Here is a 72,089-nt window from a genome sequence, read left to right on the forward strand (position 1 = left end):
GAGCAAGAAGAGGCAATATGTTGTGAAGTTACAACATTTGAATTTGTGCACTATCGCAAACAGGTTTAGAAAAGATTTTTTTCTTTGGCACTAAGAACACCCTTGAATAAAAACCCTTCCCCACTTGGGAAGGAGGAACTGTTTCTATTTCTCCTTGTTGTAGCATGTGATGAAAAACAGGTGGAAACAAAGGAGTCTGATCTGCATAATGAGGGATGACCCCCAGGAAAGGAGGAATTTTTCTCCCACTGACATTCTGTAACAATATGTTGCCAGACTTTCTGGAGGAGAAAAGGGGCCAGGTTTGGAGAAGATCACTAAGTCTCCTGAACGGTCATTCAGACTTGTTGGACTGTCCTTGGTTTTGGGGGGGTTTGACACTTCTTTTGGAAACCTCTTGCCATTTTTTTCTTAAATATCTGTTTACCTAAATTCTCTTGAGGCTGTTTATTCTGTTTTGCCAAATATGGATGAGGAGAAAGAATATCCCTTGGACAATTTGGAAAAGGAGGGTGAAAAATCTTTGAGATTTCCTTAATCAGTTTGACTGTTTCATCACACTTTTTGATCATCTCTGCAGCAGGGAGGCCAAACACATCTCCAAGGGGGAATTTAAAATTTGACTTTTTATATAATCTGGGAGGGTCTGAGAATGCAGCCATGCAAACCTTAAAACAGTACCAGTGACCAGACCCATGGAAAAAGTATCGACAGAGTCATACACAAACTGCAAACAATGAGTAGTGACCTGTGCAATAGAAGAAACTAAGTTATTTAAAGCAGATTTTTCTTCACAAGAAGAATCTGTAGATAAAACATTCCTCATACTTTCACAATTTGAACACATTTTAACATATGAGCCTGACAGTTCAAAATTCTGAAAATCAAAGTTGCAGAAGTATACACTTTTTTCCCATACGTATCAATACTTTTCCCATCCTTATTAGAAAGAGAAGGATTGGAAGTAACTAAGTGCTTAGCAGCAGTGGAATCCAGTGGCGGATCAAGGAATCTGCAGAATGGGGAGGGGACATAGTCTGGTTAGTGGATTACTGGGGTGGGAGTAAGAAAGTAAGACAATGGGTTTGGTGGGTGTTGAAAGGCCACTTTAAGAAACTCTGACATCATGTGTGAAAAGGCAGCAATATACATTCAGTTGCACTTGATTTTGCTGTGTTTGTAGCAGTAGAAACAGGTGTTTCTTGTGCAGCACACAACACTTGTACAGATAGTACAAGTATTTTCAATGCATGCCTGGAAGAGATGATTGGTTGCCCATGCCAAGTCACAGTCTACTTCCATGGCATTGCTGGCATATGCATTGTTATAACCTAGGAAAGAGTCCCACTGAAGATGAAATTAGCCACAGTGAAAGATTTAAGTAGATTTTTTGAAAGTATATGATTTATGTGGAAACAGTGAAGATTAGTTAAGTTAAAGTAACACAGCAATTAAGGAAGTAGATGTTATAAAAAAATCGCAAAAAACAAATACTCAGTTTAGTCATGTGCAATGTATTAAAATTATTGTAACCATTATAACATTTTAGATAGAATCTTGAGTCAAAATCTACTTTATTGTCATGCAACATAAAATATAAACTGCAGGCAAAGAGGTTTGGTTAAATTAATAAATTGAATATACCAAATAACTAAACTCATAAAGCTTTCCTAAGCAGACCATTATGTTTTTGGTCACTGTTTTTTTTTCAATGATTTTAAGCACAATTTATTTTCTGTTAGAAGTCTTTTAAAAAAAAGTCCTGCTTTATCCTTTCGCTCCTTTCAATAAGTTCTAGAACAGGTGTGGGAGGCAATGCTTGTTTCCATGAGTTCAAAAATGCATATATTGGTTGTCTTCTTTCTCAAGTCAAAGTCCATTGACACTTGAAATTGTTTTCAACTTCAATATTTTCCAAGTTCATGGTCATCTGAATTTGAATAATGTTCTCTCCCAACAAACGGCTTCCTTGACAGTGAACTTTTGTCATGCCTAACTTTCACTCAACTTGGGTTGCAGTTACCCGAGTTTCAGCTTTGAGGAAATAGTTTTCCTGATTTTGGGAATACAGTTCTTTCTACAAGTGCAATTGATAAATGGAACAATCTGTAACATTGCCCATTTCTGGCACTGGAATATAAACTTAAATTTTCCAATAAAATGGCTACTGTCCTGTTTTCCACAGCTGATGGCAACTTAGATGCAGCAGTGTAGCATTATCATTTTGCAGGATTTTAAAAAGTTCAGCTAGTGTTTTAGCCTTATTAGCAGTGCTTTCTAGTGTCCATTTAACTTCACTCTCCAGGATATTTGGCTGTAGTTAGAGAACACATCATTGTATGTGTCAGTGATGTTGGTGTCCTTCTTATCAACTTAGTATGTTGTCTGTGTTGCAGCTGACTTCAGTGGTGGTCCTACTCAAAATGAATTCTGTGATCTTTTCTCTTCTGTTTCTTTCAGGACCCTTCCATTTTTGCCTTTTGTCATGCCCATTTTACCTGGAAATTTCCCTTAATATTCATTTTCCTGAACAGATCTGTTGTTCACATTTTATTGTCTTCTTCCACTTTATACATCCCTCCTTATCTACTCTTGCTATTACCTGTGAGACTTTGCATTAAGGTTTTACATGATGTACCCCATCCTTATTGTCTTTAGATACCTTTCTTTCCCTTGGATTCCAAAATGGTGGACGCCTGGTGAACTGCATCTAAACTGAGCTCCCTACTACATTTAGTCTTATCTCAGATTTATACTTCTCAGAGCTTCGGGACGTTCATTGGTATAAAGGAATTCTTTTCAGCATCAAATTCCAAACTATTCAATACTATCAGCTGTCAAGTAGAGGCCAAATTAATTATATTTCTTCTACCTTACCTTAAAGTGCTACACTGTCTGTGATTTATAAGGCCTAACCTTGCTGCAGCACTCTGAAGACCACATGGCTAAGCAACTAAAATCTTCAATTGAATCTACTACAATGGAGATACAGACAACAAAAGCTAAATCTTCGGCAATTTTTTCACCAGAAAAGGAGAACATTTCAAAAAGGCAAAAAACCAACAAACAACAGATGGAACTTAACAAAAATTCCACTAACAATAGTGAGGATACTGGCTTCCACATGGATGAATTAAAACAGGCCTTGCAACCCATACATGCAGCTATACAAAACTTTTCGGAACAGCTCTCATCCATTGGTAAATCTGTTACTCAAATTGCAGAAAGAGTGGGCACACTTGAACAAAAAACACATTCAAATGAGATGCAAATCCAAATTCTCACTGAAGATCTTAATGCCAAATCAACAGCTTTATCAGATCTACAAATGAAAATAACAGACTTAGAGGCAAGAAGTCGAAGAAACAACATTTTAATTAGAGGTATCCCGGAGAGCTATGACAGCCAAAACTTAATCACCACTGCAAAACAAATCTTTGACTCATTATTACAACTTGTTGATGAAAAGCCTGAAATTACCATTGAAAGAGCTCACCGAGCACTTCGTAGAAGACAGGACAGTTCAGATCCACGTCAAGTATATGTTAAACTGCTCAACTATCAAGTAACACAAAAGATACTACTTGCAGCCAAAAAACATAAATTCATTATGTGGAATAACCATAAGATATCCTTCTCACAAGATTTACCTTCAACCATTAAGGAAAACAGACAAAAATTAGCTCCGTTTTGCGCAGACCTAATTAAGAGAAACATCCGGTTCCAAATGCGTTACCCCAACAATCTGATCTTCTACATTAACGAAGCGAAATACTCAGTTAACAACCAAAATGAAGCAAAAACAGCCTTTATAAAGGCTTTCAATAAAGTTCCTACTCCCTGAGATTACACTTCTGCCAGCGACTCTTTTGCCAAGCATGTTGTAATTATATACTTTGCTCTCAATGTCATGCCGTCTAATTCCCTTTCAAAAATAGATATTTTATTCTCTCACAGTTTATCTGCACTTACTTGATTCCATTTTTAAAATCCCAATGGCCTGTTCAACGGTTTGCGCCATCCTCGTGTGGGTAGGTACAGTCTTCTTCACAAGTTGTTTCCAAGAGGGTCCCAAATAGTTGCAACACACAGATTCTACTGCAACATCCTTGGGACTTCTTTTTCGATCGGCGCATAGAAAGCTCGCCTCAGGAAGTACAGATCAATCGAGGCATTATGATTAAACGCTTCCATGTTATTTTGTTCTCTAACGAACACTTTTTCAAAACCGGACATCCAGGATGAAGCGGGTAATGTGTTAAGCCTATCAGCTAAACGCCTTGTACAGATTTTGACGGCCGCTTTGTAAGCTATATCCTTTTGGGTACCTAGCGCAAACTAGCGAGCACAGGAGAGTGAGATAACTACAGAACACAGACTGATCCGACGACATTCGTAGACTTTTTGAAACGTAGCAATTAATCCAGTTTAAATGTGCTGTATTTAAATCACCTGTGCACATTATGCTTATTATTATATATGTGATTTAGTGTATATAATTTTTGATTATTAACTCCCTCAGGGTGCTCTAATTACTTTGGGCAGGCGTATTTTTTGTACCTTGTTCACTCACCTCCTACTGCTCCATTCACATGGAGCTGCTACAGGATACATCTGGTACCTAACGAGTGCTTTTTGCTAAGGCGCTAATGTAATCTGTTTCAATTGGCAAGTTAATAGCAAATTCAGCAAGTGGCTTTCTAACATTTGTGGTCATTAACTGAGCTGAATTAAATTACAAACAAAGCATTCACAGTATGTAATTAAACTCTTGAGGGAATCTCTATTTAGATAATGTCATGTATAGTAAGTACATCTAGCCTTAATCGCATAAATGTTGAATAGACAAGACTGGACACTATTTATTCCTGTGTGTCTTGATTGATGCAACTTGTTACAATGCTTGTTTGCCAGGCCATATCCTTACCACGCTAATATGCACATGTAAAGATACTTACTATACTGGATTACTAGCAGTGCACAGACATTACTTAAAAGACTCGTTCTTATAGAACTTACCAAACATAGAGGTGTCTACATTGCAAACATATTGTCTACATTAAGAGTGCTGTTTGTGGGCAACAAACTTAAGTAGCCTTCCCTTGTTAACTTTATAAGTAACATTACAACTTAAATGTCTGCTCAGTGCTCATAGCTTTGGTCTACAATTAAGGTGCTGTGCTTCCTTTGTCGGCTGTAGTAAGGATATACTTTACTTTTGTGATTCTGTACTTCTGTATCTGGAATAATTGAATACCTTAGGTGTACATTCTAATCAGGCCTGTTTCACACATAACATGTCTATCCACTGGAAGATGTTCTGAGTACTACTACTGCAGCTCTATAGTTCAGTTATGTATAACCTACTTAGAACTTAAAGCATTGTGTACTTGAAGTCTGTAGTATTTCTTTGAGCTCTGACAAATTTGTCATGTTGTTTTTTAAAAGGATTATTTAAAACAAAAACAAATTTGTCAGATAATTACGTTATTTTATACAGTCATTAAGTTTGCATCAAGAGTATTTCACCAAACTTAGTTTAAAGAGATTACATGGCAACATTATATCGTTGATGCAGGCGACATTGATAGAAGTGATTGCAATATACAGTGTCTACCTTGTAACAGTTAGGCAAGCGTAATTTACAGAAATCAGGTTACTGACCCTGACGATAAAGGATATATGCTGTTATTAAATCTATATGCTAGATATGCAACACACTTGTAGTATGATATATGTAGACCTCTAACATTATCTGTGTTAAATTTTAAAGCTACGGGGATACCAGTCATGTAGTATACATTATGTAAGTTAATCACACATTTATCATGACATATTCTATATTTTATAAAAAGAAAGATGCTTTACTTCTACACCTGCTAATTTCACTTGTTTAATTCTGTGCAAGTTACATCCCCCAATAGCTCATTTGCAGTATCAACCACTTTCTATTCCAGTATCTGTTTACTATAGCATGTCTCTAATATAGGCTGTGGGGCTGGTAGTAGTATTGTGTTATGGGGCAACCATCACATTGTGTGGTATATGGTACTTGCCAAGAATTATTGCTGACTTAAAAATATTCTATGGGATAATGTGTTAATCTAAGATATGTAAACCAATTATACTAGTGTGCTCGGCTCTAAGACTGTTGTTAGCGACTCTGAGTGGGTTACTAAATTGTACGCTGTATCATCTAAATTTTATCCAAACACATAACTTTAGTACAAAAAACTCAATTTAAATGTTGGACTCCCATAAGCGTACACCTTCGAGTAGGCATGTTGATGCATTTACAATTAATATACTGCTCTTTTCTACTACAGAAATATGCCAGATATTTAAATTGTATTTACAATTCACTTGATCTTGGAAGCTCAGTGGGTGTATGTGTAAGTATGCTAGGTTTGTTGTTCATTTGGACGACGTATATTTTGTACATATGTATAGATGTTTTTGGTTTTTTGTTTGGGTGTATGTATCCTTCTTCATACAAGGAGTTTGGGTGGTTAGGCACTGGGGTTAGTTTGAAGAAGTTGTGTGCTACCTCCTTATGCAAGGTTAATCTCATCATAAAGACAGTATTAATGACCTATTGTGCTCTCTTCCTTTCCTCAAGCCCTAAGGCAAATCCCCATAATCAAATACTATCACGTACAGGTAGAATAATAATCCCACTTTATTATAATCTTTCAGTATATCCAGTTAAAATAAGGAATTCAATAGTTGGCATATAGACTGCTGGAATGTTAAGGGTCTACAAAATGCTGTGAAAAAGAACTTAATTCTCCATCTTTTTTAAATCTCAGGCTGGTATCTGTTTTTACAGGAGACGCATTTACCTAAAGAGGGCTGGGATAAAACATCCAACAGAAAATGGATCAGGACTATAATAGCCGGGGGTGACAGTTCAAACTCTAAAGGTGTAGCCATTATAATTAAGAAACAATTCCAGGGCGCTATTATGGAATGTAAGTCTGATAAATATGGTAGGTGGTGTTATTTTACCTCCGTAATACCGGACTCTACCAAACCTGTTTTATTTTTGAATATCTACGGTCCATGTACTCTACAACATTTCTTTTTCCTAGAAATTTATAGTATCCTTAGCTCATTCCCAAATCACCTTTTGATAATTGCAGGTGACTGGAATGCAGTGATAAATCCCAGTTTAGATCGTACCAGCAACTCTCCCTCATATAACTTTCAAGCTTCTATTGCCCTTGAGGAACTAATGTCTGACTTTAATCTCATGGATACTATTGTCTACAGTACTGATTCACGTAAGGACAGCATGTACACTTTCTACTCTAACTGTCACAAATCATGGTCACGTCTAGACTTTTTCTTAATCTCTAAATTTTTCTCCAAATTCAAGAACACACTAAGATGTGAGCCTAGGCTACTATCTGATCATGCAAAAATCTCTCTTATGATTTCTTTCGCATATTCTGCAACTCCACATATGAATTGGTCCTTTAATAACAATTTACTAAAATACAAAGAGATCCTAGAGAGAATAAACTCGTCACTGTCTGAATTATATGCTAACCTTGGCAAATCTCAAATAGCGTTTGATATACAATGGGCGGCTTGCAAAGCTGAATTAAGAGGTTATTTGATCAGCAAAGCCACTTTCTTCAATAAGCTGAATAAAGAAAAAGAAACTAGTCTAGTTCTAAAACTAGCCTCTTTGGAGAGAGAACTTAAATCACATCCTGACCCCAAGTTAGAGAACTTAATCAATTCGACACATAAAGAACTTTGTGAGTTACACCTACATAATTACTCATTACAAGAACAAAAACAGATTGCAACTTACTCTGAATGGGCACAAATCCCATCTAGAACCCTATCTAGAATACTCAAAAATAATAGTGGCACCCCGACGATCTCCATTTTGCAATACAGAGGGGTACTACATAAATCAGACTCTGAGATAATTAACCTTTTTTATGACATCTATACAGATATTTATAGCAAGAATAGGCACACTTCCTCTAATGCGCAGAGGGAAACATTTCTCAATTCCATTTCCTTCCCATCTCTTAACCAGGATCAAACAACCCTCTTATCAGCTCCACTTAATATTCAAGAGATTCAAAGTGCCATCAATAAACTAAAAATAGGGAAATCTCCTGGTCCGGATGGCTTCACTACCAATTTTTTCAAAACTTTCAGTTCAAAAATTGCCCCTATTCTCCTTGAAGTCTTTAACTACATTATAAAAAATGGAATCTCTGACATACACTGGAACAACTCTAAAACAATTCTTTTACTTAAAAACAACAAAGACAAAACTGACCCGCATAACTACAGACCTATTTTGCTTGTAAATGTTGATATCAAAATTTTTTCTACTATCTTAGCCAACAGACTCAAACAGATAATGCCATATATAATATCATCTGATCAAGCTGGGTTTATGTCCAGTAGACATACATGGGATAATACACTAACTTTGGACTCTCTTATTCAGTTTACTAAAAAGGAGAAAAACCCGCTGTATGCCTTGACTCTGGACGCGTCGAAAGCATTCGACAGGGTAGACTGGGACTTTCTATTCTCCACGTTATCGCATTTTACTATACCAAAATTTTTTCAGATATGATCAGAATTCTCTATTCAAACTCATCCACCTATTTATATATAAACAAAAAAAGATCTAATTCAATTAAGATCACCAATGGTACAAGACAAGGCTGTCCACTTTCTCCCTTTCTCTTCAATCTTTTATCGAACCATTTTTTTATATATTACTCAAAACACATATCACACCATACCTAAAATTCTCAACACACAAGTAGCTTTATCGGCCTTCGCTGATGACTTAAACCTTTACTTCAAATTTCCTAACACAGACTTGCCAAAAATTTTAAATGCAATTACTATTTTTTCTGAGGCCTCGTGTTACCAAGTCAACAATAAAAAGTCACACATTTTCCCAATAAATCCTGAGGCTCATAAACCTTTTTTTTCCCTGATTCTCCCTTTAATATCTCATACAATCTTAAATACTTAGGCATTAACTTTGAACACAATCAAGCTTCCTCGCTTCAAAATAATCTGCTTAAATCATGGTCCATTATTTGTCAGGACCTTCAAAGATGGAAGTTACTGAATCTACCATTTCTTTCTAAAGTAGCTATTGTGAAAATGAATATCTTGCCTAGACTCCTGTATCAATTTAGTTCAATCAATGTTATTATATCAAACAATCTTTTCTCACAGTTTGAAAAAACCTTGGTCAAATTTCTTTGGTTTCCTAAAAATGTTAGGATCTCTTTTTCCAAATTATGCCTTCCTAAAGAGAAAGGCGGGGTGGGCCTTCCAAACTTTCATCTTTATTACATAATTATCTGTTCTAATAAATTATGGTCCGTCGCAAACATGAATAGAAAAGCTCAAACTCACTATCCAGCTTGGTTAAAGATATGGCACGGTCATATTCTCTCTAATAAAATCAATCCTAAGTCTATTCCCTTTCTATCTCCCGCCTCTTTGAAAAGTTCAAGAATATCACCCCTATTGAAATTTCAAATAAAAGCTTTTCAGAAATTGATTAAGGACATCAATCTCCATCTTATTCTTCCTCTTCTTCAACCAATGCATCTTAATCCCAGTCTAAGGATCAACAACAAGATGATAGATCTTGAGGAATTCCCTCTCATTAAAAGCCTTACAGTGTGGGATATTCTTAAATATAAAAACTTGTCTCTCGCTGAGCTACGTTTAACTCTGAAAGTTAATAACAAATACACGGTTATGCTCCGTCAACTTAGGGAACTTATTTCTTCACAAACCGATAATATATTCCCTGATACACTACTAATTGATAAATTAAATCTAATCATTAATACAGTTGCTAATGACAACAAAACAATATCCTCGTCATACAAATTATTACACCCTCTACTTTACAAAGGTAACTGCCTATTCTCCAAATACTGGGATAAGCAAAACTCTTCTATTACAGAAGACCAAAAATTACTAGCTATAAAAACCACTATAGAACTCTCCCCCTTTAAAAAATTCTTATATACGCAACTAATGTTGAATAACAACTCCTACTATACCCCCGTAAGAATTAATAAATTTAATTCCAATAGCTCGCCTTTCTGTACGTGCTGTCCTGGTGTGAGAGCTGACTTACTACATATTATGTGGCACTGCAAGAATTCCCATAAATTATGGTGTTCTCTCAAAGTGCCTCAAAAAATGGGTTACTATAGCTCCACTCTCTCATGGGATACGGTTATACTAAATATACCCCCTCCGGGCCTGCCTAAATTTCATCTTCACATCTTAATTACGATGTGCTCCCTCATAAAACTTTACATCACATATAACTGGTTAGATCGGACCAAATTGTGCTGGCGGGGATTCAAAGACATGGCCACTAAATATATCTCGGCTCAGAAATTCATCATAAATGGACCTAAGAAGAGAGCCTATTTCAGTAAACTTTGGAAAAGCCTATTTGAAATAATCCTGTGCGACTAAACTCTGGCTTTCCTACAAACCTTCCCTTATACTATCTTTCTTTATTTATGGGGCCACTCCCTTCTACTGCAAGGTACAAGTAGGGCTGTTAATATGTAGTCTTAACGTACTGACACTGTTGGTGTTTTTTTTTTTTAATACTGGTAGCACTGTATATATTGTTCCTTTTGGGTTATTGTTGTTAATTTGTATACTATGCATACTTCAAGATGTTGTAGTCTTCTTCCTTGTTCATGTTAAATATGTTCTTATGTTCATCTCTCTTTATATCAAGGTCACAAGCATTCATGTATGTAATTTTTGTGTATATTCATTGCTTGTACCTTAATGTATATGCATGGTTTTGTTTACTCAACCTTTTTTTTTTTTAAAAAATAAAAAATTATTTTGAAAAAAAAAAAAAAAAACCTTTCTTTCCCTTGCTACTTCTAAAGCCTTCATAGACAGTCATTTTGCCTTCTTAATCTTCTTTCTGCTTGGAATTATTTTGCTGCTTCCTGGTTAATATCTCAAACTTCTGTCCATAGTTTTTCATGTACTTTGTCCACCGTACCTAATTCCTCATATCTATTCTTCACCTCCAATAGATATTTATTTGTAATATTGCTCACCTCAACTCTCACTGACCTAGAAATTTTTCTTGTTTTCTGTGAGTTTAAACTTTACAGTAAGAATCTGATGGTCTGAACTACAGTTGGATCTGGATCCAGATTTTGCTGACTGTATAGAACTCTTTCATCTCTGATTGGCAATGATATTGTCGATCTTATTGTGGTAATGATCATGTGATGATTTCCATGTGTAAAGCCATCTCTTAGGCTGTTACAAGATAGTGTTTGTGTCTGTGACTTCTGAATTATCTTGGCAAAACATTAACAGTCTTATGGCCACTTCATTTTATAATTCGGTGCCAAACCTGCATGTTCTTCCAGTTGTATTTTTATAACTTTAGCATTTCAATCACTTCCAATGAATATAATATCTTCTGAGTGGGGGGGGGGTATTTCCAAAAGTTGCATACATTTGTGTACAACACATAGTATAAAGTATACAGGCCATCCTCTTCGACTGACTATACCAGAAAATTAAACTAGTCTAGCCATGAGAGCTGACATTACCATAGGGAGTTTTCAGATTCTTGTCACTTTTCTGTTAACAGTTTGAGTGAAAACTGGAAAGCATGTGTTTTACAATGATGTATGATAACTTTCTACTTGTCTGTAATACTGGTAGATGTTATTTACTCACTAATATCTTTCATGAACATTCAGTGTCACCGATTTCATTTGGATGCTTTATGCTGACTGAACTGCTATGACTGACTTCACTGAAGGTACTTCTCTGACTTTCTATGTTGCCTGTGGAGTACATGCATTCTGTGATTGTACTACTCTGACTGACTTCTCTGATGGTACTTCTCAAACTCTCTGTTTTGCCTGTGGAGTACATAAGTGCTGTGATAATAGTACTCTGACTTCTCTGATCGTACTTCTCAAACTCTCTGTTTTGCCTGTGGAGTACATAAGTGCTGTGATAATAGTACTCTGACTTCTCTGATGATACTTCTCAAACTCTCTGTTTTGCCTGTGGAGTAGATAAGTGTTGTGATAGTAGTACTCTGACTTCTCTGATGGTACTTCTCTATTTTCTGTGTTAGTTGTGGAGTAGATGGGATCTGTGATGATAGTACTCTGACTGACTTCTTTGATGGTGTTGCACTTATTTGCAGTGTACTCAGTGTCATCATGTACATCTGATTCTCTGACTGCTTGTATCTCAAATGGTGTTAAAGAAGTCCCTGTAGCATCTTCTGTTCTGAGTTTTCTTTGGTGGTGTACTGCATTTCAGTGTAGTATAGGAAAGCAGGCAGGTTACTTCTTGTGGTGATTTTCTGTTTTTGGAGCCTCAGCAGATTTTGTTCAGGTCTGTCTTGGTGGCTGAGCACATACTGGCCAATGTCTGCACTGCTGTCTTGGAAAGTTCAGAGATCCTTTTCTAAGAATACAGTACACCTTCCCATTCTGACCCAAACAAATCTGTTACAATTTTCAATATACTTTTTGGTGTCACTGAAAGCTTTATCAAAAGTATGTCAAACAAATTCCACAGTACACATTTTTTTTTGTTACAAGGGCATAAGATAGCATGAATAGAAAATGTATTTTTATTGTTAAACTTATTCCTGTCATTACGATTCTCTTTGCTGTCACAGCAAATTCATGATTGGTCACTAGGCTGTAACATTTACTCAATGGCAAGCAAGGCTTTCTTTTCTTTCAGTGTTCAGGAGTTGTATGTACTCACAAAGAATAAGGCTGGTTGAAGTTTTCTGGTAGACAAAAGCCGCAGTTCATATGGGAACTTTAACTGGAAGTCCACTTTATTGTCATATAACACTTCTTTAGGCATACACCACACATGTACAGAGTTTTGAGTGAATTACCAACTATTCTGCTTCAATTGAGGAAAACATAAATTTAAGAAAACATCTTTTCTAAAAAAATAATAAGTAAACAACAAAATTGTTTCCTTAAAATGTACAATTCTTTCACTGCTTTAAATCACATTTAATTTTCTATTACAAAACGTTTAATCACCTAGAATTATTAAGTACTTTTTTTCTCTTTCTAGAAACAAACCCTTGGGGTAATAACAACAATGTTTTCAAGACTTTATCAATCCTATTATTGGAATTTTGTCTTTCTTTCTTTCTTCCAAAGTCAAAGTCCAAAGATAGTCATTCACTGTTTTTTCTAACCTTGATATTTTTTTCCAAAATTCATGTCTCTTCAGGTAGCGAAGATGCTGCCATTCACACACTTTTCTCGATACTGAACTCTCTCATTACTCTGACGACAGGAAATCTCCCTTTTGTAAGTGCTGCAGCCATGGCATCTGTTCCTCATTGCCTTCCTTGGAATTACTATATATCTCACGTCTACAACAGCCTCTCAGGAAGGTATCACCAGTTTGTATGATTGCTGCAAACACATAAAATAGCACATTGCTTCCCACGATATGCAGTCTACAGATATGTAGAAAACGTGACATGAATGGAGAGCAAGTCAGTCTCTTTACCAGATCTTTGTTTTGTGAGTATAATACTAAGCATTTTGTAAAATCCTCTAATGTTAAGTTGTCAATCTCGCCTTCATTCTTGCTTGATGGGTTCGGAGCCGATCCCTCGGCTCCGACTCGGCACTTGCTAAGCTCGAGAGTCACTTTTACCAGCTCGAGGCAGCCCCATATCCCATGATGCAAGGCGGTAAGTACCCAGATCTCGTTTGCCGCTTCGCTTATGAGGTCCTCCTTTTACCAGCTCCTGGTAAGTGATTTACTAATTCGCTATTTTAGCCCCTTTTGAACTTAAAAACCCCTTATTGTTAGTTTTTATTTAGTTTTAATCTGTTTCTGACAGAAATTTGTCTGTCTCTTATTTTTTTTAGTCAGACTTTACCCATCCCATCCCCCCCCCCCCCCCCGTTAGGGTGTGTGTGTGTGTGTGTTTGTACTTATACCTTTTTGGTATATTTAAATTTAAAGTCTTTGACTGGTGTGTGTGTGTTTTGTGTGACACCATGTCAAAAGAAAGGGTCTCAGGCTTTAAGAAGTGTGACTCGTGCTGTCAGAAGATGTCTCTGACAGACGGTCACACTTCTTGCCTTTATTGCCTGGGGCCTCTTCACCTGCAGGACTCCTGTGCTATATGTCATTCTTTCAGCCAGAGAGTCCTGCAGGAAAGAAGAAACAAATTAATACTCAGGGGCCTTCTTAAGCCGAGGGCTCTCCGGCTAAGTCGGCTCCACCTAAGACTGCCAAGTCTTCCAAGGCCCAGGCTTCTGTGTCAAAGCCTGCGGCCTCGGCTCCGACTTGTTCTGAGTCGAGATCGGCTCCGGCTGGAGCCGATTCTGGCTTAACCAAGCCTTCGGCACCGATGGCTATCGGTGCCGATTCTGCATCGACCACTTTGGTGTCGGCCCCGATCGGCTCCGACCACCATGTGGCACAGGCATTGGTGTCGGCTCCGATCGGCTCCGACACCGTTACTTTTGTGGCTGTATCGGCTCCGGCTGGAGCCGATGCATCGAGGCTACCTGTCGGCTCCGATAAGTTGTCGGCTCCGACAGGTTCAATAGTTTCATCGGTTCCGATGGCTCCTTCGAGGAAGAGGTCGAGGTCTCCTTCCTTGGAGCCGATACTTTGGGCTCCGGCTTCACCTCTCCTCTCGGAACGGAGCCATCGGAGCCGATCTTCAAGGTCATCCAGGCTTTCGGACCATGACTTAGAGAGAGTGGTCAGTAGATTACTTAAGTCACAGGCACTGGCCCAAATGTTACATAGTCCGTCTCAACAGACGACTATTGGTCCACACCCGTTACAGTTCCTCCTTCAACTCTACCCCAGAGCTTGGAGTTGGAGTCTTCGAATGGTTACTGCTACGGCTGAGGGACGGATACCCCTTCTGTCCCTTCAGCCTCTACTCTGATCTCCTCTTGAGACCTTCCTTAGAGGGATTCGTGGCGGGCTTCCATGGTCTCCTCCGAGGGGTGAGTGGCATCGGACCCTTGTCCGAACCCGCTCTTCCCCTTGGAGCCTCGGCTTTGGTGAGCTCGGCCGACATCTGCCTCGGAGACTTCCCTTCGGTGGTCCCTGGAGTTCCTAGCTCTTGAACGGGTTCTCTCGGACCTGCCTGGGAGGGAGCATTCGAGGTGATGAAGAGTGTGCTGGCCACTGGTATCAGCCAGCAGTCTGTTCCCTTAGCTCCTCCCTCTATAGTGCCTGTTGACATCTCTGCCACTTCTCTTGCTACAGGACCCAGAGATCCTCCGCCTCAGGTTTCCCCATTGGGAATTTCCCCCTCTTCCGAGGATTCTCCTGATGTTTCGGGAGATCCTCCTAGGAAGAGGACTTGTAAGAGGAAACACGTAGACTCCCGAGTCTATCACTTCAGATACTGACTTTGATGAGTCAGAGGGATCCCCAAGATCCCCTCTGAGGATGTCTCCTTCTCAGACATCCTAGAACTCCTTAGACAGAGGGAAACTGGCCCACCAATAATCCCTCTGAGGATGAGTCAGTATACCTAGAGGCGTTTGGATCTCGGCCCTCCACCTCCTGGGTGTCTCCGCCTTCGACCCCTTATGCAAGTTATTGCCCGAAAGGCGTGGGCTGCTCCTGACTCTGTAGAGCCAGTCCCTAGGAGGCCTTCAAAATTTATCACTGCCCGGTGTGACAAGCACTTCCTCACTAAGGGTGTCCCCGCTGATGCCATGGTGGTGGCTGCTGCCACCAAGAAGGAACTTGCAGATCCTTCCGTACCCGTCCATCCTCCTAATAAGGACTCTAGGACCATGGATAGGTACGGTAAGCGGATGTTTTCCTCAGCGACCTTTGCTATGCGTTCGCTGAATTACCTATGTCACTTCACCAGACTCCAGAGGGATATCCTTAAGGAGCTGGGTGAAGTAGTACAGGATCCTACAGCTGCAGGGGCTCAAGAAAAATTGCTTCGCAGCTAGGAACCCTTAATTCCATTGCAAACTCCTCCATGCGGCTAATATCATATGCTGCTGATGGAGCAGTAGGGCCGCAGGTACAGGTGTGGCTCTTAGACGCCAAGCCTGGATGCGGCTATGTGACTTTGCAGATCCCTTTAAGGCGTCCTTCACAAATTCTCCCTTTGATGGGTCAGCTTTGTTTGGCCCTCAGGTGAAGGAAACTTTGACCAGGTGTGAGCAGGACGGCAAGACTCTTTCTGCTGTAGGAGTCCATTTTCCACCCCTTCTAGACCTTACCCCAAAGGACAGAAAGGTGGCAAAATGTGGTTCCGCAAATCCCAAGGAGTCACGCCGATTCACGTGGTCAGTTTACCCCTAGAGGCAGAGGGGTAACAACAACAGACGCCGCTCTAGAGGCAGAGGGGTCCAAAAACCAGGGAAACAGAGAGCCTCTCTCTGACAAGCCCTTTCAGCATCCCTGAGATGTTGCCCGGCTGTCCCTCCTTGGAGGCAGTCGGGAAGATTATCACTGTACCCAGAAGCCTGGCATTCCTCACTCAAGACAGATGGGTACAGTCGATCATATCCAAGGGTTACATAATTCCTTTCGAGGAAAGTCCTTTCCCTCAAATTCCCTTCCAGATGTACCACCGGTCTAAGGGAAATTGCAGAGTTAGAAGTCTCAAAACTACTGCAAAAGAGCCATTCAGCCAGTTACAATAGACCATTCAGAGCCGGAATCTACTCAAGGTTCTTTTGGTCCCCAAAAGACGGGAGACTGGAGACCAATATTGGATCTCAGCAGACTCAACAAGTCTGTGAGGAAGACAAGATTCGAATGGTCACTCTTCAGTCAATTCTGCCCTTCTTACAGAAGGACAACTGGATGTGCTCAATAGATCTTCAGGATGTACTATCACATCAAAATTCACAGACGCCCAGGAGATTTCTCCGCTTTCGGCTGGGGTCCAGTCATTTCCAGTTCAGAGCCCTGCCCTTTGGTCTCACTACAGCCCCAGAGTGTTCACCAAATGCATGGCAGTGGTCACGGCTCACCTGAGACGTCAAGGATTCCAGGTGTTTCCGTATCTCGACGACTGGCTCCTGTCAGCCACCACCAGGCATCAGCTTATTCAAGCCAGGGATTACACAATAAGTCTTTGTTCTCATTTGGGCATCTCGATCAACTTCGAAAAGTCATCCTTATCGCCCTGCCAGTCTATTACTTTCATAGGCGCAAACTTAAACACTGTTCGGATGTCAGCTACCCTTACAGATCAAAGAGTTTCAGACATTCAGAGTCATGTCAGGATCATTCTGGCCAACAAGAAAGTACAGGCCAGAATGGTTCTAAAGGTATTAGGCCTCATGGCTGCGGCCATTACTCTTCTTCCCTGGCTCGATTCTACATGCGCCTTCTTCAGTGGATGCTGTTCACACAGTGGTCGTACCAACAACTTCCAATGCGTCACCAGATTCTGGTGACACAGATTTGCAAAGATCATCTTGCTTGGTGGATCACATCTCCTCAGGTTCACCAAGGCAGGTACTTTGTAGCCCCATCCCCGATAGCCACTGTCACCACGGATGCCTCCCTGATCGGGTGGGGGGGTCATTATCAGGGCAGGATGGTTCATGGGACGTGGCAGCCGTTCGAGTACCATCTGCGCATAAATGTCCTGGAGATGAGAGCAGTGCTTTTAACGTTGCAAGCCCTCAACGACTTTCTTCCCATAGGGACAATTGCAGTCCACACAGACAACATGTCTGTAGTTTGGTATATCAACAAACAGGGCGGAACCAAGTCCTACCCCTTGTGTCGAGAAGCTCAGACTATGGCAGTGGGCGATCTCCTCTCATCGGTTTCTGGTAGCAACGCATATCCCTGGGAAAACCAACATTGTAGCGGACAGATTGAGCAGAGCTATTCTCATGCCTCACGAGTGGTCTCTCAAGCAATCTATAGCGGAAGAGATATTTCTGGAATGGGGTCGTCCATGTTGCGATCTTTTTGCTACTCCCCAAAACAGCAAATGCCCAGACTTCTTCTGTCTCTTCCCTCTACCAAGCCATCCCCCCAGAGACGCTCTGACCCAGGATTGGCCCCAGGGACTTCTTTATGCCTTCCCTCCATTTCCTCTGATCCCTCAAGTTATCCAGAAAGCTACCGTTTTGAGAGCCAAATTGATTCTCATTGCCCCTTACTGGCCTCGACAAGTTTGGTTTCCGTTCCTCCATCATCACCTTTTGGTGCAGCCGTGGCATCTGGACCCAGTGCCAGATCTTCTGATTCACCAATCCGGTCAGCTGCACCGGTCTATCCCTTCTCTCAACCTCACAGCATGGTTGCTCCACTTCCTTCCTTAGCCAGGCTTCCTTTGATCTCTAACCCAGTTAGAGACATCATAGTAGCTTCTAAAATCCTCTACCAGGAGGATTTATACAAGCAAATGGAAACGTTTCTCTTATTGGGCTAAGGCCAAGAATATTGATCCTTTCACTGCCCCTGTTCAGGCAGTCCTGGACTTCTTAGCAGAGATTTTTCATGCAGGCTCCTCTTCTTCCACAGTCAGAGTTCAATTGGCTGCTATCTCCAACTTTCATGTCGGGTCGCAGATCATAATATTATGTCCCATAGGCTCTGCAGGGCCTTCTTGAAAGGAATTTTCCTACTAAAGCCTCCAATCAGGAATCCTCCTCCTCAGTGGGATCTAAATTTAGTGCTGACATCCTTGATTCTTCCCCCCTTCGAGCCAGCTGTTTCTTGTTCCCTGAAATTTCTTTCTTGGAAAACTTTATTCTTAGTGGCTATTACATCGGCCAGGAGGGTGTCTGAACTTCATGCTCTATCGGTTCGACCCCCCTATTTGGTTTTTCACAAAGACAGAGTATCTTTGAGAACTAATCCGACCTTTTTGCGTAAGGTCGCTTCAAAGACCAATTTGAATCAATCCATTGATCTCCCTGTATTTTTAAACTATTCAGACAGAGCTGAACAAAAACTACATTATCTTGATGTCCACCATCAACTTAGATATTATTTGGACAGAACAAAAAAATTTAGAAAATCTGATCAACTTTTTGTTTCCTATGCAGATAATAAAAAGGGCCTTCCTGTTTCTAAAGTGACCTTGTCCAGATGGCTTTCTTCGGTCATCTCTGAAATTTATCTGCTCAGGGGAAAACAGCTGTGCTCAAAACCTAAAGCACATTCAACTAGGAGCTTAGCTACTTCTACAGCCTTTCAAGCTAGACTTCCTTTAGACACTATTTGTGCAGCGGCCACTTGGGCCACTCCTCACACTTTTGTTTCCCATTACAAATTGGACTTGGCCTCCAGGGACAGAGCCAGTTTTGGCTCTACAGTCCCCAAGAGTCTGTTCCATTGAGCCACCCAGGATAGAGGTGCTAGGGACGCGGTCCCATCAAGCAAGAATGAAGGCGAGATTGACAACTTAACATTAAGAAGTTATGTACCTACCATAACGTTCCATGTTAGTTGTCTTCTCTGCTTCTTTCTTCGACCCTCCCTCCTTCCCCAGGCCTGGACAGACCTTGTTATAAGAAATTATTATGCTGAAGACCATTCAGACCTGGTCCTTCTTCCATCCTGTAAGTTTTCTTTCTTCCTTTGGGAAGTGTTTGTTATGCTTGGTGCTATTGCCCTTTGTCATCAAACGAGATCTGGGTACTTACCGCCTTGCATCATGGGATATGGGGCTGCCTCGAGCTGGTAAAAGTGACTCTCGAGCTTAGCAGTGCAGTCGGAGCCGAGGGATCGGCTCCGAACCCATCAAGCAAGAAAGAAGGCGAGAGAAGACAACTAACATGGAACGTTATGGTAGGTACATAACTTCTTATTTTTTCATGTTGTAGCGTAGTATATTTCACAAACTTTCAGTCATCATAATGCTCAACTGTTAATTAAGTGGATTAATGAGTAGCATTCTCCTTCAGTGTCTTTCAATCAATGTCAATTACTGAAGAATGGTCTGTTTGGATGTCTTTATGCATGAACAGCAACACTACACTATTAAGGTGCTGTTGTCTCATGGTACCCCAGACTTCAGACTATATCAGTTTTAAGGCTAAATTAGTCCTTTCTACTCCATCAGCTGTTACTGGACTGAACAAAAGTGTATTTAATATGAAGGAAATGTTTGGGAACATTGACATTTGTTTGCGAATATGTCTGCTGCAAGTCATTTTGCAGTGCAGAAGTGGCTGATAAAGATTCCCATTTCCTTTTCCACAGTCTGAGCTCTTGGTAGAATGTTGTCATTGAAAGCAAGTCAAAAAAAGTTTTAAGTGAATTCTCTCTTTCTGATGTTAAGTTGTTCAAGTTTGACAGAATTAGTATGAATCCTTGTATAGCTGTTGATGCCGTTGTAGTGAATGAACTGTACAGTTCATGAATAAAGTGATACAGAAAGGAAATAAAAAATTGCTCTCCTCCAGTGCACTTCTGAAATCTCTGCATCAAAATTGAAGCTCATAGTCTGTTGGTTACAGAGACGTGGAAGGGGTAGATCAGCCTTACTACAGAAGCTATCCATTTATGAGATTTCTCTGAAGATATTACTAAACTCATGGTCAGTGTTTGCACCAAAGGCCTGCAGCTCATCAAGCCCACAGCTAACTTGCCCATATGCATACAGTATGTCTTGTGAGAATCCTTATAGAAGCTTACTGAGGGGCTTAGTAAAGCCAAACAAGAACCTTGCTGACGGCAAAGAAATAATAAAGCATGACAGTAATTGAACTGTATAGTCCACTGACATCTGCCAAAGTTTTTCCATCCCACTGTGCCCTCTGGTATTCATAATATTGTCTAAACAGTGAAGGAATGCTTCATACATATGATAGAAGTCATTAAAGGCTGTATGTCTCGCCACCCATTTGGTCTTGCAAAGCAACTTAAGCTTTTATTCTTCTATTGAGTTTTGGCCATTTACCATTCTCTGTAAATTCATGGAATGCACTAATTATTCTAGACATCTTTGCCTTTTTGGGGAACACTTGAAAAACAAACCAACTTCCTTCACTACATTTAATATTATTTGTACTTCTGGAACTTGGCAAGCCTTTGAAAGTACAAAGTTCAGCTGATGACTTGCACAATGGAAAAAATAGCATGTAATACTTTTTCTGGAAATAGAGCTACACAGCCCTTCTGTGCTGTAGCCATGTGTCCAGCACCATTGTATCCTTGAGCTCTGCAGTTTCAATGTTAACTTTGTTAAGAATGTAACACACTTATTACAGATCTCTTCTCTGGTTACAGATTCTCAAGCAATAAACTCTATGAATCTCTCCACAAGACAGCCATTCTTCATATATCTTAGTACAACTCCAAGTTGTTCTGAGTTACTTTTATTTATTTATTTATTTTATTTTACATTTGTTGACCGGGATAGTCCGACTGGATGCATGTCCATTTTCAGCGGAGGCCCGGGGAGAAAAGCTCCAAGGGTAAGCAGATACAGCATTACATAATACCAGCATTACATATTACAAACAGACTATTTACAGAGATTACATAAGTAAGCAAGTTAAACAAGTTCCACAGGTTACAGTTAATCCTGAGCACAAGTCAGAATTAAATTAAATTACACAGTAAACTGGTTAACAGATTTTTACACATTCTAGAGAGAGTTAGCCAGGCTTGATACATTGACATAGCCAGTTAAGTGACAAATGTTGTTTGAGTCTAGTTTTAAATTGACCTAAGGTGGAAAGTAAGTTAATATCAGCTGGAAGAGAGTTCCAGGATCTACTTACAGAGTTTGCAAAGAGAGAATCACCGGCTGTGTTATTAATTTTGCTAGTCTGAATTAGTAGTTTGTTAGAGGATCGAAGCTGTCTAGGATTGTTATAGGGGGTGATAATATCTTTAAGTGCAGGAGTATTGTCCGGATTATAGAGGATTTTATAGGCCATAATCAGTTGGTTATACTGGATTAGGCTGGGTAGTTCAAGCCACCTAAGCTGATTTAGATTGATGCAATGATGTGTCCTAAAAGGCAGCCCAGTGGCAAACCTGACAATGTGGTTGTAGCAAATTGAGAGTTTGTTAAGGACAGTCTTATTTAAATTTGAGAGTAGAGGGGATGCATACAGAAGGGTTGAAAGTAGGTCAGAGCGAGCTATGGCAATTTTAGCTGGAGGGGTTAGGAAGGCTTTTATTCTGTAAAGTGACTCTAGTTTTTTATTGATGGTTTTGATAGTTTGGTTAACATGTAGGTAAAATTTTAGATTATTGTCTATGATGACACGTAATAGTTTTGTAGATGGGTCAGGGGAGATTATTGTGCCATCATTTGATTTTATGGTAAAGGTGAAAGCGGTAGACCTACGTGTTGGTGAAAATAACAGCATTTTAGTTTTTTTGGGATTTAGGATCAGACGATGTTCAGAAAGCCAGTTTTCTATTGTATTAAAGGTGGTCTGGGTAGCTGACCATAACTCTACTGGAGATGTGGCTGAGCAAATCAGAGTAGAGCCATCAGCATATTGGATACAGCTGACTTTTGGGATGACAGTATAAAGGTCATTAATGAAGATGGAGAACAGCAAGGGCCCTAGTATAGAGCCTTGTGGTACTCCAAGGGTGTTAGGTAGAAGGTTAGAGAGTTTGTTTTGCCAGAGGACAGCATGCTGTCGACCATTCAGGTAGGATTGAAACCATTGGAGGGCTCCAGTATCTAGACAGAATGTTTGCAGGGTGTGGAATAAAAGTTGGTGATCAACCATATCGAATGCCTTGGAAAGATCCAAAAAGAGGGCTGAGGATATATAATTATCATTGCGATTATGGTTTATGGAGTTAGTAAAGGCTAGGAGGGCTGAAGTAGTGCTGTGATGAGGACGGAAGCCATGCTAAGTGTCTGCCATAAGGCAATTTTGGATTAGGTGGTGCATGAGTTGTCTATAAATACATTTTTCCATAATCTTTGCAAGTGGAGAGAGTATAGCTATTGGCCTATAATTGGAGAATTCAGTAGAGCTGCCTCCTTTGTGAAGTGGGATTACATAGGATATTTTCCAGATGGTGGGAATTTTAGCTTTTACTATGGTTCGATTGATTAGTATTGAGACGGGGTAAGCAATAGCATCAGCTGATTTTTGTAGGTACTCGGCAGGGAGTTGGTCAGCAGAAAGTGTAGTGGGTTTTAATTTTTTGATCAAGGTATGGATAAGTGAAGTGGCGACTGGTTGGAAGCTGAATGTGAGTAGGTTTGTAGGGGTGCTACTTTCAGGACCAGGGGAGCTAGGAGGTAGTTGGCTAGCTAGGGCTTGAATTGCCTCAGTAAAGAATTGGTTAAAACTATCAGAAATATCTTCAGGGGTTTTATCAATAGTAGTAGCAGGGATTGGGGTTGAAGTTTGTCCAGGATGTAGTAGATTATTTAAACCTGCCCAAAACTTCTGAGGGCTATTTTGATTTACTGTCTGTAAATTACAGTAGTATTGTTTTTTGTCTTGTAGAATTGATTTTTTGGTTTCGTTCCTGGATTGCCTGTATTTAATGTGATCTTGAGGGTCTTTAGAAGAATGCCATAAAGCCCATGCTTTGTTTCTAAGGGTAATTTTGAGTTTAGACTCTATAGAAAGCCATGGTGCAGTTTTTGCCTTGGTCCTCTTTGAACGAACAGGTGCATGCAAATCAAGGATCTCAAAGAATTTGTTGTTAAAGTATGCTACTGCTTCCTCTAAGGGGAGGTGTTTTAGAATAGACCAATTACATGAGTTTAGTTCTTGTTGGAATTTGGCAGGGTCAAAGTTTTTATTGTTTCTAACCTTTCTGAGTAAGGGTTGTTGGGAATTAATGGTTTTGTGCTTAATTACATGTGTGAGAAGGTGATCGCTTAGGCCATTAAAGAGGGTACCAGAGGTGTACAGTTGGGGGTGACTGTTTATGAGTACCAAGTCAAGTATACTTTCTTTATTTATTTATTTATTGGCATTTGATGACCGGGAAAGTCTGACTGGGTAGAAGTCAATTTCCAGTGGAGGCACGGGGAGAAAAGGTCCAAATTATTACAAAGCATTTTAAGAACAATAAGTTTACAATCCTCAAAAATAAAACAAAACATTTGCAGTTTAAATAATTATAACAAATTAGAGATAATATAAAAACATTGGTTAAGAACTGATACAAGTAATATGACAATCATTTAATATTTATTTAAATTTTAGACAGTTTGTAGAGAAACTAAAGGTAAGTTAGTCTAATACAAACAGGAATGCCAACATGAAGTGAGGGAAAAACAGGCTTATGGTATATTTAGAGAGAAAATCAGGCAAGAGAATTAGATAGAAGTAAGGAATAAGTGTAGAAGGGAGAGTAAGGGGGTATAAGGAATGAAAAGGTACTTGCTGACATTTAGGGATATAGTTTATTCTGGCTTTGAGCAAGAACAGAGCCACATTTTAGCATATGTCTGCAATTTCTTCTACTTGAATTGAATAAAAGGGTCCAAGAGGCTGTTGTTCAATATTCGTTATCTGCTGTTGAATGTATTCTTTAATACAGTCTAGTAGTTCATTCTGTCCTGTTTTTGAAATGTATTTTGCATTCTTTAAACATGTCTGCAAGTGGGTTTGTAATGCTCTGTCACCAGCATCAATTTGGAAATCAACTAATGATCTTTAGCATTAGAGTCAGATGTGCACTCATCTCTATGTCCACAAAGTGCTGTACCCTGCCCCCCACAGTACTACAGACACTTTATAATAGATGTTAGTAGAGCTTTGCTTTTGGCCACTTACAGCTGTGTAGCATTTGAAATTGTAAAGTCCACTCTTTTACTGTGATTGTCAGTTGTTATTCTGAAATATGTAAGTTTGCTTCTGATTTCTTGTGGAACTCTAACTCTGTGTGTCACTGGATATTAGTTTTAGCTTACATTCAGTTACAGTATGTCTGCTGAATGAATAACTCTGCATGATCTGTCTGTACTGGTGTTGGAAGCAACATGTAGACTAAGCAATACAACCCATCCTGTTTGTGTACACCAGAAAGTTAAACTAGATACTGGTGAAGACAACTTCCTTGTTTTCTTCTTTTGTCTGTGAAGGTTTTACATGAAAAATGTAAAGTGTTGGGTGGTTTGCGATGCAGTATGACAATGATTTTCTCTTGTCTGCAATACTGGTACATGTGATGTACTCACTAATATTGGTCAGTGAACAGTTAGTGTCACTGATTTCATTTGGATGCTTCATACTGACAGAACTGACATGATTGACTTCATTTATGGTACTTCTTTCACTTTCTGTGTTATTTCTTGAGCTGCTGACTTCTGTAATAGTACTATTTTGATTTATTCTCTGATGGCACTAGAGTCATTTATAGTGATTTTGTGTCATCATACACAAATGCTCCAAGAAACTGAGAGGTGTGCCATCTCACCCATGAGCTCCTTCTTTCATATACAAACATCAAGACAAACATTACAGTACCTTTCCAGTTCATCTCCCATGCATTAACTGACTTTAACAATTTCATTATGGTTTCAAAACTGAATCACAAAATGTTGTGCACACCCTGAATCACAATGTCTTAGACAAGTACTTCATCACAGGGGAATAAAAGTCCCATACATATCAGAGCTATATGCCATAATCATCCAGAAATAGGACATTATCTTCTAATTTGGTGTTTGTCGTACCCACTATAACTTACCCTCAAAGACTAAACCTTCCCCGTGTTTTAAAAGTCTTTCTCAAATATTTCAGAAGTGACAGCTGATGTAGTTCTCGCTTGTTTCCTGAAGTTATGGCAGCAGTTTATCCTAACATTAAGCAAAGTTTCGGTACAAGACTTTTAACTGCTACTGTATCTAATCTACAAATTAAAACAAAGTCACGTACTAGTGACTTAGCCAATGGCCACAGCAACAAATGGTCCTTATTCGAATGAAAGAGCTCATATAAAACACTTCACAAATGAATGCATGAGCTATCCTTCACTTTAGCGTGTTCCAAATACTTTACAAAACCATTTCTTTTTGTGGATGGCATACTGATCACTGTTATTTTAGTCAGTACTACAATAAATTGTGCTCTGACACTACTTGTTCCACATTGGTTTACATGTCTGCGGTAACTGTGAGTGTATCTAGAATACATAAATCATGAACATCTATGCAGTGTGGAATTTCACACCATTACCAGCCGAAATACATCCTTACATTCATAGCACTTTCTGAAAAATCAACTTAAAAAGCACAAGAAAAACAAATGTAAATATTTTGCAAGCAATAAAATATTTTAAAATGTACAAGTATCAGTGCTAATCAGTAAGAAGTATTCTTTACTGTGACAATACTACATTAATAGTCTTTCCATAAATGTTGTAGTATATTATAATGTTTATAAACACAGAATTATATTTTTGCTAAACCTTCAAAAACAAATTCTCATATCTTGAAACAACCTAGATATATATTGTTCAGCACTTTTGCTAATTAGATATAAGGTGCAACATGAGTTCAAGAAATTCTTCTTTGAGTGGATGTTTCATGAGATATGTATAGAAATATGAAAACATATTCTTAATTGTATAAATAACAATACAACACTGAGGGTGAATTCATTAAAGACAACATGGAGTGATTCTCCATGTAGGAATAGTGTTGCGGCCTGAACATGGAACATGGCCACCGAGCAATCCAGAAAACAGGGCTGAGGGGCGTGCATGAGCGTGCTGGCATGGAGGTGTCTGCAGAATGCAAATCACCTCATAAGTTGGTGAAAACCATGCAAATGAGGTTGATTTGTAATCCAGTAAGCAGAAAGGCACCTGTGTAGGTACCGTGTTGGTACAAGAAATGTATGCGGATACAAACCGTGAGACTGCAAAAATCACACATGGGGTTGTAAAAGGCTAGGAAAAAGGGTGGATATGGTACTGTAGGTATGCAAATGGCCAAAACTGTTGCCAGTGAGTCCTGAAAGCAATGCAAATCATTAAAAATCAATAAATTTTTTGAATACATATGTTACATTTGAGCAGCGCCGGGCACCACGCAAACATGCCATTATGGAAAAAAAAAATAAAAAGTGTAAAAAAGTCAAAAGTACATATTTGTCAATATATTGCATTATAGTGCCCAGGATGCAGAGTATTGCAATGGCAGGTGTTAGTAGTTGCTATGGAGGCAGGCCATGGAGTAGTGCAGTATCCAGGGTATACTTAGTTAGCTGTATGTAAATGAGCTGGGGTTACTGAATAGCAAAAAGGGGTACAGTGTCTGCAGATACAACCCATGGTTGGGCTAGAACTGTGTAAGTAGTGGTAGAACAGGTAGCTGACATCAAAAGGGTGTGTGTCACTGTATGTTAAAGTGGATTGGAGCTCAGCGGCACTTCTTTGCGCTCAGCTAAGCACAGCTAAGTGGGAGGGTGTATGTGTGTCTGATGCTGCTGAGCATGTTTTAGCTAGTTTAAGAAAAGCTGAGCATGGCTGTGGTTGTGGGAGTGTCAAAACTGCTCAGCATTGTTTACACTACCGCCGCGGGTTTGCGAGGTGCGCCGCACTGCTTAGCAGTCAAAGAATTAGAAAAAAAAAATAGCTTGGGAAAGCCAATCAGGTAGAAATGACTGATAAGCCCTGTTCAACAGACACTGGCACATTCAAACTCCCAGTGCTATATCTATCAGGTGTGTAAAGTCTGAAAGACATTGATTTTTAAACTGTTGGCTGTCAAATCAGCAAATGCTCAATCAAAGCTTTACATGCCAGTTTTTAAAGGTAAAAGCAATGAAGTAAATGTGTGTAATAATGCTGAGATTTCAGATGTTATGGTAATGCTGAGTTATGGGAAAATGTATGATAGACTATATGGTGATGCTAATCAGCATCAAATGGGGGACTGTAAAATCTGAAAGGTCAAAAGCAGGTGCATTGAAGGTTAAGAGTACGTGATTGACTGCATGGAGTAAGTAAGCACTGTGCTTAAAAAAGTTATGTGGTCAAGGAAATAAGTCCTTATATGGACTTATATCCAATTTTCTCTCTCTACCTAACAATAAGTATTCAGGTGTGTCTTAATGTCTACGGGGAACTACCTGATTGGTATATGCAAATTCTTCATTGTCTATTGGTGTACCTAGTCGACTTAGTATCAGTATTATCTAAGCGTATATAAGCTCACAGTTTCTTTTATTCGAGGAGATTCACTGTATTGACTTTGGGTCTCCCACACGTGTGTTAATAAAAGTGACTTCAAAAGAGAGAAATGGTGCTGCGTATTCTTTTATAATTTGCAGTTCACTATTTGAGTAACTGTATTACCAGTTAATATTTCTTAACAGGTGGAATTCAGCATAATAAACCAATCACACAGGCTGTAACTGCAGCACACTGCTATAAAGTATGCATACACCCTACAATCTGATTTTCCCACATACTTGCACCATTGGAGTACACACTTGGGAATTTTAACTGACAAACTGCTAGGGGCTGCTACTGCTCTGCTACATCTGTATGTGCTTCAGGCAGTCATCAGTGAAGATGATGATGCTGACAATAGGAAACATGCTGTAAGAACTCACCGAGCTCTGCCACCCTCAACTCAGACCCAGAGCCAACAGGGGGCAACCCATCCCAGTGGAAACAAAGGTATGTGTATCCCTTAGAATATTAGACTATATGTAGACAAACCTGGGATATAATGGGGATCTCACAGGCATGTACATCCAGGGTACTCCACCAGTTCCTGGATGCCATGCAAGCACATGCCAGTGAGCACATTTATTTACTCCACACCCCTGGGGAGAGGGTCAGCAATATGCATCACTTCCACCATGTAGCACACTACCCTGACATACTGGATGCCATACACTACACACATGTGCACATCAAAGCACCACTTGGTGAAAAGGGTAGGGTCTACATCAACTGCAAGGGTTATCACTCCATTAACTGCCAGGTCATATGCCATGTCCAAGGCATTATCATGAATGTGTGTGCTGGCAACCCTGGCAGCTATCACGACTCCCACATCTGGCACACCTCACAGCTGTACCAGACATTTGCTGGGTGGGGACATCCCATACGGCCATCTACTGGGAGATGCTGGCTATGCACTAGAACCATGGATGCTGACACCCATTAGAAATGCACATGCTGGCTATGCACTAGAACCATGGATGATGACACCCATCAGAAATGCACACACACCTACTGAAGAATGCCATAATGGGGCACATGCACAAACTAGGAACATCATAGAGCGTGTATTTGGGTGGCCCAAGTCATTGTTCCACTGCCTCGATATCACTGGTGGAGCCCTGCAGTACTCTCCAGCCACATGTGCACACATGTTCACAGTATGTGCCATGCTACACAATATAATCCTATGGAAACAGGTGCATCAGGAACATCACAGCGAAGGGACACACAGCCCCCCATCAGTGCCAAGGTCTCCACAGCCACAGGGAGACTTGGAGGAGGAATGCCCTAGCCTATATCCTGTAGGAACACATAGGCATGCCCAGTATTCCCTGGCCCTGTCAAAGAGGCAATGCATAGTACATGCACTGACAACCTAGAGACTGTCACTTCACTCTGCCTCACATTTATAGTAAAAAGGATGCCAGTCACACCACACAACCTGTACCTTACCATGTATTAGCTGTGTATGTCCTGCATCAGGCAGAGACAGCCCTGAAGCACTGTTATCACAACTGCTGATGGCACAAGGTAAGTCACTTTTCTTTACAAGAAATGAATGGGATAGCAGTCTTTGGCGGCATAAGTATGGACCTGCCACATGTATACAAGGGAATAGAGTGGGCTACCAGGATAACTGCAGACAACTGGCAGCTGTGTGGGACAACAGGAACTCTCCTTCCAATACTGGCTGACCTTTAATATGCTGTAGGGCCCAAGCCAGCAAAACCCAGTGCACTATGCAAAGGAATGACATACAGTGGGATCACAGGACAGATGCTTGACTGTCAATGCTAGAGTCCCCTACCCCCAACACACCCGTGTCCCCATACAACTGCAGTCACAGTATGTTTGCAAGGTAATAGAAGCAGACCACACAATCTCTGGGCTGTCCCAATCAACCTGGTGACATGTACCATTTCCCCAATATGCAGGGTCAAAGTGCTATGTTTATCTGTGGCTGATATTGTCAGGAAGTAAACTGCATTGTCTGGTGGCTGTTGTGGTTTAGTGGGTAAGTACATTACCATGGTTGATGGGGTACATGGTTCGAGACTGGCTGCACCTACTGTTTTGCATGTGAGCTACACTTATGGCAGGAGTTCTACAACTGTCTATATGTCAGTATTTCTTACTGAAAGAAAGCTGGACAAAGACGGACACAATGAATGGATAGGGGGGCATGGATATGGACAGTACACAATCCTCAGTAACCTAGACGGTCATTAGTAGAACAGCAGTTTGCAACAAGTCAATGTAACAGCAGGATATAAAGGCTGTCATGTAATTGTGTTAGTACTTAGAACAAGTTAATGGGCACCATCCATACCCCAGAAATGTACAGAGTTTACAGATTGTCCACATTTATGGCTCGTATATCTGTTCTGTTTGTCATAACATTTGCAGTTTTCTGGCAAACTATTGACAAATGACTAAAGGTTGCTATGAGAAACTAAAAACAGAATGAGATGCAGACTTCATACCTATTGGAAAATGCATGCTAATACAAAACCATTCCAACAACTGTCTAGGTATATAAGAGCAATATTAAAAACCTTGTGTCCCCATGTTTGAGCCTATGTCCCACTGTTATATATGGCTCTGTCCACATTAATGGCTGTAAGATTATGAGAGGTTTGGGCAACATGTAGCCTTTTAATAATAGTACAAGACAAAACGTCTGAGGACCAGAGCAGATGTATGGGGAACTATGCTGGACAACCTGCAAAACAGGTACAGTCAGAGGTATGAAGTCCATAACCCTGTGTGTAGTGTTACATCTTTTACCCCAGTCACAGCATATCTACAATTACATAGAGCAGCAACTGTGGACAAAGCCAGAAACTGGAGCAGGGCATGACAAAGGTCCACATATAAGGGGGAAGGAGGAACTACTGGCCAGACTAATGTAGAAAGTGTAGAATTCAACAGTTCATGTAGTAGCATAGGTTCCCTGCAGTGTATGGTGTCGGTAACCCAAATGTCTGTCAGCATTTCCTCACATCAATCTATGATGATCTGATGGTGACGTACCAAGAAATCACAGTGCTATGTAAAATGTACCAGACATATTATGCAAAACTCTGTTCAGTCCAATACACGCTGTACACACCCTGCATATGGGTCAGATATTATAGACAGCAAACATCCAGGAAATCCCTCAGGCAGTATATCAGGGAGGTGCTGTACTATTCCACCAGGTACAGTAGACAATTGGGTGTAGCACAAAAAATCCAGGACTGGAGTACAGGTATTTCTGGCCTGGTGTCCCATTGTAATTAATGATGGTCATACTGGGCATGCTCCTACACTTAGCTAATTTTAGCCCATATTTAAACCTACATCTGAGTATAGAACTGTGATGTCCATATATCTCTACGCATACAGAGAGCTATGTATACCTTAATTGTCTCTCCCTATCCTCATCAGACATAATTAGCCTTAGCAATCTGCATGTGGCATATATAAAATATATCTGGATCTGCTGAGTTTAATATAGATACACACAAACACACACAAACACACACACACACACACACACACATATATATATATATATATATATATATATATATATATATATATATCATATATAGAGAGGCAGACATAGAGAGAGAGACCCAGAAAAGCATAGTGTGATGTAGTGCTGTAGTCGCTCATACACTAATTATAACCAGTGGCCCATGCAAATAGTATGGTGAGCAGTAGTGTGCAATAGTAGGTAAGTAGGGGTTCTAATCTCACATTGGCCGCCTTGTCTGTGCTTGTGTATATATTCCACATACAACAGAATGCACATGCCCAACAGGCCTATATCTGTGCAATGGTCACTCATTTTATGCCCTGTAACTGGTGTCCTCCACAACAGTGGCCTCCCTGTCAGCAGCTACTGATGTCATCTACCCCAACAGCAGTGGCAGACACAATCTAAATGCATAAGCTCCATGGTGCATGCGCTAACTACATAGCATTATAGTGTATACAGCTAGATAGGTTGTGGCTATAATCCCAGCAACAGCAACTCAGTGAGTGTATGTGCATGTGTGTAAATATATCACCTTGCAGCTGTGTATAGTTCCTGCCTATGTATGTGCAATGCCAATACATTTTAAAGCCTGTGCCTACCTGTGAACCCCCCCCATTGACCTACTTTACAGGGCTTACTAATGTCATCAATGTTAGATGCACCATTAGACACTCTCCAAGCACATAAGGATGGTGTCACATGCGAGAAGTATGTAACACTGTAGTGTATATAGCTAGATAGGTAGGAGTTCTAATCCCAACAATGGAAACTCAGTGCATGTGTATAACTATATCCCCCTGCAGCAGCGTGTATGATTAAGTGTGTGCAGTGCCAATACATTTTAAAGCCTGTTCCACCTTGTTAACCCCCCACTGGATTACTTTACAGGGCCTTAGATGCACCATTAGACACTTTTCAGGCACATAAGCTCTGTGGCACATGCGTTAAGTATGTAGCGCTGTAGTACATACAACTAGATAGGGAAGGGTTTTCATCTCACAACTGGCAACAGCAACTCATTGAGTGTCTGTGTGTGTATGTGTGTGTGTGTGTGTGTGTGTGTGTGTGTGTGTGTGTGTGTGTGTGTGTGTGTGTGTGTGTGTAAATATATTTTCTTGCAGCTGTGTATAGTTCCTGCCTTATGTATGTGCAATGTCAATGCATTTTAAAGCCTGTGCCTACCTGTGAACCCCAATTAACCTACTTTACAGGGCTTACTAATGCCATCAATGTTAGATGGACCATTAGACACTCTCCAAGCACATAAGGATGGTGTCACATGAGAGAAGTATGTAACACTATAGTGTATATAGCTAGATAGGTAGGAGTTCTAATCCCAACAATGGAAACTCAGTGCATGTGTATAACTATATCCCCCTGCAGTGGTGTGTATGTCTTGATTATGTGTTTGCAATGTCAATACATTTTAAGGACTGTTCCACCCTGTTAACTCCCCCCATTGGATTACTTTATAGGGCCGTAGATGCACCATTAGACACTCTTCAGGCACATAAGCTCCGTGGCACATGTGTTAAGTGCATAGCACTATAGTACATACAACTAGATAGAGAAGGGTTCTCATCTCACAACTGGCAACTCTGTGAGTGCATGTGTGTGTGTGAGGCATATCCCCTGTAGCAGTGTGGCTGCCTTGTGTGTGTGTTCAATGGTTATACCATTTTGAGGGCCTGTTCCACCCTTTTAACCCCACCTGCTATAAGTTGTAAGCTTTTCTTCACTCAGTGTCGTTGTTTTAGCCACACAAAGTTACAGGTTTCAGGTCTTTGGTAAGTTTTATAGATACAATTTACTTTCTGGGCATTTGTGTCTGTACAGGGCATTTCTAAACTCTTGATGCTATAACACCAAGAAAGATTGCTTGCAAGTGCAATGCTACAACAAAACCTAAACTACCTTATCAAGGCAATTTCAAGTATTAGGGACCTTTAGAATGATTTAAAGGCAAAATTAATAAATAAAGCAAAATAAAACAGCAGCACTTTAAGCAGTTAACTGAAGTGTAAAACAATAAAGGAAATCTCTTAAATGCCAAGGAAGGAGCAGGTTTAACTAAGGACTCCCTCAGAGTGTGGAGAGGATGCTAAGCAGATGGGAACTCTGTGATGAAGAGGAGACAATTTGTACTATGGAAGGTTTACTCAAGTGCAATACTGGTTTGCTGGGTGGAAATATGGAAAACAATGGGTGGGAAAGTACTTAATAGATTACACAACAGACAATAGCAATGAAAGAGGTGAGGGAGGGACTTTGAAAGTTAGTTTACCAAAAGGGGTAGAAGCCAGCGACATAGCCTTTTAAAACCACAACAAGAAAAGGGTGGGAGGCTTGAAGAAAAAATTCAAATTGGACCTCAAGTCCTGTAGTTAGGATTTCAGAAATGGATAAATGGTCAAAATGCAGAGAAGTACAAAAAGAATCACCACACAGGTCACTATAAGTGCAACTTATTATTTAAGCAGAATTTAAATAAAAAACTTTATTTTCTTCCCTTTTGATGAAAACCTTGTATCTCACACATCTCATAATCTTTAACAAAATACCTTGGGTGTATGCTGCTCTGTGCTAAATATAGCAGCCTACAAACAGTAGCAAAGTAAATGGAAATACACTGGAATGCAGGTTTAATCAGGTATATGCAGCTATAAAAACTCCTAAAGCACAAATTGAGGAGCAGAATTCACAATACTCCCACTACTGCAATGCCACCACTGATTAAGGCACCAGATTACTGGAATACAACTTTAAGCAGGTATTTACAACTACAAAAATACTGAAGCACAAATCTGAAGCGGATTTCACAATATTGCCATAAATCATTGCAATCCTACCACAGACTAAGGTACCTGACTATGCAGAAATTTACCAACAAAGATGTAATAAATGATTAAATGAGGCTCATATCCGACAGTAGATCATAATACTGCCATAACTGTGAAAGAATCTACAAGACTCAGGTCCCAGACTGGGCTCAAAATGCTTGTCTTATGTCTTCAAAATTACTACTGTTTATTCCCAATATCTACTATGTTTTGTTAAGGTTGTTCTACAGAAGCTGATATTTTATGTTTTCTTCTACTGCTGATATCTGTCCCTACTGTGGAGTTATTTTAAAGAAAAGGCTTTCCACTTTCTCTAAATTGTTTACTTTGAACTGTTCATGATTATTTTTAGATCTGGTGGGTATTCCTGATGCTGAGATCCACACCATAATTACAAACATTACGGACTATCATGAGGACTGTTTTAAAAGCTATATCTATTACACAGTTTTTGAATCCTGTAAGGAAAATTATTTTATGTTTACCAAAACAATCAATAAAGTATTTAAATGGAAACCTTCACGGTTAGTATTGTGAGATTGTTTCTGTCTTTGTTAAGAATATCTTAAATGTTGTAAGAGATCCCTGCCTATTTCTCTCCTTGTAATTTATATGTGATTATTTGTTTTGCTTATCTTACTGTCATTTGCTCTTATTAAAAATAAAAACATTATTTAAAACACACCGAAAATGTGAATTTACTTGCGTTCATTATTAAATAAAAACTCATTTGTAAAATTCATGTTGAGTGTGTTATTTCTTCTGAATGTGCTTGATTCTAATGCAGTATTTTCCTAAAGTATGGGAGTGGTTGAGTATTTTCAGACAGTATAGCTGTATACATTTTGTTCAAGACAAGATTCTGTGGAAAGAAAATCAGTTGCTAATTGATCGAGTCTTTACTTGGATCAGAGAGAAAGTTAACTTTATTAAGTTTTGCACTAGTGCTCTGTGGTTTCTAATAAAAATTTGTAAGAAATAATTTTAGATAGTTAGTTATCCACTATCATCATCTGCTTCAGTGATTTTACAGTAGCCAAGCAGACAGGCAGGCGGGCATTGCAAGTTAAAACAATTTAATTGTATTGTATGCTGTACGTGCTCATCCAGTTTGAGTCTAAGTGTCTATGTCATTTTTGAGAATTCATGAATTTCTGAATCAGAATCCCATCATTTATAAACCTAGTATTTCCTTAATGATAATAAATTGAGGAACAGCTATGAAAATTACTAATAAATCATACTTTAGAATACCACTATAAACTGGGTTTAAAGAACTTCTACATTCAGAAAAGACCAACAAAACCAAGTCAGTGGTGTTTTTTTTATTTGTTTTATTTATTTATTTGTTTTTGGAAAAGCCAAATATTTCAAAATCCCCTTTGAGATAAGCATAGCAAGGAGGCACTGGTGTACTTGGAATACATTATGAAACAAGAAGTGAATTAACAAGAAATTATACTTTAAATCTTTATAAGAGCCTGAATCTCTTCTGTATCTCTCTTCTATACTTGCTCCTTTATAACAGAAACAAAGAAGAGAGTCATATGAATGCAAAAAATGTCAGGATCTTAGAATGATTTAATTGAAAATTATTGTAAAGGAAATAAAGCAGAATATAGTTGTAGGGTGCCAAGCAAGTCTCTCAACTGTACCACTCTGGTGCCTTCTTTCAACCCCTGCTGAAAAAAAGTCTCTCAACTGTACTACTCTGGTGCCTTCTTTCAACCCCTGCTGAAAAAAAGTTACCTTAGGTTATCAGAAAATGCCTATCCTTGCTCTCGTGAGTTTCAGATTGTTCTCCTTGAATGCTGAACAGGTCAGGATGTCAATCAACTCTGTACTTTCTGCTTTGTTAGGTGTTTGCAAAACAAAAAAATAATTTTTATTATTTTTTTTTACCAAAGCTGTATGAGTTATCACCCAGTGTGCCTTCACTTAACTATAATGGAGATGCAGTTGGAGGAGCAGTTCATTGTATAGATCACCTGACTGCAACCTCCAGTTGCATCTTTGATGCATCTTTCACATGAAAAAAAATGTTGGTATGTCAAAATGGAAAAATGTACCATTTTGGTGGCACATTTTCCAATTTCAACAAAATGACAGTGCAGTTGCCTTTCTATTTTTTTATTTCACGGAATTACAAACAGGTTTAAAAAGGGGACGATGTGAGCCCCTGTGCCATGCCTAAATCCGCCACTAAAATCAACTAAGACTATAGCTGCTGTGTCAGGTTTGGGAATAGTGTATAAAAAATTAAACGACTAAGGAACTTTATGCATCCTATCTACCGTTTCTAGGACAGCCGGCTGACTATCAAAAAACTGCAGACAGTAAGACACACATCCTCTAAAACAGACAGGACAGGAAGAATGGGTGAAGGTTCTGGAAAATCCTTCTGTAACAACTCATAGTATTTTCTAAAGGATTGAGAAAAGTCAGTGTTCTCCCACTGGAAACACTGGGACATTTTAGCAATAGTCTCAGAGAAAGAGAAGTCCCCCAGGGAGAATCAGAAACTGAACTCTCCTCTGAGTCTGAATCAGAAATCTGAATCCATTCCTGCATCTTCCTGTTCATATTTAGAATCATGAATCTCTTCAAGAATAGAGGAATGCCTCTTTCTTTACCAGAAACTACATTACAAGAAGGATCAATAGGCTGAATTAAATCCTGAACCAATCCCAGTAAACTACTCCTATCCAAAGAAATTTGAATAGGAGCAGATACATGCTTGGATTTCTGTTTCTTTTTGATGGGAAAATGGGGCTAATCATGGTACTAATGGCAGCAGCTGCTTCCTTAGGGTTGGGCACAGCATTCTGCATGACAAGGAAACCTTCCATGTTCCCTCTCCTAGGACGAATATGAGTGGCTCTCCCTTGCCTATTGAGGGGACTCCAGCAACCACAAAGTATGTGGCTATCCCCCGGCCCATAGTGACTGTATGTGCTACACCAGAGGGATCCATGGTAAAAGATGACTGGTCTGAGGTGCAACAAATGGCCGCAGGAGAGTCACTTACCTACAGCTGAAGCAAATTGCTAGCCTACTGAGGTGGCAAAGGCTGTTTACTTATTTTTTTCTTTTTGTGGCTGGAAGAATGACCGACCATGGAACTGATTGCCTGTTCCATGGACAACACAAAAATGGTGCCTTTTTCCTGGGGAAGACTAGCAGCAAATGCTGGTAAAACTACCAGTCCATAAAAGTTACTTTTTTGACAGAAAAAAATGCAGTAAAAGCACTTAAAAACACTATGGCCACCCCACAATGGAAAAATAAACAGTTTCTTCACAGAAAATCTATTTTCACTTAGTTTAGACTACTTTTAAATTGACAGAAAGAAATGAGTTCTCTGTTTAAAAGAACATTACAGTCTCAAGGCAGGCTGTTAAATATCAGCACTCCTAGATTAAAGTAGCTGTCCTAAGAGGAAAGGAATAAAACATCAACAACATTTAAGAAAATATAAGTTTTTTTCCCACAAAGGAAACTTATCTGCCCAGCAAAGAAAAGCAGTAGCTGACTGCCAATCATCAAATGCCTCAGATGATCATACTCTTATGAGGCAGTAAAGCTCTGCAGGGCTTTGCACCCAACTTGTCTTTTAGTCAGCTTAGGTCAAGCTGCTTTACGGTCCGGGTGCATGGAAGGTGCCATGAAGCTCATCTCAAGCTGCTTTACAGTTTGGGAGCATGGAAGGTGCCCTGAAGCTTTGGAAGTTGTCCAGATGTTGTATATCCTTAGCAGGATATAATCCATATAGCCAAGGCTACTGCAGCAGTGATCAGTATGAAGAACATCATCAGGATGTTTTGGACAAAGTCAGGCAGCTACAACTCACAGCATGGGTTTCCACAAAGCATTGATTAATATCAGATCTCCTCCAACCCCCAACAGTCACTTTAAAGAGAGACAAGTAAAATGTAGTGTACAGCAAGCTTTCAGCAGCATCTCTTTCATTTAAAATGAAATAGTCAACTAATATGAAGCACTTTGTCAAGACAAATGAGGTTCACTTAACAGTGTAACATATGTGCAGCAGCAACTTAAACAACTTGTGTATAATTTATAGAATTTAGTGAATTTATTTCCTTCTGGTTCCTAGCTAAGCACAGCCATTTCAGTTTATGATCATCATAGCTTCCCAGCTGATAGATAATACAAACAGTTCTATACACTCTGACTATCTTGGATAAATAAAGATGCATACTACTATATTTCTCTAAGTATACACCATTTTGAATACATCTGTAGCATGCAGGTGTACATTTAATGGCATCCAATGGAGCTGCAAACAGAAAACCCCTTTTCCCTAAGGCACTTAACAGAAAGCTGCCCATATACAGATATACCGAACTGGGAATCTGTCAAATGTTGATCAGTGTTATGAGTTTTTTCAACATGTAGCTCTCACCACCTATTTTGAGGAGTTTGAGAGTGTGCATTGTTAAGGTGGATTCTTTTTAAGAGGAAAGGTGTTCAGCACCTTCGTTATATGGATTGTGTGAGCCTGTATTCCTTTTAAACATAGCCTTTTTTGTATAGAAACCAGCTATCAAATATGCTGGGGTTTTGTTTCTCTAAATAACCACATTTCTTTCTTCTGGCTTAACAATGTGTCTGTTCTGATTTCTGTTTGGGATGATGAATGATTCTGAAGGAGTGGTGGCTGCATAACCTTTACATTCAGTGATATTATTTTAAATATGGATCACCTAGCACATTTATAGCAATCACAGTTAGCTTCAACTGAGTAAGGTTGCCAATTAATTCTTGTTTTATCTAACAAGACAATTGCTAAGTCAGCATTTGCATAGGAACAGTTACTGTATGAAGTAGTTATAGTGTAAATTTGAGGTCTGCTTTAAAATGCAGTAGAAGGTGTGACTGCTATTGCCATTTAAGATGACAAAACATAGTTCTTGTTTCTTTCTCACCTGATCTTGCTTATTTCTCTGAACCTCTACAGTGCTACTATATCTTTCTGATGCACTTGTGTTTGTACAATAGTTTGGTTGTTGTAATCCTGTGGCAAATTCTACTATATGGAAAATCTACTCGGCATTCTCTAGATCATTCATCTGATGATATTCTTTGAAATTCCTCTTTTTAATGTAGATGCCATGAACCAACAGGCTGACGTCCTCACTCTTTTTGCAGGAGATAACATGATCTTTTATCCCTTCATCCTACTTTACATTTTCACCCCTCCTCCAACCAAACACCTGCATTTATTTAAATCTGTGATATTTAAGGTGATTACGTTCCTTAATATGATTGTTTTTAATTGGATTCCTGGTTGCAATCTCTCTGTAGAAAGTTATTTTTTTCTTTTTTTTTTGTCATAATCTACTGAATGCTGTTTTTAACTTAAGTTACTGTTCTAGGCTACTATGAGACTAAATTTAAATTTGCTTAAATTTATCTAAATTATGTGGAGGGATTTCATCTGTGTATTTAAGTAAAAGTTTAAAGGACTCTGTTTATAGATGGTTTATATAATTAGCCATACATATCCTGTTAGTATGGACCAGTTATAGAAATAATGTCCTTTAATCTCATAATTCTAAGATAGCATTTACATATGGCCCAGTGGAGAGGCCCATGCAATATCATAGCACATATGTACAAGAGACAGTCTGGATACATTCATATCATTCATTATCATGACAGCAACTGCTGAAAAATGAGGAAACAAATGATATCCCATGTAGGTCAACCTTGTGGGTACTGCCATTAAAGTGATAGTCATACTTTATGCATTACTTCTTTCCCATTACGCTAGAAAACATTATCCCAGTCAACAAATGTAAAATAAATAATAAATAAATAAATAGAAATAACATTGACTATACTATACTGCTCTGCACTGCACTGGTGTTGTTGTATGAAAAACAATTTGCATATTGAGTCTTTCAATAGACTATACGACATTACATTTGAATACTTAATATATATGGATTTATACACGACAGCTTTTATTATCTGTCTTTTTTGTCATAACTAGTAGGGTAATTTTTCTAACTTCTGTACATTCTAATCGGCTTACCAAAACTGGAATCTTAAGATTGGTAGACATCACAACTAATAATGTAGACATACCAAGTAATCCAGTGCCACCATATGGAACATTAGAAAGTTAAGGAGAGTCTGAAACTGGAAAAACCCTGCATCAAGAACATTTCTGTTAATCAGGTTCATTAACTTTGACTGACACTTCTGTCAATTCCTGATGTAGACTCTCCACATTAGGTAATATCACTAAAATTTCACATTTCTAATGTGAAGATATGACTATTTTCTGGTCCATCTTTGTAATTTTTCAATCTTGGTCTCAGCTATAAAGGATCTTGAGGTGTTAGCTTATTTAATGACAGCAGCTTCTTCTTCCTCTGAGTGTTTGTCATTTGCATTTTATGTCCTTAAATCTTCCCATGGCTAAACTGTAGAAGTAATTTGGCTGTTTTGTCTTAGTAATACTTCTTCTTTTATTGAGCGCTTTGCAAAGTTGATATAAAATTTGGTATATGCTCCAGCTAGAACCATACTGATAAAGAAAGTACCTTTGATTTCATTCCTCTTGCATATCTTTGTCTCTGTTCTTCTCCGTAACAATAACTGACAATTTGATGACCCAAAAGGTTGTACCTGGGTATACCTGTATTCAGCCAAAGTCAAGTAACAATCTGGCTTCAGTGTGGCAACACATTTTAAAAATATTTCTGGCTGTCTGTATGACTTTTTCTACTTGTCCATTTGATTGTGGGTATCACAGGCTTGTTTTATGCTTAAATACCCATTTCCTGTAAAACAGAGTGATATTCCTGAATTGCAGGTTTTGGACAACTGTGGGAAATAAAGATGCCTGAAATCCCATGATGTGAAATAAATTGCTTTAAAAACATAATGACTGAATCTGATAAGTTGTCAGACAATGTTATAAAATACGAATACTTTGAATAATAGTCAACAAATGAGGTAATGAAAGTCTTTGAAAAGGATCATATCTGTATGTAATTTACTCTGTGGTTTATCTGCTATTTCTTGCAGAATCATTCTTCCTTGGCATTATTTTTATGAAACATGTTATAAATCTGACACTTTTTCATCGCAATCTCAATTAAATAAAACTTACTAAACCAAAACATTATGTGACATTCTCTTTTTACATTTGACTGTGTCCAAATGTGCTTCATGCATTCTGTCCAGCATATTGTAATATAACTGATTTGGTGTTATTATTTTATAGCACATGGAGCACCACAATTGTTTTCTGAGTTTAGAAAAAAAGGCAGTTTTGTTAAGCACTTGTGCTAGAGCATAACAATGACCAGTGTTGGCTACAACAGTACAGCGGCAACATGCTAAAGTAGTTTTGAAAGCTGTGATAAACTTCCCTGTCACACAAAAGTGTGGCAGAGTGAAGTGCCTAATAGCTTTTAAAGCTTCAGATAGTCTCTGTCTATGTGGCAGTGCTGTCTTTTACAGATGTCAAAACATGCATATCATGTGGATTAGCACTGTGGGACCTCTGTACATACAACTACTACACAAGGATGGTGTTAGATTAATTAGAAAATTCCTACGACACTTCCATAACTGTCAGGGACTTGCAGGCCTGCAGGTCACCATGCGGTTCCCTAGCTTGGGAATAATAATGTTACAGACCAACTAGATGCCTTTGGACAACAGTATTGTGCTACTAAAAGATGTAACCAACAAGAGATGTGAATGATTTCAAAATCAGGCATGTTTTCTCATGACAAGAATCATAGGTTAGATCAACACCTACCTCGACCAATAGAAATATTGTTAGCAAACCTAAGACCACACAAGCAGTTGGGGTCATGTATCAACTAGATCAAAATGAAATGCTATCTGCTAATCATGGGTGACCTGCAAATGGAACAGATGTGGTAGTCAATGTCGATATGAATTTGACAACTGAAATTGTTAAGAATGAGTGCACAATGAGCTCAGAGGTTTTTGAAGTACTGCAGTTGCTACTCCCTTTACATCATCAACTGCATGAAAAGGACCCTCAAAAAAGGGATTTAATAATGCAGAATGCCAGTAGCAGGATTTTTTTGCCTCTTTAATGCCCAAACATTGTATCTTTATCAAAGAAGGCAGAGATTTGATAAAGGAAGAAGCAAAGGAAGAGGCAAGAGAGACTATTCTAGTCTACAAAACAGAAGTCGGTCAATGAGCAACAGGTACTTAAAAAAAAAAACTCAGAAATTTATCTGACATTAAAATCTCTGAAACGGAAATTAAATCTTTTCAGAAATATCTGTCATTTTACTTGTGGCTAATTTATGTGAAACAATAACCAAATTAACACTTGTTTTGTGACAAAAATAGATGAAATTAATCATATTTTTAAGCTCTCCAGCATGTTTATTCCTATGAGTCAACCTGTTTTAACAGCTTTTAATAATTTATGTGGGGAACAAATATATGAACTGTTTTCTAATATGTCTGCATCCAATTATTATAATCTTTCTATGGAAGAACATTTTGCTTCAAATAAGTTACATAATAATAAACATTTAATTATTAAAAAGGCAGACAAAGGTAAAACTAGGTGACAGAACTAAATGTTTTGCTTTCAAAGCTTGCATGTCATGGAGATCAGCACTGTGAGATCATTTGATATAAATGTGAAATCTTTTGTCTGATACTGCTGTCTTTTATGAAATTAATCGAAAACATGTAGAGAAGATTATTTATAAAGTTAAAAATGTATTGTATGAGTTGTAATTGGACAATGCATTATGTTACCGACATTGTCGGATAACCAGTGGGTTACTGAAACCTTTTCTTTTTGTTTACAAATAATTGTAAAACTTTTTATAAGTTATATAAAGAGCTATAGTAAATACAGTACTGATTTTTGATGGCATTTCATATATGGCAAAAAGATATCAACTTAGATACTATTATTTTGTTACTATAGATGGGAGTTCCTTATTTATAGTTGTAACAAATGGTTATGGGGTATACAACAATTCAAGGACACATTTATTGCAAATTTACAAATATAGTAATATTTCAGCATGCAAAATAGAAACAAGTTGTATTATATTAGATATAATATTTTCAGTGATATTATATACCACCAAAGGTCTGGCATAGCTGTGGATGTTTACCTTTAGCAAATACTTATGCTAAAGTTGCTCTACCTATATAGGAAGATAAATACACACTTATGCATTGTCTAATCAATATGCTAAATTCTATAGACATTTTGTGGATGATGTTCACCTTGTATGGGCAAGTGGTATTGAACTGTTAGGTGAATCTGTAAATGATATAAACACAACAGCTTTTTGAGGTTTAAAATGCACTATTCTATTACTTGTATTAATAATTTAGATATTACAGTTTTCCTTGAGGGTGGTAAGATTCATATGAAAGAAATTCAAGTTAATAGGCACATACATAAAAATATTGTGCACCTGAAATAAGAATTTAATGGCACAGAGTGTGGTCAGCTTTTAAGAGCTAGTTGTTTGAGCACAGAACTGGAAGACTGTGATCATGAAATCATGTCATGTTTACTCAACCTGGTGGACTTTTTTGAAAAGGGCAACAAAGCAATGGATGAAGGTAAAATGGTACTCACCACATGCCTTGACCTGACCAAAGCTTTTGATACAGTCTCCCACTCAGGCATAGTAGAATGGCTAAATAAACTGAGAATAAATCTATGTGCCACCCAGTGGCTTGTCAACTATCTCACAGATGCAGGAAGTCAACATAGGGGAAGTTACCTTCACAAAGAGACTATGTACCAATGAAGTCCCTCAGGCTTCTGTGCTGAGACCTCTCCTGTTTGGCATGTACTTCTCAGAAGTAATAGCCAATAACAAAGGGTTTTGGCTGACTAAGTTTGCATATGAATGCAGGCTAGGACAATTGTTAAAATCCTAAGTAACTTACTTATCCTGCAGGAAGATTTGTCCCAAATAAAAAACTGGTACTAAAATCATAGACTGAAACAAAATGCCAAAAAATGTATTATCACAGCCCTTAGAAAGTCATCTACACCAGGGAACTACAACATTGACAATAAGCCCCTAAGAGCTGATCCAGTTGTTCAAGATTTGGGAACTTATGTGGACAGAGACTTAACTTTCGAACAATGTGACCATTGTCATAAGAAAGACAATCTATACTGCACAACTTATAAACAACGAGATTGTGTCTAGATCTAGAGATGTCATTGTCCACCTTTACTTCTCACTCAAAAGGGCAGTCATTGAGTATAGTGCCTCCTTTAGCATGTATCTGTCCAGACACATGCAACAAATGGACCATCCACAGAGATACCTTACTAAAATGATAAAAGGCCTAAAGAATATGTCCTTCATGGCCTGGCTTAAAGCCCTGTCACTATAATTGATAACCTACAGACTGTTAACAGATGATGTGTCTGGCATACAAATCATCCTCTGAACAAATACTGATGGATTTTCTGCACATCATCAAGTCATATGGCATCAGTAATAGTCAGTCTAGAGATCTAAATGTCTTCTGGAACATCAACAGAAGGGTTTGAAAGGACAGATTTATCTCACAGAGGATACTGTTGCTTAGGAATAGACTTCCCATCCATGTAAGACAAAGCTCATCCCTGTCCATATTCAAGCGCAAATTGGATCTATGGATGGGAAACAGAAAATATACCCCAAGAATGCTCCTACAAATTGACAGAACAGCTCCTAAATGTTTTATTCCATGCAGGTGTCTGCTCAAATTATCTATGGTATGATCCCAGTTATTCTCATTAGGGGTAATATATAATTATTGAACTTGAGATGAGTAAGGCCATTCTAACACCAAGTATAATAGGTTAATTCAAGCACCAAAAGATAAACTGGCTAGGCTTAAAATGGCCCACAGTGGCAGTTAGCTTTGTACTTTCACATGAACCTATAAATATATCTGTTGAATTAAAAAACAGAGATAATGAAAGTAAGATCTTAGAGTCTAATAAAAGAGGATGTTAAGTTAGTAAGACACACATACTAAACTCTATTTAAATTCTTCTTCTTCTTTTAGCTTTTCCCGGTTAGGGGTCACCACAGCGGATCATTTGTCCAACTAAACTCTATTTAAATAATCATCTTTTATTAAAGAACAGGTTTCTCTTATTTTTGTTTGAAAATGTCAAACATGAGTGCTCACTGACTTCTGTTTAGTGATATCAAAAGGCAAAGTATGAGAAATAGTCAATTTTTTTAACTGTTTGCTCAATACATTCTAGTGAGATGGTGTACTTAAGTATACACGTACTGAATATCCTGAAGTGGCATAATTAGTAAAAAGTGTTACTTCAGTATTCAACATGAGATCATACCTTGCAGCTGAATAAAAAAATCAACATGTTTTTCTTTTTTTTTATATTATGCAATGGTCTCTCAGTTTGACATATGGGTAGGTGAGCCAGATCTGGGTCAAGCCAAGCTAGAGCTTGATTCCAAGCTGAACTCAAGCTCATGTTCCAGTATCTTTCTGATCTGGAACTGAGCTAGGCCACTGCTTTTTTTATTATTATTATTTTAGTATTTGTTTGAGACCAGACCTTTGGCTTAAGTCTAGTCTCACCAGAAGATAATTATTGTAGTTGGCTAAGACAGTGACATAACAGAAAGCGAGCTATTTTAAACACAGAGATGATGATCATCTCATTGTATTGGTGGATAGAAGGCACAATTATCTTTTTAAATATTTTCCAAAAGACATGTGGTTTCCTTCTCTTCCAACATTCCATGAAGATCATCACAATGTTTCATGTACAGCTTGCTCAAGATGAAGCAAATACTGAATCGTTTAATTTGGCACAGTAGTTCAACATCGCTTAAAAAACAAAAATCACTTCTTGTTTCAGGGTTTGACTTGGAAGTTAAATTATTGAGGTTTACTTTATTTTGGTTGTGTGGTGTTGGTTATAAAAATAACTGAGGATATAGTGAGAGAAGCTGAAGGTTCAGCTACTTCTCAGAAATCAATATGGTTTGAACATAAGAGTTGTAGCATGGACCATTCATGTTATGAAATCTCTTAGGAGCACCTTTTGTACCAGAGTGTCTTCAACAGTTCAGTGTTCTTTTTGGCAATTCATAATGCCATTAAAAAAGGAGGAAATCTGTGTGAATACAAAAAGCAGTGCAATCACCATTGTTATGGTCTGCTGCAGATAGAGAATTACATATGAGTGTGAAAACTTTTTTGTTATCTACAGCCACTCTTTCCTCCTTACCTCTAAACTATCCTTAACTTCCTAGAATGTACCTGATTTTGCCTCATATCTTTGGTTTGTTCCTCATAAAAATTGTGTTTCTGTCAAATTGCTGAGGATTGCAGTTACTAATGGTATATATATTTGGAATCTGTTGAGGTTTGCAATACTAATGGCAGATATTTGTATTTTCAGACTTCATAAAATGCAAGTTAATGCACACATTTTTATTCTAGTAGATGTGTATGCATATAAGAGCAATGTTTAAACATTCTTCCTGATGTAGGCCTTTGTTTTTCCATTACTTTTTGAGTTTGTCTCTGATTGCTGAGCTAAGAGGTTGAAATTAGTGTTACAGTGAAGGTAGATATTTTTTGAGGTGAGAGGCAGACTGTATGTGCACATGCAAGGCATTTATACCAGCTCTGTTGAATGTCCACAGATGTATGGCATGTCTGAAGAAATGTGTTATGTATGTATCTGTGAGTGGCAAGTTAAAATACATTATTACTATGCTCATTATTGTGTTTATCTTTCTTCACTATCAGACCACATTGGCACATGCAAAAAGTCAACATCTTTTTTTTTGTGGGGATGGCGGAGGCAGGTGGGGGGAATCTACTGATCATCAAACTAGTTTCTTAGGGATAGACAGTGCATGTGTGTGTGTGTGTGTGTGTGTGTGTGTGTGTGTGTGTGTGTGTGTGTGTGTGTGTGTGTGTGTGTGTGTGTGTGTGTGTGTGTTTATCCATATATTTAATATGTATGTCTGTGTGTAGGGGGGTGTGCGCACATGCATGCTTGAGTGGTATGTGCTAAGGTACTGCTCTTTTGCTGTCTGCATTATGAATGCTGGCCATAACTCTCAGCTGTCCAGATTTTTGGTTCATGTTTTTTGTCTGTTCTTCATAAAATTTGGGGTTTTCTGACAAATAATTGAGGAATTTATTCTAGAAACTTTCTTAGTTGGTAAGAGCACTGTTTAAAATTTGTCCCTATTTTTGGACCTTTGGACCTCCTTTATTTTTGGCTTTGTTTAGATTTCTTGTGCTAAGAGGTTGAGAGGTATGGTGCTGGCTTACCTCTTAATGGGCTCTAAGAGCCAAGCCAGACTACTGGGTCAGCTCTGGCTCTGCTGTTTTTTTTTTAAAAATCACCTTTAGTTTGAACTGTGTTGTTTGTTAAGGTACTGGATATCAGATTATTTGATTTTGTTGTACACAGTTTGTAGCCTCAGTGACAAAAGCATCATAATTTGTGCAGTGGCAAGGATGAGGGTGAAGTGGCAGCAGTGTTTGTTTACATGGCCAGATACTCATTTTCATCTTTTATTTTCTTATTAGTGTTTCCCTGAATACTTGTGTATTACTACTTTTAAGTTATAGGTAATTGTGAGCCATAACAATGATAACAGGCTTATAGGTAAATACTAGACTAACTACCTTGAAGAGCCATTTAAAGCCTAGCCAATAACTCAAGGTCAGAATCAAGCCCTCTACATTGCATCTGTGAGGTGAATATCTTAACTATTATGCCAAACCCAGCTAATGGAGTTAATCATGGCAATCCTATGTTATGACATACAGTCTTTCTCCACAGTTCCATGAGGTTTTAAAAAGCACCATTAGAGGAATGAAATGTATATAGTTGAAAACTGTGCTAAGTCCCCCCCTTTCTGCCTTTTTTTACTTTATTTAATAACTTATTCCCCATTGAGTAAACATTGATGTCTGCGAAGGCCAAATTGTAATTAACAGAAATGTCACACTTAAATCACTGTAGGGCAAGGTCAAATGCGATCATACACATATCCTAAAAATAGGCTAGGTGATAGTGGAAGTGACTTTGAAGAGGGACTGTCATGAGAGCTGGATAGTAAATTGTTCCAGTGTTGTGACCTACTTGATGCAGATTATCCTTTAGAAACTGTTTTGACAGTACTGTGGAACTGACACCTTGAATGTGAGGTTTTGCTAGGTGTAGATTAATGTTGACACGGACTGCATGAAATCTGTTGTGTTTGTTTTCTCCTACTAATTGTACTACTTTCTTGAGAAGCATTTGTAGTCTCATGTGATCTGCCCCCACACGTCCGGACAGTACCTCGTCCTCTTCCCCTTCCAAGACTGACTCTTACTTGAGTCTGGTAAATCCTATCTAGTATATGAATTGAGGTAGCCATCATACTGTGCATCAGTTTAGTCATGGCATTATCCCTACTCTCTGCCATTTCCATGTAGTGATGGAAATGCTCACATATATCCTGTAGGACTCTGACCATTTCCAGCTGTCTCTCTGTGGCAGTGCTGTAGCTTGTCCTACCATATCATTTGCCCTCTTCTTGCACTGTGTTAATGTGCAGATCCTTCCAGTGACTGTGTTTAGATCAATAACTACTTGATTCCAGGCATTTGCCCTCTCAGTTTGTTTGGGCCACTTTTTTCCAAAAAGAAGTTTGTCATATGCCCTAAGAGCTGCCATGAGAATGTGGTTCTTCTTATGACTAAAGTTATCCTTTCTCTGCTCTGATCCCTGGTTTTGCATCATTACTGGACCCAAAACAATATGCCGTAATTATACACAGGAAAACTTTTTGATCTAATCATTAGTACAATCATGCAACAATGAAAGCATGCAAAAAAAAAAAAAAACAGAGGTTACGTTATGGCACTCCATAATTATATAAACACACTGAGTGTCAACCCTAGCAATTAAGGTAGTGTTGAACTAATGTTGGTACCATCATGAACATGTTCAGAATAATAAGGCAGGCAGTTTAGCAGATCCATCCCTCCCCTACTACTTTTGTGTATTCATAATACTGTTATTTTTCATTCAGCAGTGACACTAAGAAATCTCCCAGTAAAAAGACATATGTGTTGAGCCAGAAAAACATCCTTGCCACAGTACTTTGCAATTAAATATTTGCATTTCTACAGTGTGTGCAGTATCAAAAAATGACACCAGAATAAATTACTTTCTTAATAATGACTGCATTTCCACTGCTGCTGTAATGAATTTCTATTTTCACATGGTAGTTTTACAGTATCCACTTAAGTTTTTCTAATATTCCCATCATATTAGTAAAGCAAACATTTATATTAGCAAACTCAATAATATTACTTCAGTTTGAACTGTTTCATATTAATTTGCAATATTTTTGTTAATTTTTGCTTACTTTAAAATGTCCATAATTTCCCAAGCTATTTGCCACCTAACGTGATCTCAAGTTAATGTGATGATACTAAACTTGTTCAAGTAAGGTCAGGGTCATTCAAGCATTTCGTATACAAATTAGACATATCTTTATGAATTGAGTAAAACAGAAATGTGTAAGGGAACTGATCATGTAAGTAGGTCATCATTAATTTTGCACAGGCTCACGTGAATTCATCTGCAGCAGTCCACAATAATCCTCAGAATCCCATGAGAACATGTAGATAACCTTAGTTATTCTCTAAGCTGACAATGTTTAGGAGGCAAAATGGAGTCATATGCATTTGGGTCTACACAACCATGAAGTATAATGCTTGTCCATCCAACATCATCCGGCACACATTGTCACCTCCAATCAGTCAACATTTACTAAAAGTTGATGCTGACACAGCCAGAAATATTTATATCTGCATAAATAAATAAATAGACAAAAGCCCCCCAAACATTAATACTGATGCTATACCGCAGGAGAAATTAATACAAATTATTCCTTCCTGAAATTCAGGTTTAATGTTGCAAAAAGCTAGCAACAGCAAGACACAGCAGGAGTAGCAGGTCAAAGCAAGATAAAACTAATGATTTCATTAATGACTTTTATCTATCATATAAATTAAATGTGGATGTTTTCCTTTAAAAAAAACATGAAGGTGACAAAGCATTTTTGATAAAACCAAATAATAACAGCACCAGATCTAATGCCCTTGCTTGTTAACTGGGTTTGGTTAGGGTGGTGTCACAGTTCAGAGGGAATGGCTCTAAACCTGCAAACCACAGCTCTGCTTCTACCTCCTTCATTCTGGTACTGGCACTTCTAATGATGGTAGTGCCTGTGAAGACATGAGGCCATGCTTTCAGCTGGTCTGACAAAGAGACTAAGATAATGTGCTACCTTCTAAGTGATTTTTACCTGGATAAAATGCAGGCATGCATAAAAAGTTGGTCTGGAAAGAAATAGACATTTGGCAGGAGTTAAATGAATACCTGTCATCCTAACAGGCAACACCTGCTCTGGCCTCCATTGATGACAACATTGCGATGACCAGCTAAAGCATAGGCTTGACCAGCTGCCTGAGTGGGTAGATCAGGTGATGGTGACAAGGCCAGAGTTCTATTGTAAGTATTTTGTTTTCTTTTTTTTAATCATGTTAAATACAGGTTTGAAAAATAAACTATGCAACATTTGTAAAAATGAAGGTAGATGAAGAGAAATATGTGTAACTGCAAATATGTAGCTAAGTGTAATTATAATATATACTAGAGCTTAAATATATCTGTTTGCAGAACTTCATCTGTATAAAAATATGTAATGTTTATGTGATAATATACTTTTGTGTATAAATACTAATGTGTATTTATGAGTAAATAAATATATGTAAGCATGCATATATATTTCTGTAAAATATAGATGTAGACCTAAGTGTGTACACTTACAATATTTCCATTGCCACATAATTTCATGTACAGTAGATATTACCTTAATTAGTACTTAAAATTTATACAGACAATTTTTGTAAATTATTTTGTTTGTGCAGGCCAGGCAGTATTCATTAGTATGATAACTGAATAAGACATTCATGTTTTCCGTAATGTGAACTGCACGTACAAGATGGCTGAACTCAGGCATCACACCTTAGTCAGAGTGGTGGTTGGGGGAGGGGAATTGCAGTGTCAACTAAATGACCAGCACATAGTTTAGTAAGAAATGACCAGCTGTTTTGCTTCTGCATACATTTCTAGACAATCTCCTTATAAGCTTACACTGATTAAACAGAAAATTATCAATTCACACATTATCGACACAAAGTAAATCTACTTCATCCATCTGTAATGGCAAATATGTTTAGTTTAATGAAGGCTGAATTTAAAAGAAGTGTAAACTTCCTTTCAATTGTTACAATTTTATGTGTATGTAAAGCTTCTGCCTCTGCCTGAAGAAAATTCACAAGTGTGTTACTTAAAACTGCAAGTTAGATATGCCAATCATAATACTTGAAAAGAGAACCTACACTGAAAGTGTATGGTAAGATTCTAGACAACAGCCCTCCCCCAAATGGCAAGCTGTGCACACAAATATAAAAGTGTATCAGTTTGAAGGAGGATGCACTCCTGCTATTATAACATGCATTAAAGAAAATATTAGCACAGTATGACAATATCTGTGTTTTATATTTCAGATATGAATAATGTTTAAAGAAATAAGTATATATTCAAAGCAAGTGAAACAGTAACTGCAATGCCTTCCAGAGTAGTAGTAGTAGTCATGTCAGAAATATTAAAGAAACAAAAACAGTCAGAGACAGGTAAACAACCATGTTGGTATGTGTTCTGTCTGTATCCGAAGAGGAGATCCAGTATAACACTACTCAATAGGATAGGTGACTGAGGGCACCGGTAAGAATGAACAAAATTCTTAACATTTAAAAAAAAATATCAAGTAATAAATATTTTCTGTTTTTAAGTTGTTATATGTAACAGCAAGAGCATTAAAACACCAAGATAATAAATACCAAGGTAATAGAAGGACTGAAGTACTTTCAGTACAGTATTGCAACCAAATCCATATCAGGCAGAAATTACAGATGAATTACCATTTCTTACATTACATCAGGATATCTCAGTAGTATCAGTAGAGTGCAGATGTAAAACTATTAAGACCTGATAGCAATACAGTTATTATTCTCATGTATGCAAAGGCATTTCCCATACATTTTGTTTTAGTTTATTAAAGATTTAATATAAATGAAATTCACTGGTACTAAAGATTTGAATAATGTTTAACATTATGAGTGAATTTATTGGATTTATTTTGTTGTCTCCCCCTTTCTCTCATTTTTTTCTTATTTTAATTATGTATTCTTTTGTGCTTCTTTATTTTCTTACTCACCCTTTTCTGTTCACTTTTGTACAGATCCATAATCCTTAAGAACACTGCACTTTTATTGTCTAACTCTTCTTTATCCAAGCTAGGGAATATTCATCCTCTTCCCTTCCAAGGGCATCTTCACAAGGTCAGGGCAGTGGCACCAGTCCTGTAGGCACCTTGACATGTGGCAGCCTGGCAATCCTCATTGAACATGGGCTTCGGGACTTGGTTGAGGACGCGGTGGAGCAGGTCATGGACTGCTGCCTTCAGGCAATCGAGAATTCTCTTCAGTGGATAGAAATCAACATCAGGGTCCTCCACTTCAACAGCATCAGACAGTAAAAAAATGTGAGTCCTTGTAGATTGGGGATGTTTGTTGGGCTGGAATCCTCTTCATTCTTTTCCTTCCTTCCTTTATCCTCTCTCCCATACTCTGTTACCTACTTCCCACCCACACTACCCTCCTATATAAAAAAACATTTGAAAAAGGGAGTTGTCTCCTGACAAAAGTATAGTGCCCTTCCTCTCCAAGCTCTTCCAGCACAGCACAACCCTCTTGATGTTTACTTCTGCAGTACCCTCTTTGTATGCCTTCCCTTTTTCAATCTTGCCTATCATCTCCATTCCATTTTTATTAAGAAACTCATCAGGGTGAAACAAATAAAAGTACTCCTATAAAAAATATTTAAACCTCTTTATTTTTAAAAAATATTAATAATAAAAGCTGTACTGTCTGCCACTTGCCTTAAGTCTTTCAAGTGTGACTGCACATAGCCATATAGCCATATTTGTTTGCACTAAGTATATATGAAATCATTTGAAACCTAAGGCTTTCATACAGTCCTTTGCATATGCTTAATGATTAACTTCAACTAATTTATGCTTTTTCCATAAGTAGGCATGATTCTCAAAATACCTCTGCATTTCATTAGTGCAAATAACCTGCTCTCACTGTTTTTTTTTCGTATAAATACAGCAGCTCTCTTCATGGATAAATGCTATACAAGTGTGAAACCTGGGACTATGTATACCACAGCATGTCTTACTGAGATTAGTAACGTGCTATAAATCACACAATTCCAAAGAGTTAGCTGTCAGAGAAGTCTTTACGTTAGGAGCAGGGATAAGTTGTAGCACAGCACCACATAAACAAGCTGTTAAGTTACTGGCAATATACAACACTTAAACAGGAATGTAGGAAAGAGGCTGAGAACTGCAGTTTTAAATACTTAAAAAAAAATGAGTATATCTACTTTATAGTGCAGGGAAAATTAAATGTAGCATCAATAAATGTTCAAACAATAGTAACTCAGTAAAAATTAAACAGTACAAAGTAGCAAAGAGTACACTTGTCTTGCTGTAAAATGAATGGAGTATAAATTGCAGTAGAAAGAATTATAAAGGCAGGTTCAAAGGAGGGGTAGCAAAGGGATTTATCTGGAAGTGATGATTTGGGAGTAGTTATATACGAGCACAAAACACACCAATACACTTGGTGCACGAGGTACCACCAGGGCATTCTATGGCATGGTTAAGGTATGCAACAGTGTAGAACAGTTCACCCTCTATATTTATTTATTACTTTTTTCCATTTGATAATCAAATTAGAATATTCATCCAAATGGACCATTTCTGGGTTCACTCTGAGAACCTACAATAAACAGTAATAATGAACAGAATATGTCATGCACAATTTTTTCTGTTACAAACAAGGTTTGTGTAGATAAGCTAACAAAGTTAAAACTATTAGCAGGTCTACTATCTAAATATAAATCTGAATTAACTTCAGTAAAAATGCATACACTATATTCAATACATACAGAGTAAGATGAGATGAAGAAGTGAAGGGAAAGTGAGTAATGAAGTTAGTTTCTGATAACAGATAAGGAGGAAGAAGAGATGAGGGGGAGTAGACTGAGGCCTGAATAGATTCAGTCCAGGAGGAACATACTCTGCCATTTAGAATATATATATATATATATATATATATATATATATATATATATATATATATATAACATTTAGGCTATGGTGAGGGATAAGTAAAGTGGTGTGATTTATGTTATGCCTCCTTTCTTTTAGCAATCACAAAATAGCATGCCTATAACATGCTTAGAGCATATAGTAGCACTGTGCACCTTCTGTATGAATAGCACACTTACAGCATGCTTAAACTATATAATAGTGCAGCACTGTGTATACTGTATATGAATAATGTACCTACAGCTTGCTTAATGGGTGTGGTAGTGCAGAACTGTGTATCCTCTGTATGAATTGCACAACATGCTTAGGGTATGCAGCAATGCAGCAGAGTATATCCTCTGTATAAACAGCACAGCATGCTTAGGGCATGCAGCAGTGTAGTAGGGTGTATCCTCTGTATAAACAGCACATCATGATTAGGGTATGCAGCAGTGCAGCACTGTGCATCCTCTGTATGAACAGTACAGCATGCTTAGGGCATGCAACAGTGCAGCACAGTGTATCCTCTGTATAAATAACACTGCATGCTTAGGATATGCAACACTACAATACTATGTCTCCTCTGTATATACAACACAGCATGCTTAGGGTATGCAACAGCACAGCATTGTGCATCCTCTGTATGATTTGTAGCAGAGTCCCTCTTGTATGAACAGAAAACATTAAACAAGGTGATCAGAGGAAATCAGACAGTATGCTGTCTATAAAGTGTCTACAGCTCTGTCCATATTTGCATTGTGCCTTTTAAATGGCAACACTATGTAATGAGAACTAGTATAGTTGGCCAACATGCAGAAGTGAGCTGTAAAAATTTTTGAAGTCTTCAGTGCTTGTTAAGTAATAAAACAAGCTACTGTTCATTTACATCTGATTTGTTGATTTATACTCTGTGGCTGAAATAAAAAGTATGAGAATCTGCCATGATCAAGCCATCTAACTGGAATTGCTATGCTACAAGAACAGTAGTACCAAATTCCTTTGTGTTTATGTGATTTTCATTTTAATTTATTTATTTAACGTTGTTTACCATGTAGATGTAGTGATCAAGTGACCCTTTTCAGTCATAATTCATGCCTTAGACTAGGTAACATGTAAGGTGAAACAGTTACAAAATATATGAACCATAAAAACTTTTCCAAATAAGACAACAGGCAAGGAGTTTGTTTTAAAGTATGCATCCATCTTTATTTGTGCATCTGTAACTATGTCCACAGAACAGGGTAGCTAATGCTAAACTCTACCACTGTAACACTGAAGGGAATGCTAGCTATATCAGCTTAGTGACCTCTCTTATTGCATCTGTTTTAATGCATTGGAAAAGTTTCTTTTGATAACTTTGCAATACATAAGCAGTACTTTTGAACTATGACATACAGGGTAGCTCATTTGCATATGGTTTGAGTTGCAGATACCTGCTTGGTGTGTATCTACATAATGCTTCAGAAGTTCTACTGTACAGTTTTCCATAGTTTAGGAGTTGGCCTTAACCTGCATTTTAGCATAGTAGTCCTACACAGCATAATTTACATGCCTGAATTCTATTCTGTGAAAACAGGATTAAGATGTTGCATTTACACTGCTAAATGCTGTCTTATAAATTTGCAGTTTCAGAATCTTTTTGCCCATATCTTATTATACAAATATTCATTCACAATTCATCCAGAAGTAGAAACCTATTTCTTCATAGGTCCAAAAGTATTTGTGCATGACAAAAATTTGATTTCCTCCAATTTGAATTTACCAAATTCCTTTGAGTTACCAACTTGAAAACTTTCGCTGATTGCATTTTATAACATGGTGAAACTATTATGTTGAAGTATGGGGGACAGAGTTATTGCAAATTACCTGGATTGCAAAAGGATTTACTCTGCTGATGTCTATTGCAGAGAGTCTTTCACATTTGAGTTTTCAGTATCTTCAAACAGACATATCACTGCTGCCACTTTTCAGACCCAGAAATAAATGTTTTGCTTACCAAAAGGAGATTTCAAATTCAGTAATTCATTCAAATTTACAAGTAGTGGTCACATTCTGTCTTAAACTTTTACTATTTGTTGAATGACCTTTGCAACCAAGAGGAGGCAAGAATTATAAAGAGCATGAACAAACTCTGAAAATTGAACTTACTGTCTCAGCATGTGGCTTAATAAATACAAATGATTGTAAACTCATCTAAAATTAATTCAGTGCTCCTCAATACCTTTTAAAGGTTTATCACATCATCTCCACTACATTTATTGGCTCCTTGGGTTAACACTATTAATGACTTTGAATACAATAAATACCTTAATATGTGTCTATATCTGACAATTTTCTTTCACAGCCATGTGAAAATCACTCCAGAGTTTGCAGTTGGCAAACATTTTCTCACAAACCTGCTAGCCATCTCACTCCAAAATCTAACAAATCAATTGGTAAAAGTACTGTTTTTATTCTTTCTTTTTAGCTCCATGTCACTGGCTATCAGCTGCTAACAGTTCCTGTCCTTAATCACTGGGTCTTTTGGACATGTCTTAGTCTCTTCTCCCAAGGCTATTCTCTCCTAATGTCTGTGCTGGTGAGGAGATCAAGAACCCTGTTGCAGAATCATATTACTTCTGGAGAGTGTTTGTGGTATTGTTTCTGCCCTGAACACATGCCCATAACATCTCTGAGGATGCAACATGCAATGGGTGTCACTGCTGAACCACCCTTGACTTCTGCAAGCATTTGATGTCAGCATGATGCTCTACTTGCCTCCTGTAGCACCTTAGAGGTTGTTTTCCTAGTGAACATCAGGGACATCAGCAATGCTAACATGCTGCTTGTACATATCCCTCCTCATCCCCCAGGGTTGGCATGACCCTCCCCCCTTGCCAGCACTTTGGACACCCAAGTCATTAATCTTACCCCAGGTCACTTGGGCTGTTGCCAGAGCTTTATCCCACTACCCCCCATGGAACTGGCACAGTTGCTAAAAATGCTATAATAGCCTAACTGGAATATGCTCTCCATTTACTCACACTAGGCAAGCTGGAAAATACTGCTTTATTAAAATGAACACCAAGCAAAATAACTTATAAAGCTGTCACACACTTGAGGCACATCTTTGTCATCTACATAATGTAACAAATGTTATCCTGTTATTGAAAGGACCACTTTCCTCTTATAGTCATATTTATTTATTTATTTATTTATTTCTTGACATTTGATTACTGGGTAAGTGCCCATTTTCAACCAAGGCCCAGGGAGAAAAGCTCCAAAGTATTACAAAAATATTTTAAGAACAATACTTTTATAATCTTCAAAAATAATACAGTAAAAAACAATACAAAGGATCTAAAGTTTAAACAGTTATACCAAATTAGATATAATGTGAAAACTTTGGTTAAGAATAGATGCAACTTATATAACACTAATTTAATATTTAAATACATTTTAGTCAGTTTAAAGAAATTAAAGGTAATCTAGTTTAATACAAACAGGAATAGCAATATGAAGTGAGAGAAAAAACAGGGTTATGCCATATTCAGATAGACAGGAGAGAGAAACTGATTGAAGTAAGGAAGTGAGTGAAGAAGTGGGAGTAAAATGGTGTAAGGTATGAATAAGTACTTGTTCATATTTAAGGCTTAGTTTAGCCTGGGGTTGAGCAAGAACAGAGCCAGATTTAAGATCAGAAGTCATTTAGAATGGTTTTAATGGACTGGAGAGAGGGTATTGACCTGATGGCTACAGGTAAGGAGCTCCAGACATTAGCAAAATGGTACAAGTTCATGACCAGCAGACTTGATAGATTTTTGGACAGAGAGAAGTTTTTGACCACTGGATCATAGGAGGTGGATGCTGAATAATTTTATAGATGGTGAGAAGTTGTGTATGTGTTAGTTCATGCGGTAGATCTAACCAATTTAGGATTTTTAGTGCTATACAGTGGTGGGTTCTGAAAGGGGCATTTTCTGCAAATTTAGCCACTGTATTCTAGCACTGTTCATGTTTTGGTTTTGGTGATACCTGGAGGTTAGTAAGGATTGGAACACCATAAATTAGTGAGGGGAGGAGGTAAGTAGTACAAGTGTAGTTTTAGTTGTGTTGGTGTGAATGTTTGGCTCTGTAAAGCATCCCTAGTTTTTGGTGAGTTTTTTATGCAATTTTGTATATGCTGGTTGAATTTAAGATTATCAACTTGTATCGCCCCTAATAATTTGTTATTAGAAGTTACTTCAGTTGGCTGTATTATTAAGAGATAGGATTTTAAATTTTGTTTTTTCATGAGAGAGGTTCTTGGGGAAAAGTAGTAGTTTTTTTTGGTTGACCATGACTTGTGAATTGCAAAATCATATTTCAGTGGCTGTTAAAGCTTCCTGAGTAATTTTTTGGATTTGTGCCAGGTTGTCTGATGAGCATTTGAGTGTGGAGTCATCTGTGTATTGTATTAGGGAGGTCTGTTGTATGGAGAGTGTTGGTGAGAATGTTAAAGAGGAGAAGAACAAGGATAGCTTTGTGGTTCACCAGTGGTGACTGGGGGGTATGAAGAGAGGGGAGCACCATTTTACTTACTGATACCTATTGGACAAGTAGCTTTTAAACCGTAGAAGGGTGGGCTGTGACAGACCCAGTAAGGTCATTTGAAGTAAAGGTTTGCGCTGAAAAACTCCGTTGAAGGCTTTTAACACAATTCCTCACTCCTAGTTATAGTAAATAAACTGGAAATAAGCCCATATGTTACCCACTGGATTGCCAGCTGGATCATAGCTAGGAAACAACTCCACAAAAAGACCAGCATCCAGTGGAGTCCCCCAAGGTTCTGTGCTGAGATATCTCCTGTTTGGCATCTACTTTTCTGAAGTAAAAAACAATACCAAAGGGCTCTGGCTGACCTAAGTTTGCAGATGACTGCAACCTACGAACAGTCACAGAATCCCCAAATGACTTAGCCATCCTGCTGGAAGATTTGTGTATGCAGGAAGGTTTTATTAATAAATAACTGGTGCCAAAGTCATGGACAAAAACTAAATGCCAAAAAATGAATTATTGTATAGCTAAAATGGACCAAATGAGAGACACCAGCACTCAAGGAACAGAATCCGAAAATAGAGCATTAAATAAGATCATAAGATCAGGGATTTAGAAATGATACAATTATCTCTCCACAAAGCTTGGGCACATACATCTCAACCTCTTAGTGCAAGAAATCTGGACAAAGCCTGACATAATGGGGGGACAAAGGTCCAAAAATAGGGACACATTTTAAATATTGCTTTTATAACCTTAGAAAGTTGCTAGAATGACATGATTTGTGTTAGCATGCATTTTCTGAAAAACATGAAGTCTGAAACTCAAATGCATGTCATTATTTAGTGACTAATCCTTAGATCTTCACAGTGTTTTTGTCAAAAATGCAATTTTTACAAGGAACATATCAAATATATGAGACAAAAATCGTGACATTCTGTGAAAATCTGTACAGTTGAGAGGTATACTAGGGCAACATTTCTAAATTCATCCCAAAAAGGAGTTGCTATTTTACAATCCAATACCATATGAAAACAATCTACATTAGATACTTCATTATACCTCCAATTAATTTTCCAATAGTTACATACTAAAGCCACTTCATCTGAATTTAAAAAAGCTCTGTGAAGAAATCTCCATGTATATATTAAGTCTTTCAAGATCCAGTAAAATTTGTTAATTCCAAATTTAGAGAAATATTTTACAGCATAGCTATTTTTTACTATTCTTTCATGAACTGATTTCCAAGTGGATTGATAAGAAGAATTTAACCATAGAGATAGTAAATTGGGAATTATGGATTTGGCATATGATTCAACATTTGGAAAAATTAATCCACCTTCTTGCCAATCTTAACATGTCACTCAAAGGAATTATTTGTTTATTGGGGAACCAGAAAAAATTAAGAAGAGTAAAATTTAATTTCTTAAATATTTTTTTATGAGGGAGAATAATTAGTGATTGTAGATAGAAAAGTATTTGGTATGATTATCATTCTTATTAAAGTAAGTCTGCCTTCCATTGTAAAAAAATGTCCCAATTAATAATTATTTTAGTAACAGTGTCTATTAAATTACTATAATTTACTGCTATGGAGTCTTTTATAATAGATTAAATTATAATTGCAAGATAATTAATTTGTGAATTGCTCCAAATAATTTTTCTAGTTTCTTAAATAATTATTAACTTTTTATTAACAAATAAAGTTTCTGTTTTATCAAAGTTAAACATTAAACCTGACAATGCTTTTTCAAAGTAATTAATAGATTTAGTTAAATTTTCTATTGAAGCTTCAACATCACCACTTATTACTAAAATGGCATCTGCAAATAACTGAATTTTACATGAATAACTTTCATCTATTGAGAATCCCTGAATTATGCTATTAGATGTAATAAAGTTTGCAAAAGGTCCAATTGTTAGAGCAAATAATAGCAGTGACAAGGGGCAGCCCTGTTTTGTACCTTTTAATATTTTGAAAGAGCTAGAAAGAAAAAAGGCAATTTTAATAAAAGAGAATGAGTTACTATATGGATTAGTTATAGCATTTTTAAATTCTAGGGAAAATTCATATTGTTTAAGTGCTTTGAACAAATAATTCCAACTAATAGAATCAAAAGCTTTATTTATATCTAGACTTATTATAGTTAGTTTTTTTAGTTATACCTAATTATATTATCCTGAACCTGTGTATGCAGACTGATCATCATTTATTTATCCTGGCATAGTAAGGTTCAATCTTTTTGTAAGACTAGACATGAATATTTTATAATCAACATTTAATAATGAAATAGGACAGTAAGAAGAACATAAGTTAGAATCCTTATTTTGGTTTCAAGCTAGGAGGTATCAGGGAATATTTCCAGGAGGGGGATGTTTGACATATGTTTAACTTGTTAAAATCTTTTAATATGATATTTAAAATATTCTCTGAGAATAATTTGTATAATTCTGGGATTATACCATCAAGACCAGGTGCTTTATTTGATTTATGATTATTAATTTTTTATCTTTTAGCTCCTTAAAAGAAAATGACTTAGCAATTTTGGATCTTTGTTCTTTGGTTAATTTAAACCTTATATTTTCTTTCAAAAAAGTTATCAGTTATGTTGTTGATTTCTACGTCTGTGTCTTTGTTATTAATTTCTTCATAACATTTCTGAAAACATTCTAGTCTTTTAAATCAGGCACCTTTTTTATTTTAGCACCTTGTTTGGAAATCATTTTTCTTTGATCTAACAGCCAACCTGTGTAAGCTTTTTGGGTTTATTGAGTAAGTTTGTCATTTTAATATGTTTCAGATTTATTGATATTATATAGGAAAGTACATCAAGATATTTCTGATTTAATATTTTCAATTCAGCATATACTAATTAGTCATAAGGTTTAAAATTAGATTTCAATTTATCTGAAATACACTGCAAAAATATCAACTCCTTATCCCACTCTTTTTTATGTATGTACCAATTTTTAATTCTTCCATATACAGTAGATAAGCTTTTAAAAAATCCTAGAGGATGACTTCTGAAAATTCTCTATTATTAATTTCACTGTATTGATCTATTTCTTTTAGACACCATTCCTTAAATTCTTTTAATTTTACTATATAAGCAGGGATTCTCTGATAGCAAATCAAATTACTTGGCTTTAAAATTAATGCAAATGTAATAGTATTGTGGTCTAATAAAGGACATGAAGTTATCAATACAGCTTCAATTTTAGTAAATAAACTACTAAAAGTAAAAACTTTATCAGTGTTTGTCTGGGTGCCAAATCTTTAAGAATAATGTATAAAGTTAAGTGGATTAATTGATTTAATATCATAAGCATCTCTCAAATGTTGAGAATTAATGTATGTCTTTTGGCTTTTCCCGGTTAGGGGTTGCCACAGCGGAAATCTGGTCCACTAATGATTGGCAGTAGAGTTTTACGTGCTGGCTTGCCGGGCCTAACGCACAACCTTCAGCGAAGGAACACCCATTCATGCATGTCGAAACACAGAAGATGCTCTAACTGAGAATCGAACGTGCAACGTCTAACTGTGAGGCGACAACGCTACCGCAGCACCACCACCGCAGTGGCAAACGTTGAGAATTAATAAAATGTTCTAAGTGTGTAGCTGGTGTGGATAGCTTAGGAACCTTATCAGTAGTTATGTCTTTAATAGAAAGAATACAGTTAAAATCTCCTGCAATAATTAATTCACCTTTTGTGTATAAGGTCATAATATCCAAATATTTCTTAGCAACTTTGGCTCCAATTCCAACTATCCAGTAAGAATTCATAAAAGTATAACTTTTTGTTAATTTCTGCTACTGCCCTTAATGACTACCCCCTTGCTGTTTGATTTTGGACACTCCTCCCTTTCCTATCTCATTATAGAGAGAGCCTTTGGAAAGGCCAAGCCCCTTAGTTTCTTAATCTTGAATTATCTTCTGTTTCCTCCCTCTCCACCAAAAAAAAAAAAAAACATTTTTACTCAGCTGCTTTTACTGTAATTCTGTTCTTCCTACTTTATTACCTTATTTTGCTTTGCTGTTTGCTCTTAAGTGTTCAAGTGATTTTATTCTGCTGTATTTATTACTACTTGTTAGTAGCTTGATTAAATTTGTCTGTTATTCTATGCCTCTTTGTTTTGGTTTTAGCACTTGGGCTTCTGGCCAGTTATTTTGCATTTAAGAGGGGTTTTGTGGTCTACACTCTTGTGGACAAACCCTTATCAAAATCCTCTCTCCATAAGTCCATCCAAGTTTCAGAACACTATGTCTGGACAATTCCCATCAGTTTCTCCTGCCAGCCTGGTCAACTTGGGCATACTGAGACAGTGTAGCAACTGCCTCATGTTCACTGACAACCCTCTTCTCCTAGCACATAATTCTTCTACTTGTGAGAAATGCATCTATATCAGTAACATGGAATCCATGCTGTCTTGTGCCATAGTCAGTAATCCTGACAAATAGGAGATTGCCAGTACAAACACCACACCACCCACATCACATAGCCATGCACAGCACACTCCCACTTATGCAGATGTCCTCAATAAAAACTTACCTAAACAACAGAGATGTCCAAACACTCTCACGAACATTCCACAAACAACACCAAACACATCACAGGCAGCAGACAACACACCAGTGTCTCACAAATACAGCCCATAAGACATAATAAACCAATGCAGCCCATAAGGCATAACAATAAACCAAACATAATCAATTGTGAGATATACCAATATCCCCCTCACAAGGCTTGACAAGGAGAAGATCATTGTCAGTTGTCTGTCAGGTGCCAGAATCCACCACATCACACATGCACATACGTCTCTTCACAACAGGTACAAGTATGACTCTGTCATTGTTCATGTTGGTATGAATGACTTGAGACATACCTCCCTGGACTATATGAAGAGAGACATGATTGAGATCTTAGAGTATGTGTCCCAGGAAGGTATGACCCAAACCCTAAGCAGCATCCTACCTTCACCAAGAATGGCACCACAATACCAACAAAAAATAATTGACTTCAACAATTGGCTTAGTTTCTGGTGTCATTCCAAGGGGATCCAGTATTTGTCTGTCTGGGATGACATGGTTGACAGGCCTTGTGGCTTTATCAGAGATGGCCTCCACCTGTTACCCCTGGGATTCTGGATTCTGGCCAAGGCTCTTGCCTCCCCCGTTGTGCCTTTTTTTTAGGCAATGCACCAAAGACAAATCTTCCAACATAAAAGATCTGTCAAAAAGCAAATTGAAGGTCATGCTGTTTAATGCTAGGAGCCTTAACCTGAAAATGCACTCATTGGAGGCTCTCCTCACACTGAAAGATGCCAATATCTGTACAGTCACGGAAACTTGGTTCAAGGCTGTGGAAAGCACCCCTACCTTACCAGGATATACCATTCCACACATTCCGACACCAAAATGAGGCCGAGAAGACTAAGGATGGTAGAGTCTTTATCTTCATTAAAGACAAGCACAGCTCCAGACTGGTTTGCCAGCATGATGCACTAGAACTACTCCAGGTGCAACTGACAGTTGGCAAGACACCCATCTAAGTTATAGCCAGCTATAGACCCCCCTCCATGTCTCAGGACACCCAGTCCTCCTACCTGGACCTACTTGATTCCATCAAGGTACCCCCTAGCACCCTGATCCTTGGTAACTTCAACTACCCCACCATAGACTGGGTGAACTATTCCTGCACTAATGCACTCACCCAATGATTCCTTGACTTCATTATTTCTAATTCACTAGACCAGCTCATCTCATCCCCCACAAGGGGAGATAACATTCTGGACTTGGTTCTCATCAACATATTAGACCACTGCACCACCCCCATAGTAAGTTCTTCTCTGGTGAGATCAAACCATTAGTCTGTGTCATAGAAGTTTCTATCCCATCCAACCCCCCCCCCCCAGCTATAACCAGGCTAAAAACTTTTCAAACGCTGACTACAACCTCCTAATGGAGGGTATCAGTAGCTTCATACCACCGCCCCCTCATTGGATGCAAAAAACTATGCTGAACAGTATGCCAATGCTGTATACAAGCATCTGTACATCTGCATGGACTCAGCCATACCCAGTAGAACTAAAACCTGCTCCTCAAGGAAACACAAATCTATCTGGTGGACATCCTTTATCAACATGCTTTACATCATAAGGAAAAAAATGTTGTTCAAGGGTAAAAAGGAACAAATTCCCGGTTGGAAAAACTCCCTCCTTAGCCTAAACAAGCAAATTAGATCATTAGTGAAACTCTACAAAGCCAATTATGAATTGAAACTAGCCTCTGAAACAAAAGGAAACCACAAAGCCTTCTTCAATAGGAACCTCCACGGCAAAGCCCAGGTTTGTTCCAAATTAGTTCTTAATGGTACCACTTACACTGACCCTGTTGACTTAGCCAACCTGCTAGCACATAGGTTCAGCACAAACTTCACTGCCCCCCCAAAGGCCCATTTGACATCCCTGATACTTGTCTTGCACCTCACATCTCTATAGATCAAGTGTTAAAACGCCCTATCCAAGGAAAAGAACACAGCTTCCATGGGACCTGATAGTATCTCAGGCTGTATTCTACACCATCTCCAACAAGAACTAGCTTTGCCATTGAGCACCCTATTCAACCACAGCCTAAGTACAGGCTTCATTTCAGCAGAGTGAAGGACTGCCACTGTCATCCCCTTGCACAAAAGTGGTGCCACTACTGACCCAGGTAACTATCTCCCCCATGAGTTTGACAGGTCTAATCTGTAAAGCCATGGAGCGTATTATTACAGACCTCATAAACAAGGGCATAGGCAATCTCCAAGCACTTGACACTACCCAGTTTGGACTCATCAAGGGAAGATCTTGCCTGTTGAATCTGGTTGACTTTTTTGATACTGTCACAAAGGCCTTGGATGAGGGAAAGTCAGTACATACAGAAAAAAACAAAACCAAAGCAAATGGAAGCAAGTGCTGTATAGTGAAACTAAAACAGTCAAATTCAGCACAAGTATCCCGATGAAGTACAGCACACAGGTTTATTCAGAGTTAGCACACCACAAGGATCATTCCATCCTTGTGGTGTGCTGACTCTGAATAAACTTGTGTGCTGTACTTTGTTGGCCTACTTATACTAAATTTTACGGTTTCAGTGCACACAGATTACCTTGACTTTGCCAAAGGTTTTGACACAATCCCCCACTTAGGCATCATCAAAAAGCTAGCACAACTTGGGGTATATCCCTATCTCATTAGGTGGGTGGCCAACTGGCTCACTGATAGGACCCACAAGGTCAAAATAGGTGCCTCCACCTTTAACAGCAGACCTGACACTAGTGGTGTTCCCCAGGGATCTATCCTGGGGCCCCTACTGTTTGGCATCTACTTCTCAGAGGTCCAGGCAAAGACAAAAGGCCTGTGGCTGATCAACTTTTGTGGACAACTATAAGTTGGGTGCTGTCAATGACTTGCCAAATGATGTTAACATACTACAAGAGGGTCTCACAGCAACAAATAACTGGTGCCAAATACATGGCCTTAAGTTAAATGCAAAAAAGTGTTAGACCATTTGGCAAAAACATGGCCCCTACTGATTACCACATCAACTGAAACCACCTAAGCACACAGCCTGTGGTGAGAGACCTGGGTACACAGGTTGACAACAATCTCACATTTGACCATCATGAAGTGGAAGTGGTCAGGAAAGCCTGTCACTTGGTTCATCTCATAAGTAAAGGGATTGCATCCAGAAAAAAGGAGGTTATTACTTCTTTGTACTCCTCCCTCATTAGGCCAATAATTGAGTACAACATCCCATCTGGTATGTACCTCTCCAAACACCTGCACCAGCTGGAAAGGCCATAGAAATTCCTCACAGAGGGAATCCATGGCCTCCAACACCTGCCCTATGTGGACAGGCTCAAATCACCATCACTCTACTCGCTATTGTACAGATTGCTTAGAGGTGATCTGTGTATTGCCTGCAGGGCAATCTTGGACACAGCCCTACTAGAGATGCTCCATATCCATAAGTCTAACTCCTTGCACATTACCTGGTCAAAAGTCCTAAATCTAATATGCAACATTAATGAAACCTGCTGGAGAGACAGGTTTGTCTCCCAGAGACTGCATTGTCTCTGGAATAGACTTCCCATACATGTCAAACAGAATACATCACTGACCCTCTTCAAGCACAACCTTGATGAGTGGCTGGGAAACCACAAACTTGTCCTAGGGGTTCCACCTGTGTCCCTTATTGACAGGGGCAATAGGTGGTGACTGAGGTTTCTTTTTTGGAATAAACACTTGGCTAGGCTTATAAGGTCCCCATGGCCATTAGCCTTGTAACCTCCTATGATCCTATACTAAACTTAACATACCATTTTTATCTGAATAGGTATTTAATGTTTTAGGCATAGGTAATTAATTTCTCTAAAGAATAAGAGCGCCTCTCCTTTTTTTATACTTACTTTGTCATCATGTAAGAGGATGAACATTACAGAGAAGGTTAACAGGTCACCGGTGTCTTTTATTTTAATATATAGTCCTGAATGTGGCCAAATTATTTCAATCATAAAGAAAAATTGGAATCTGTTAAGCAACAACTTGGAATTAAGCACCTTGTTAGGTCCATTTTCCTCTTTTACATTCAAGAGAGGCATGAATTTGAAAAATTTTATAGAAATGAAACAACATAACATTATTAAGAACCCTGGGATGAGTAAATGTGAATCTTGTAACTTCTGTAAGCACATGTGTATAGGGTATTCATTTAATATTAGGGACATCAACTACAAGACCTTGTTAGGCAAGTACAACTGTAATGCAACTTATGTAGTATATTTTGCCCAATGTAACCTATGCCCTGCATTCTGTGTTGGAAAAACTGATCGTAGACTGCGGAAGTGAGTGTATGAGCACCTTTATTACATTAGGAAAGGCAAGGTTGAAAATGCATTAGCTGCCCATATTAAAATGAATCCCACACATAACTTCTATTTTAGAGTGATAGATCATGTAGTTGGAGATATAAGGGGTGGTCCAAGATCTTTGTTATTAGAAAAAAGAGAATTGATGTGTTTAGATGCTTGCCATTTCCCTGGTATTAATGATGGTTGCTCTCTAAATTGCTTATTGAAACCGAAAAGTTTAAATAGATAATGTTTACTTTTTCAAGTGTTTTTGTCATGTTAATCCTGCTAGGACAAAGTGTTCTAAAATACATGGTGGCAATTTTTACAGTGGATGTGGCGATGAGCAGTGTGAGTTTTGAATTCCAAATATTTTTAAAAATATATATTAGGTTAATTTTTGTTTTTAAAAACACATTTTTTGCTAGTTTTGATTTATTTTCTTTCATACTGTTTAGGTAAATTGTTTGTTGCCATATAATGGTAGCAGATTCAGTATTTGTTTTAAATACCAACAATGAACTAGCTGTTCTTAAAGAATGAATTTTAACTCAGTTTTATAAGTAGAAGACTTATTTGGATGGTGAATTGCTTTGCATTGATTAATTGAATAATTAGGGGATGGAGGGAAGTGTGCTCTAGTGTATAGATACAAACTGATCTTGCGCCTGCTGTTATTTGTCTGAAGAAGTCTGGTCATTGTACCAGATGAAAAGCGCTTAACTTCTACAGTGTGGTACTGGGTTTTGTTCATATTTTCAATAAAGAGGTGAATAGCTGAAGATTCCTGGGTGTTTCATGTGCTTTTGTCCTGCATATCTGTATATTCTGAAATGTGCAGATCAAGTTTTTGTATTCATCATACCAATGGGAGATGGAAAATGCTTGAAATTGTTTAAAAGTCAGTTTAGAATAAAATAATATTACATATTTCACTAACAAATGCAGAACATTTTGAAGAGTTAAATATGCTCATTAATATTATAGGTTCATAGGTTCATAGGTAGGTACTAGGCTATCGACCCAAGGGCCTACGTAAGCCTAGCCAACAAGGTTCCATAGCTTACGCCACCCAAGAAAGTTATTTTTCTGTGCCACTGTCCAGCAGAGACACAGAAGTGATCCCGGGATGTATTTCCTATTTCCCATCCACTCATCAAGATTTTTCTTGAAGAGTGCTAATGAAGAACTTTGCTTGACATAGATGGATAGCTTGTTCCAGAGTATAGGAAGTCTCTGGGACAGGAATCTATCCCTCCAGCATGTCCTGTTTATTGTGGTGACAAGGTTTAGGTCCCTAGATAATTAACAAAGTAACTCTGAGTAATTAAGGCAACTGATGTTTAGCAGATTGAGGTGTTTTAAACATCTTCTCTAAACTGTTTCATACAGCATAGAAGACAACACCTTGTATTAAAGTATAAGTACAGTAATAAGAATAAAATAGCTGCCGCTATTTCGTGAGTACCTCTCCCTATAAAAACAACGCAAAAGTATAATGAAATAAATATTGGGAGGGTACAATGGCAGATATCAGTACCTTGCATAAAGAGTCCAAACACCAAAATTATTCCGAAATTCTTGTATCACTGTCCACGCATGTGTGAGATGTAAAAAAAAAAAAAAAAAAAAAGTAGCATCAGTAGATGAATTAGATGCCATAACAGAGATAACTGAATCAGATACAACTGAAGTATCTGTAACAAAAAAGGTTATTAACACCAGTCAAGTCAAGAGCAGAAGGGTAATTATAGTTCCAATAGTAAGGCCCCTTTCCCCATAGCAGATCACTGGAGAGGGGAAAGGGACCGCTCAATGAGCAGGGGATGACAGAAAAAGAGAGCGGCCGACCAAGAGTATGTAGGGCCAACTTTAAAGAAGATGTGGCAAGGGACCAAGAATCATTAATTTGGAATATATCTAAAAGAAAACTATCTGTAGATGAAAGTATAGTCCTGGAGAAAGGACTTACATTTATTCCATCTATTAAAAGTGATATAACACAAACAATTGTTGATTTAAAGCTATTTGCACGAAATGTACAGTTAAAATTAGATTTCGGTCAGAGTGCAAATGATAGACATCAGTTTAGAAAACCTAGCACCTTTATACCGAATCTGCATCCATTGATTGATGCATACTCTAAAATGGTTGAACAGGAACTATATATACATGAAAAAAGGAATAGTGAAAGAAGGTGGTTCGGTAATTTAACATTTAAACAACGGAGGGCATTGAGAAATCTAATGAGTGACTGTAATATAATGATAAGGCCAGCTGATAAAGGTGGACTTATTGTCATTATGGATATGGAGCAATACATTGTAAGTATGAAAGATATGTTGAAAGATGAACAATATTATGTGAAGATTGGATTAAATATGGTAGATAGAGTTATTGAACAGGTCTCCAAAACTTTAAATATATTATATAATCAAGGAAAACTAGATGAGAATTTGTATAATTATTGTTTAGTTAATCATCCCACAATACCAAGTATACAAGGAGTCCCAAAAATCCATAAACACCCCTCCCATCCACCTATGCGACCCATTGTCGCAGGAAGAGGATGGGTAACCGAACCTGTATCTCTATACTTAGAATCTATACTGAGACCGGTGGTTAATAATTATTCATATATACTCAAGGATACCAAGCAATTCCTGATTATGTTATATGATCAGATGCCCAAGGCGTCTAGTGATAGAAACTATTGGTTAGTTACACTAGATGTCCAATCCCTTTTTACATCTATCCCTAATCAGGAAGGCATAGAATGTATTCGTAGATGTCTTCGAGTAGATTATTTACACATGCCTGCATATGTTGATGTAATATGTGATTTATTAGAAATAGTATTGTACAATAATGTTTTCATATTTAATAATCAGGCATATATACAAAAAGATGGCATGGCTATGGGCACTTCATGTGCCAATAGCTACGCCAATCTTGTAATGGCAGATTGGGAGGAGAGGTATTTGTTTGAAACGAATGAATTTAAAGAGAATGTAAAATTTTATACACGTTTTGTGGATGACCTCTTTCTCATCTGGGGTTCAGATGAGGAGAAACTTAATGAATTCCTGGTAAAGGTGAATTCATTCACACAGTATTTAAAATTTATCATGGAAGCATCTTTGGGAAAAATATCTTACCTGGATGTGTATGTTGAGAAGTTACCAGATGGTCTTCTTAACACCGGGGTATACAGCAGGAATTGCTATAGGAACTCACTACTACACAGGAGCAGTATGCACCCTGGATTTATTTTTAAAAACATAATTAGAGGACAGGCAATGTGGGTGTCACTCTTGAATTCAACTGATACTGGATATAGGAGTGAACTGTGTACTTTAATGCAACAATTATTAGATAGATCATATGGGCTAGGTGAGGTAAATCAAGAATTATGTAAAGTAGATCGAATGAGAACAAATGTAGCATATCCATACTTTGCTGACAGGAGTATGGATAGTGATTCAGCTGCTACCAATGATGATAGAGATGGTAAATGTGAAGAGGTCAAAGTATCAATATATTATACACAGGATGCAATGGATATAAGAGATATATATCAAAAATACTGGGAAATATTGACAGTGGATCCTAGAATACTAGAAGTAGTAGGTAGTTGCCCCAAGTTTATATATAAAAATAAAATGAACTTGTATAGAATGTTGTGTGGCCCAAACAGAGTAGGAAAGGGCCACCAAAATAGTTCAGCTGGAGTAACCAAACCTTGTCAGAAGTGCAGATACTGTACATCCATTGATGATACTGCTAGATTTATACACCCTATTACACAACAAAAATTTATGTTCTCAGTACAAG

Source organism: Protopterus annectens, chromosome 12.part0, assembly GCF_019279795.1.
Source record: "Protopterus annectens isolate FY-2018-M chromosome 12.part0, PAN1.0, whole genome shotgun sequence".
Taxonomy (NCBI): domain Eukaryota; kingdom Metazoa; phylum Chordata; order Ceratodontiformes; family Protopteridae; genus Protopterus; species Protopterus annectens.